Genomic DNA, 72,089 nt, shown 5'->3' with positions numbered 1-72,089 from the left:
GCATGCAGAAGAGGCAGCTCCTTCCCTCACAATGAACAGAGGAAAACAAAGCCAATAGAAAATCCGTTCACTTATTAAACTTTGACTGCACGCTGACTATGTGTGGCCGGCAGTGAACAAAACTGTCCTAACCCTCCCTCCCCCACCCCTCCGCGCTGGCATGGACCTCACATTCCAGTGGGCTGCCAGGGAAGCAAATGAGGGAAGCACCCCATGTGTCAGGAGGGCATAGAGCCAGAGAGAAAACTAGGGCGGAGCAGGGCAGAGAGCGTGGTGGGGTAAAGGTGCACACAGTGAAGTGGGGGGCCAGGGAGGGCCTCACTGAGAAGATGGCCTGGAGCAAGGGCATGAAGGGGGAGCCCGTGAGCCCGTGCACAGCTCCCAGAGGGGAGCATGCCAGGCCCAGGTGGGCCTCAGGAGCAGCAAAGAGCAGAGTGAAGGACATGGACGGGAGAGCAGCAGGGAAACGGGGCGCTACGGGGTGCCAGGGAAGGACATGGGTCCTACACGGCCTTAGGGATTATTATACTGACTCTGGCTTTTATTCTGATTGTGACAGGAGCCACTGGAGGGCTTGAGCAGAGGAGTGACATGATCTGCCTCCTGTCATAACAGGAGTTCTCAGGGGACTGTGTTGGAAACAGCAAAGGGGGATGAAGACAGCGGCAGAAGGATCCTCGATGAAGACTTGTGACAATCCAGGTGAGGTGGTGGTGTCAGACAGGCGTGGCAGGGGTGCTAAGACATGGTTGGACCCTGACCATCTTCTGAGGGGAGAACCAGCAAACTTTGCTGACGGACTGGAAAGCAGTGCGCGTGGGAGAGAGGAGTTAAGAATGACTCCAAGGATTTTGGACCTAAGCAAATGGAAAGATGGAACTGTCATTAACGGAGATGGAAAGATGGCAGAAGCAATTTGGGGATGTTTGCTGAAGTAAGACTGATGGTGAACACGTTTGATGCGAGATGCCTAAAGACAGCCCTGTGGAGGTGTGGAGTGGGAGAGGCGGGCTAGAGACAGACCCCGTGGAGTCCACAGCGTATAGCGTACGGATGGTATTTGAGCCCAGGAGGCTGCAGGACATCACAGAGGAGAGGGCCAAGCACTGAGCCCTGGGCCTCCTGTGTAGTGTTTGGGGGAGGTAGGAAGGCGGGGAGGAATCAGCAAAGGAGACTGGGGAGAAGCCACCGAGTTAGGAGGAGAAGCAAAAGGCTGTGGGTCCTAAAAGGCAAACTTAGAGCTTCACGGAGGAGGAAGTGGTGTGTCATGCCACTGCCTGGCTCATTAAGATCCAGCCTGGGGCTCGGTTATTGGACTGGTGGTGAGGGCTCACTGTTGACCTTGGCAAGAGCCCCTTTGGAGGAGGGCTGGGGTACAAGCCTGACCAGAGTGACTCCCAGAGCAGGAGGGAGGCAAGGATTTGGAGGCAGGGCATGTCTTCAGCTCTTTTGAGGAGCTTTGCTATAAAGAGGAGCAAAGATGCAAGTTGGAGGCTGGGGAAGGATGTGGGCTCAAGAGAAGTTGTGTGTGTGTGTGTGTGTGTGTGTGTGTGTGTGTGTGTGTGAGAGAGAGAGAGAGAGAGAGAGAGAGAGAGCATGTTTTCATGCTGATAAGAATCATTAAGCCTAGAGGCAAAAATCGATGATTCAGACCAAAAAAGAGAATTGGCTAAAGCGATGGCTTTGATGAGGTGAGAAGGAATGAGATCTGCCACCCAGTGAGGAGCAGGTGTTTGCTAAGAGCACAGACCTGCATCCATCCCAACAAAGGAGAGGTTAGAGCAGAGGGCAGGAGAGGCAGGGCAGCGCCTTCTCAGCGCCGAGGACAGAACAATAGAAACCCACACTCGCGTGGCCCACACTGTGTATGGGGCGCTGCTCTGAGTCATTTACATATATTCACTTCGAACTCTCATCGCAACCCCAGGAGGTAAATACTGTTGTTGGGCCCATTGTGCGTGAAGAGTACCGAGGCAGAGTGATGTTCAGAACACTGCTCAAAGTCGCACAAGTAGTAGGTGGCGTGGCTGACCGCTACTTGCGGTCGCAGTACCAGGGCAGGGATGACGCAGGAGTGGGTGGGTGAAGAGAGGCTGCATAGTTTTGGTGAGCCTGGAGCTAGCCTGTGCTCATGGGTTTCTCCCACAGAGGTGCCTGCTCATTTGTGAAGCGCTGTTCAGTCATTACCCACTCCTGGAATCGGCAGCCAGTAGAGGCAGTGGGTGGGGGCTGGTTCAAGTTCCCAGCTTGGCCTTGATACAGTCTGGAAGGACAGATTCCTCCTGCGGCCGTACGTCTTCCACTGACACCTGCAGGGAAATATTGAGACGTTTCCTCTCCTTTCTCTTAGAGACGGCCGTGGGGTTCTGAGCACCTGCAGGGCCACAGTCCTCAGGATTCCTGACTAAGGGAAGGGAGGCAGAAAGAAAATGGGGGTGACAACAGACCTGGTTCTGATGGTGGCTGGCTGAGAGACTGTGGCCAGGTCACCTCTGTCCTCTGGGCCTCGGCTGTAAAAGGCAGGAGAGGCTAGGATGATGTCTTGCTTCATGGACTCACGTGTTCCCTCAGCATACAAGTTATGGATGCTAGACAAGGACAGAGCACTAGGAATATGACAATGAGCAGAGAGGACCCATCCTGACTTTGTGCAGATTGTCATCTATGGCAGAGGGGAGGGGACTGAGAATCACGCGATTATAAACCGTAATACAAGCCTGGAAGGAACATTCTAGGGTGCTATGAGAGCACCTTTTCCTAAGCACTTTTGTAATTTTGGGACATCTGACTGAAGCCTGACCCATAAGACAGAAACTGTCTTTGGTCATGGTTCATTCATGCATTTATTTATTCCTTCGACAAATTTTAGTGAGCCTCTGTCTTTCGTAGCAGTGGTTTTGCATTTTGCATTCCCAAGGAAAGTAGAAATTAAGGCGAACAGAAAGATTTAGCACAAAATGGGACTGGGAACCAGTTATTTATTCCACCAAACTGAAGAGAAATTTGATACAAGCTGCTGTGTGGAAGGGACACAAGTGTGGAAGGGCAGAAAAGCACTAGGAATGTTCTGAGGTCCCACGGGAGCCGCACATTGGGGGGTGGGGAGTGAGGTGGACTAGGGTCTTGAATTTGGCCTTTACCACACAGGAACTTAAAAGACCTAAGGGGAATTTTGGAAGATTCTGTAACCTTAGTTTTCGCATCTGTATATGAAAATCACATTTCTGAGTATTATTCTACACTGGGCTAAGCACTGTGCATACATTATTTTTTTTTTGGTCCATGCAACAATCTTATGAGGTGGGTTCTTCCCCATCTCCCCCCAAGGGGGAAACTGAAGCCCAGAAAGAAAGAGTGCCCCGGACATCACAGTATTGTAGGAGGCTCTCTTTTATTCTCATAGAACTTAGGATAGGTGGCTGACAGAAGGCTTGAGATCATCTAGCAGAGTGGTCTCCAAACTTTTCTGATTGCTCCTCTCTCTGTAAGTAATATTAGACCTGTCCTCACTCATCATATTTATTTAGAAACATAGCTGTGTCCCACCAGCAATATGAACAGCAAACACTGGTGAAGACCAACTTCTGGGATCTTGGATAAAATTAAATATACATAGATTAAGGATTAAAATCCATATAAATCAAATTGCTACTTGCCCCCATTGAGTCACTGAGCTCTTGGAGACCACTCATCCAGACTGTTGTATATGGGAGGACAGTGGTCGCCAAGGCCATGAATCTTGTCCCCGTTGCTCAGTTAGGAGCAGACCAGTTGGGGAGATTTTTGCCCCCCAGGCAACACTGGGCAATGTTTGGAGATATTCTTGGTTGCCACAACTGGGGTGTGTGCGTGTGTGTGTGTGTGTGTGTGTGTGTGTGTGTGTGTGTGTGTAGGAGGAAGGAGGTGATTTCTGGCATCTCGTGGGTAGAGGCCAGGGATGGTGTTAAACACTCTGCAATGCCCAGAACAGTCAGCTCAAATGTCAGCAGTGCTGAGGGTGGGAATCCTGGTGGAGCCCCTGACACTTGGATTGAAATTAGGTAAGGGAGTGGTCTCTGCGGCCAGATGACTGAGTGTGCGCCTGGGCTCTCCCACCAGCTAGCGACTGTGGTCACGTTACTTAACCCCTGACCTCTAGTGTTGCAGCTGAAAAGAGGGTTGATAATACCACTGTGGGGAGGTGGTGGCGGAAAGGAGATCCTTCTCTTGTGAAAGGCCAAGGGCTAATTCTCATCTTGTCCTTCCACGCCCTCCTCCTTAGCGGTCTCAGCTTTGAGGTGAGGCTGACTGATTGCCCAGGGTGGCCAGGAAGGGTGGGCTGAAAGCCGTCAGGATGGTTGGGAGCCCCAGAAGCAGTCCAGATGCGAAACATCCAGTCTAGGTAGGCTTGAAAACTTCCAGCGCAGGCTTGCGGTCCCTTCAAGAGCTGTGGTGGCATCCAGGTCTGGCGTGAGCTTGGTGTGCCTGTGGAAGGGGTAAATCCAGTCTGTCTACAACAGGGGTCTACAGCCTCCCTGCCTCCCTCAGCCCCACTGCCTATCTGCAACTTGTTGTTCCACCACTTGGGAACCGTTCCCTTCCTTCCTTCCAGCCAGTGAACAAACTTGAGATGCCATGATGCAGAAACCACAGTCCTGGCCATCACTGACAGGCGTGTAACTAGACCCTTATGATCAGTAAGCCAGTACAAGGGGGCACCAGGAGGGAGCTCGGTGGTATCTGAGAGTGGAGGGAGGGTTGGGAAGCGGGATCTTGGAGGGGGTTCCTGGAGCTGCAGGACCCCCCCCCCCCATCTCTAACTGGCTTAGATGCCTCCACTGCTGGACTGTCCATAGACTAGAGGCAACCTGTGGTCAGGGACTTCTACTTTGTTCCTGGATATAGCCTCAGAGTCTAGAACAGTGCCTGACACATCATGGGCCCTCAATACTTATTTGTGGAGTGAATAAAGAGTATTTTGAAAGATGACTAGAAATTTGCCAAGTGGGTCTGGGAGGGAAGGGAAGGGCATCCCAAGCACAGGGAATAGAATGAACAAAGACAGACTAATGATGAGAATTTTGAAGGACACAGGAGGAAAGATGAGGGTCCTTAGTCACCGGGGCCCATGGGATGATACTGGGGCTGCTCAGAGAGGCTCTGCATGTGCATGGCAAGGTGTTCAAAGTTATCTCAGGATTAGAGAATTTGGGGCAAGGTGTAGATTAAGAAGTAAAATATCTGGAGAGAGCACCACAGCATCCATTCAAGATTTATTGAGTACAGAAGTCCTGGTCGCTGTGCTGGGCTCCGTTCTTGAGAAGGTTATTGAGCTAGCCCAGGAGAGAGGCAGAGGGGGCAGAAACGGGCAGGGAACTCAGGAGACAGACGCACACATCACGGAGCACTTGCACGGGGGACAGACCACGAGGGAGAAGGACTGGTCAAGGAGGACTCTGTGGTTTTAAACCAAGGGAACTGCCCAAGTGCCGGAGTCATGGATGAAAACAGAAGCTATGAAAGGAAGAGTGTGAGTAGACCGGATGCTGTGTGACCTTGGGCCTGCACCTCTGCGAGCTTCAGTTTTTATTGCTATTATTAACATTACCGTGATTACATACCAGGCAGGTACTGGCAGCTCCACACACCCATTTCGTTGAATCCTGTAACAGTTCTACAAAGGAGATGTTATTTTACCAATGGGGAAATTAAGGCACAGAAGTTTCAGTGATTTGCCTGAGGTCATAAAACTAGTAAGGGTCTGGGACAAGTGGCAATATTATTGATCCCAGGACAATTGACCCCAAGCCCATTCATTTCTCCTTCCACGCAGCCCAAAGCTCAGGGGCTGGCCTCCCACCCACCTGCCTTAATCCTGAGATGGCCACACTGCCTTTGGCAACCATCCAGGGTCCTAGGCCCGAGTGGGCACAACAGGGCAGAAGCCCATTGGAATTGGAAACCCCCAATGTTGGTAGGACTAGTTTATTCCCCAGGGACTATTTCTTCAGTTGAGCCTTAAGAGAAAGAAGGTTAAAGCCAACCTTTGTGCTTTGGTCAGGAGGCTCCTTCTTGTAAGTGTGGAATCTTAGCGTAAATGAGCCTGGACTAATCTCTCAAACAGGGGTGATGTTAGTATATCCAAGCCTCATGAGGAAGATTAAATAAGCATTGTATGCAGAACACCTGCTTTGTACCTCTTACACAGTAAGTGCTTAATAAATAAAGGTACAAGGCAGTGAAGTGGAGTGGGGGGTGGGATATGTGGCTTCCTGGAGGTGGTTTGCCTGCATACAGACCCCAGCTCCATCTCAAATTCTACCACCCAGATGCCCAGCCATGAGATTTGGGGCAGGCAGGTCCTAAGCTCTCAGTGCCTTGGTTTCTTCGTCTGTAAAATCGGTATAATACCAGAATCTACTCAGGAGGACAGCTGTAGGGACTAAACAAGTGGAGATTAAAGGCATGCAGAACACTTAGAATGCGCTCTCTTACCTCCTTCCCCACTACAGGGGTGGATCCGGATCAAGCAGAATCCCAAAAGAATCCTGCCTCCTGTTCTCAGAAACGAGCGCCTGCTTGGAGAGCAGTTGCTGAACACAGGCTTGGACGAAGAGGAAGTGGATAGCTTGAGACGGGGCTTGGATTCATTCTTCTCTCCAATATTTCATTTGTACCATGTCAGGCACTTAGTGCTGGGGATGCCTCGATAAGTAAGAGATCACCATCTCCAAGGAGCTCAAGGTGGAAGACAGGCAAGACAGGAAGTGGAGAGCAGTTGCCATGGAGGCCAGAGGTCATTCCAGGGCTGCCCAGAGGAGGGCGAGTTTAATCCTGCCCGGAGGGGTGGGTGGGCTTGTGTTCTCCCAGCAAGCCTGGTCCATTAGGTAACAGGTGGGAGAGAGTTAGGAATTCTAGTTAGGAGAAGAGTATTTGCAAAGATAACTGAATGTTAGCATAATCCCTTGCCCAGTTATTTGCATTCAGTAAGAGAAAGCTGTGGGTTTTATTACCAAAATGATTGATGATGAAAATGATGAAGATAATGACGTCCTTGGGAAGGGCTCAGCATGCGGAGGTGGGGGAGGGAGAGCCATGGGAGAGGAAACAGAGAATGGGGTGGGCACAGTCTGGGTCAAAACAACCCCAATGAGCCAGACCCGGGAGCTTGGATTTTATCCTAGGGGCAGCAGGGAACCTGGGGAGGATTTCAAGCAGGAGAGGCAGATGATGGGGTCTGTTTTAACAAGATCGTACTGGAGGCTGAGTCGAGATTGGGCGGGAGAGAGAAAAGTCTGGGGACACATCAGGAAGGTAACTGGCAACACTGTAGCTGGCCTCAGTAGAGGGCAGGCCCTCATTTACCTGGGACCTGACCTGAGCTGCGCCACATCCAGGTCTCGGGGCTACCGACTTGAGAAATGCACGCGGTGGCCTTGATCGAAGTGTCTGTACATCATGAAGGGAATGACGTCCGCTGACTTCTCAGCTGTGTCCAGGCATGAAGGTCGGCCACCTAATCTCACTCTTTTCCAAGGCCCCGGGGAAGCCGGAGGGCCAGGATCCTGGGCCTGGGTGTGGTAGGCCGAAGAATGGCCCCTGCAAACACATCTATATTCAAATCCCTAGAAGCTGTGAATATGTTACTCATGTTACCCGACCTGATAAAAAGGACTTTGCAGATATGATTAAGATAAAGGTCTTGATGTGGGGAGATGATCCTAGATTTTCCAGGGCCTCATAAGAAGGGGGAGGCTCAAGGGTCGTAGTCAGCGGGAGGAGATGTATGAGCAGAAGCAGAGATCAGAGAGAAGATAGTACGTTGCTGGCTTTGACGACGGAGAGAGGAGTCTTGAGCCTGGGCTGGTAGGCACCTCTTGAGAGTAGAAAATGCAAAGAAAGGGACTCTCCCCTTGGGCCTCCAGAGGGGACCAGCCCTGAGAACACTTCGCTCCAGCCCAGTGAGACTGACTGGGATTTCTGGCCTCCAGAACTGTAACAGGGTGAACTTAGAACAGTTGTTCTAAGCCACTGAGTTCATGGTTATTTGTTATAGCATTGAGCTCACACAGGAATCCAGAAGAGGATGGTCTCCTTCTCCACTTAAGGTCCATCTCAGGGCTAGGACTAGGTGGAGGGAGGTCGTTGAGGAAAGCTCCGAACCAGGTTTGTTGACAGCCTGGAGCCGAGGGTGAATCCGGGAGTAAATGAGAGTAAATGACGGTGTGAACGCACAGCTAGATTGCAGCAGAATAGGAACAGAATGTTTGCTTGGGGCCAGCCTCTGGGCCAAATGCTCTGGTGTGTTATCTCATTTCAGCCTCTCACTAACCAGGAGGGAACTGAGGCACAGAGTTTCAGTAACTTGCCTGAGGTCACACAGCAGTAAGAGGCAGAGCTGAGACCTGCACCAGTCTGACACCAGAGCCTCTGCTCCTTACCTTGCACTGGCTCCTAGGAGGAGCAAGTAGGTGGGGGATGTGCATTATTGGGGTGTCTCTTGAGTGGGAAGCTGTGTTGCCAGCACCCCAAACTTCTGCTTCCCCAAGGTGTGTCATATGTTCCCCTTTCAGGATGGTGGTAACAGAAGGGGAATTTCCAGGGCCTGCAGTTTTCTAGGCAGTGCCGTGTGTGTGTGTGTGTGTGTGTGTGTGTGTGTGTGTGTGTGTGTGTGTGTAATGCTTGTGTGTAATCACGTTCTGCATGGTGTCTGGGGCAGCTCTCCGAGTTGGCCTCATTCAGATCTATGAGAAGAATTCCTAGTTTAGCCACTTACCTGGCTGAGTGGCCCCAGGCAAGTTATCCAACCTCTCTATGTCTCAGTTTCCTCATCTGGACAATGGGGATCACTTATGCAGAGTGCTTACAACAAAGTTTGGCAAAGTTGACGGAGAATTGAGTGGGAAGGTGTCCAGCCAGATTCTGAAGTCACCAGATAAGTTAATGGTTAGGTTGCTCCTCCAGCAGCCATATCTGAGTAGAGAGACCAGATGGTGGCCAGAGAAGACCGGATTGGGACCCCCACTCTCTCCGTGTGACCTTGGCAAAGCCACACAACTTTGTCTTTAAAGAAGCCTGGGGGTGCCTGGGTGGCTCAGATGGTTGGGCATCTGCCTTTGGCTCAGGGCCTGATCTCAGGGTCCTGGGATCGAGCCCCATATCGGGCTCCTAGCTCGGCGAGGAGTCTGCTTCTCCCTCTGCCTCTCTCCCCTGCTCATGTTCCCTCTCTCTCTGTCACATGAATAAAAAAAATAAATTAAAAAAAAAGATGCCTGAAGGGTTGCTGGAGGGCCAGTGACAAGGGAATGCCAGGTCCCCTGCGTGTCGCTGGTGCTCAACAGGCCACAGCTGTTATTATTGATGGTGGTGGTTGCAGTGTTTGGTCTTGGTTCCGCCCCTGCCTCCCAGGGGCTTTCAGAGACAATACTGTGCTCCCAGAAGTGCTTTGGTATAATGAGGGGGGGGTGGCTAATCAATCTGGGCATAGTCTGGTTCTGGCACCACCTGACTAGCTGGTGACCCTGAACAAGTCCACGGCTCTGTCTGGGCACCTCTGTCCTTGTGGGAGCAATGAGCCTTCTGGCTCTGACTGTACATCTAGAATGCCTGGCCCCTGGAGGAACCTGGTTCATTTTCCTGCTGAAGTTCAAAGAGACAGTAATGATAATACCCAGCATTTCCAGAACAGGGACCACTCAGTTGGCTCAAACTGGGTGCAGGACCCTTTCCGGTTGTCTTTCCCTCTCCTCAGTCCTTTTCCCCAGACACTGCATAGGAATTCAGAATCATAAAAAGAGAGAGTTTGGTCACATCTGGTTCCACCTGTCCTTACAGGTGGATGGGTGGAGGTGGAGCAAGGCAGCCAATGCGGGGGGAGGAGCTAAAGGAATCCCCGCCTCCTGGGAGCCGTGGGCTGAGCCTTCTCTCCGCTTGACCGTGCCCTCCCCTAATGACCACGGCCACCAGGTGCAGGGGATCAGACAGTATTCCACTTGGTGACCTCACTAGGCCACTGCATCGGAAATGACTAGCTGGTTTCACCGTGGAGGAGTGGGGAGACCTTGGTCTATTCCTGGTTTGCTCAGTACCACACACGCATGCCCTGACCTGCTGACTGCAGAAGTCCTGCTCCACCACCACACCGCATCCCACCCCTCCTGTTCCTGGCCCGTCCCACTTCCTGTCCCCCCACAGACCCTGTGCTTTGGTCCCCTCACCCTCAGTACACGTCTCCCACCCCTGCCTCACCTCTCCAAGCCCCTTCTTTAAGGTCCTGTTCAAAATTCCCCTCTTCCCTCCTCCCTTCCACAAACACTTCCTGGGCAGCTTCTGTCTCCCTGTCTCCGTCTGGGACAAAACTCTCCTCGCCACTCCCCTGGCACTGCCAGAAAGGACAGAGTGGCTATGAAGGGTGGACACTGACACTTGCCCCGTGCCATTTACCTGTGCAAAGCATTTTACATGCATTACTTCATTTAATTCTCGTAGGGGCAAGTACGGTGATTACTCCATTTTGCAGATGGGGAAACTAAGGCTTAGAAACATTAGGCAACTCACTCAAGGTCACAGAGCCAGGAAATGGCAAAGTGTGGAGTTAAACTCCAGTCTTTCTGAGCCTAAAGCTTGTGTTCTTTGCCACCCGGTTTGGCCTCCTGTCTTTCAGCCTGGACACCCCTCACAGGCCAGACCTATCCCTTCCAGGTCTCCTCTCCCATGGCCCCTCCTGTCATTCACTCCGAGTGACTCACCATGCACGCTCGTTCCTCTGAGCCTTTGCACATGCTACTCCTTCTGCCTGGAACACCTTTCCCTTTCTTTCGTGCCACCAGAAGCCTGCCCATGCGTGGATCTCAGTTCAGCAGCCCTTGCTCTGGAAGTCCCTCCCTGAGGCCCTGCCTGCTCTGGCCTCGGGTGGGTGGAGAGATTCCGCCTCCTCTTTGCTCCTGCAGCACTGGCTGTGGTTCTCCTTGTGTGGGCTGTAGTGCGTGCCAGGCTCTGGGTGGCCGAGTCTGTGCCAGCATCCAACTGCTTTCGCCACACATTTACCAGGCACCCGTTACATGCCAGGCACTGGCCTGGGCCCTTGGGACACAGGGGTAAGCCAGACAACTGTGTCTCAGCCTTGGCAGGGCTTGCAGCCTGGTAGGGGAAACAGGTCAACGCTCAGAACCATATGGAGGACTGAGTTCTGCTGTGGAGCAGGACAAGGGCTAGGCTTTGTGGAGCAAAAGCAATAGTAAAAGGAGGGCGCCTGGGTGGCTCAGTCGTTAAGCATCTGCCTTCGGCTCAGGTCATGATCCCAGGGTCCTGAGATCGAGTTCTGCACCGGGCTCCCTGCTCCTTGGGAGCCTGCTTCTCCCTCTGCCTCTCTCTCTCTCTCTCTCTCCCCACCCCCCGTCTCTCATGAATAAATAAATAAATAAAAAATCTTTAAAAAAATAGTAAAAGAAGGTAGATTTAATCAAGCCATGAGGGGATTAAGGAGGAAGACAATTCTCCAGGTAAAGAGAAGAGCCTGTGCAAAGGCCCAGGGGTAAGAGAGAGCTGAGTGCTTAGGATATCAGAGATTGGCAGAACTGGAAAATACAGTGTCCAGGACCAGGGTTCCAAGACCACTCTGGAGAGGCAAACTCCAACCCTTTGACCACAGAGGGCTGCATGAATCCTGCCTCTCCTTCCCGCTCATCTGTGTGTTCCAGCTAGCTTTGAGGACAGTCTCGCATGGTAGTTGACAGCCTGGCTTGCAGCCAGCAAACTTGGGCTTGACAGTAACCTCAGCAAGCTGCTTAACCTCTTCTGGGTCTTCCTCTCATTCTTTAAGTAGGAATAATATCCACCACCTCCTAGGGTTTGGAAGAGGCCTGTATCATTTAATAGAGTGAGCATGGTCTCTGGCACATAGGTAGAGCTTAATTGTGTGATTATTGCAGTGATAACAATCGATAACATGTTATATAGCATGCAATTGTTAGCTTACTCTTATCATTATTCTATGATTGCATCTGAGTCATCTTTGCTTCTCTTATGGGTGGCACCACAGGCTCCCCTTGCGTGCCTAGGTCTTGGTCCTGGGGAGGAGCAGGGAGGATGGGCAAGGTCCAGGATCATAGGACAACTCCCTCCGCCACTGTGCAGGGGCCAAGGTATGAGGTGTCTGGCCGTGTGGACTATTCTGGCAGGTGTGCCGGACACAGAATCTGGATGCTATGTGGACACTCCGGCCTGGCTGGGAATGCTGCCTGTCAGCCAGGCTCCCTCTTCCCCTTACATGGCATTCTCTCTTTCTTGGGGAAGAGCTGACGCTCTTAGGGCTGGCTATTCTCATTCTCCCTGCAGGATGCTGGGATGCCTGCTGCGTTCGTAATTCTTTATTTGTGGTCATTCTCATCCAATTAATTTTCTGCCCTCTCTGCCTGCTCGTAGCCCTAGAGGGCTAACTCCTAAGAACGATATCACCCACATGCCCTTCGGTTCTAAATTCTAGCTGGATTTAGAGGGCCTAAGGGCAGCTACTGCTGGAGAGTGCAGTGTGGGAGGGGGCAAAGGGTAGGGGTCCATCCCCCTCTCCCTCCCCTCCTTTCTTCCATAGTTCTGGCATTGGCTCTGACAGGCGTGGCCCCTAGAGCATATTTTTTCTATTCCCCTGACCCCTAGAGCGGTACAGGCTGCCTGCTGCCCTAGCCTGGGCTGTCTCCACCTATCTTGCTGGTTTCCTAACCCTGCCTTCACCTCCAGACAGAGTGTTGTCATTGGATTCCTTGCAGCTCAGCCCTTCTGGGTGCATTTGGCTCATGCTATGATTCCCATCAATACTCTTACGGAGGCTCTCCAGAGTCCTTCAAAGAGACCCTGCCCTAACCAAGAGCAGGGCACTGGTCTGGTCCTCTCCTCGCCTTCTCGTAACCTGGGTTATCTTCTAAGAGGACAGGTGGAGGCTCCGTTTGGGCATCTGTTTTGGAGGGACTGGAGCTGCCTAGCTTCCAGAGGCCCCGCTGGTCTGCCTGGGGGGCTGCAGAGGAAGCCAGGGCCCCATCATGACGAGCCTCAAGGGCCATGGGGAAGATTTGGTGTTTTATTGTAAGAACAATAAGTCCCAGGAGATTTTAGGGCTGGGGGTGGGGTGGTGCCATAATCCGATTTGTAATTGTGCAGGATTTATCTTCTGAGTGGCTCTGGAGGGCTGAGCGTAGACCCAGGGAAGATATTTGGGAACCTAGTGTGGTTGTTCCCATGTGACATTATGGCACTGCCACCACCAGAGACCTCTGCCACCTCCACCATAAAGCCTCAGTGGATCACCCTTTCCTATTGCGTGCATAAAACTGTCACAGTTGGCCTCTTGTGACCTCCTTCTTTCTGGGATGAGTTTCTTGGCCTCAGGTCTGCTCATTCCCCTTCTCAGGGTCCTAAGCCCAGCAGGGGGCTGGCATCCCTGAACTGGTTGGTGTGCTCTAGTTCAAATGTAAATGCCTTTGAAGGCACATCCTATGATAACATTATCAACTGTTAGCAGAGGTCTAATATCAGATCAGCCTGCAGCATCTCATGAAGCAAGGGAAGGAAGCAAACATCTGCCAAACATCTGCTCCGTGCTGAGCGACTTCCCCATACGGTGCCCTGTTCAATCTATGCACCAGCCCTGGGAGTGGGCAGGACTGTCCCCATTTTACACTGTGGAACTGGAGGCTCAGAGAAGTCCTCTCACTTGGATCAGTCACCCAGCTGTGACTGACAGCTGGATGCAAGCCCAGCTCTCTCTGTCTCCTAAAGAGGTGAATGGAGAAACATGCTATCAGATGAACTGGGCAAATTCTGCTGAGGAAAGTGGACGAGGAAAGGTATATATATTTTTCAATTTTTTTAAGGTTTTATTTATTTATTTATTTATTTATTTATTTATTTATTTGTCAGAAAAAGAGAGATTGTGTGCGCACAAGAAGGGGGAGTGGCAGGCAGAGGGAGAAGCAGACTCCCTGCTGAGAAAGGAGCCCGATGCAGGACCCGATCCCAGGACCTGGGATCATGACCTGGGCCAAAGGCAGATACTTAACTGACTGAGCCACCCAGGAACCCCCAGGAAAGGTATTTTGAAGAACAGGAAAAACAATAAAAATTCAGCAATCATGATATCTAGCTTTACACACTTCATAGACATCAACTATCACCCGCTGGCATGGTAGGGGAGGCACCCTGCTGAGTCTCAGTTTGTCCGTATTAGCGGCCGGACTTTGCACACCCACTTCCCAGCTGCTACCCAGGTTCAACATCCTTCTTCCAAGAAGCCTCCTGGACCTTCCAAGTCCTGGACAGGTGCCTCTTCTATGTGTCTGTGTAGTTCCTCGTAATTGCCTACACATGCCCGCACACACATGTACATGCACGCACAAATATGTGTCTGTATATATACAGAAAGCCTCGGGAATTCTGGAGCCACCTCAGGGAAGGCCTGGGAGCTTGCTTCTATGCAGAAGGTTGCCACAGGGGAATGGCCCTGAGTAGGAAGGGCCGATGGGCAAAAGCTCTGGAGAGACCATTTTCAGACTCTCTTCAGAGTCAGCCTAAGGAAGAACTTTCTAGTCATGAGAATTTCTCCAGGGGGCAGTAGGCTGCCTGGAGAACCTGCAGGCACAGGATGGGAGGTAGCCGTGGGGAGACCTCACTTTGTGGGTAGAGGGGAGTGGGGGGGGGAACAGGATGCATCCCGACAGGCTCTTTCACTTCTGGGATAGGAAGCTCAGCTACCTTGACAGAAACCATCATAGAATAGTTCCCTACAAAGTGCTTGGCCCATCCCGTACTTGAACTCATACAATCTTTGTGTCAGCTCTGCAAGGTAGGTGTAAGCCAGTTGATGGCTGTGGAAACAAGGGTCAGAGAAGTGATGTAACTTGCCCGGGAGGAAGCGGCAGAGCCAGGATTTGAACATAAGCTGTGTGTGACCCCAGAGCTCTATCTGATAAGTCAGCTGTCCCTACTTCCCCAAGGATTTAGGTTCTTAAAGCCTTGCCCAGGTCACCAGCTACAACTTAGTTCATTTTATTTCATTTCCACGTGCCTCAGTTTCCCAGTGTCCTTACCTCTTTGATGTTGGAAGTTGACCAGTAGGCCAGGCCATCAGATGACAGTCTGGTCTGGAAGAGTGGAGGCTTGGCCTGGGTCATGGCCACTTCCCAGACTATTTGGTCCCTTTGGGGCCTCCCTTTGTCTCCTTCTAGAAGGAAGCCATTGTTGACCAGCTTGTTACCTCTGGACGTATTTATGGATCCACATGGCCTGGGAGCAGGGAGCAGGTGACATGAAGCATGACAGCCACAGCTGAGAGGTATCAGAAAGGCCTGTGGCTTTAGTTTCAGGTCTGATGAAAGGAAAGGAAAAACAAAACAAAAAACAAAAACATAAGCCCAAACCCAGTAGGCTGCTTGCCAGCAGTCTGAAACATAGTTCAGGCCAAAGCCAATGTCGGCCAAGAGGGAAATTACAGGCCTGAAATGAGAGACAAGTCTGCAGAAACCTCCTAGGGTTGTGTTTGGCGTATGTTTGTTTGCCCGCATGTGTGTTCGTGTGGACCTGTTTTTCAAAGCATGTGTCTCTTTTTTATGTATGTATTTAGCCCTGAAATGCTTTTTACAAAACAGTGTAGAAACTGCACTTTAAACTATTTTACCGCTGGATGATATTTGGGGCAATTCCATTTAGTTTAGTTAAAGCCTGCTGGTATTTACTGACACATGCCAGGCGCTGTGTAAGGCCCTGGGGATCTAAGGATACAGATGTGCTGCCCTGTCCTGAAGGAGCTCAGTGTCTGTCATAAGAAAAGAGACACATGCGAAAAGGAGGAGCCCAGAGTACCCCCCCCCGGGGGGGGATCATTTCAGCTGGGTGTAGCTGGGACCTAAAGGAGGGGAGGTCTTCGTTCTTGGCAGAGAGGGGGCCACCAAGTGTCCTCCCAGGCAGACAAAGGAGGAAAGGGCCCTTGCAGGTAAAGAGAAGAGAGCTCATGGGGGCGAGGGTGAGGGGAATCTCATCTGAAGGCCAGAGATATGTGACTTGCCCCAGGTCACACAGCTGGAAAGCAGCAGCCTGAGGATTTGAACCCAGCCTCTGGTTGCTAGCCACCTCTGTCAAAACTCCTGAACACCAAAGCCCTACGACTTGGCAGGAAGACTGTATCTAGTGTCTTTCAGCCCTTCCCATCCCTAAGGGCCAGCTGAGTCAAGTTTTACATCCCCAGTAAGGTTACTTTAATACCTTAATTGATTTTATAACTTAGAGTAAGTTAATACTATGATACAACTGAGTTCTTGGAAAATATATGCCTTGGTATTGCTAGGTATCATTTAACAGAGCTATGCATTTCTCTCCAACAAGATAAACAGACATACGCATTTATTTTTTATAAAATAACAGTCTGTGATTTCTATGTCATGACTGTGCTCAACAAAGGAGACAGGAGCAACGAAACCATCTTTGAGGGTAGAGATGACTTTAAATTCCTTTTTATTTCCCAACAAGGACTCAAGAAATACTTGCAGAGCTGGCTTGGCTTGGCTGTACTTTTTTGTGGAGTGTATTAGTCAGATATTGCCACAATAGTGCTTGGTAACAAACCACCCAATGCTCAGTCACAACTACAGGGATTTTTTTCTCACGTATGGGTTTGAGGGTTGGCTGGCTTGGGCTCAGGCTTCAGATTTGGTGGGGCTTCGGGTCAGGTTTGTGTCTACTCTGTCCCATTCTGGTGACTAGGCTGAAAAGTAGTCTGTGGTTTCTCTTCTCATAGTAATTGAGCAAGTGAGTAGACAAGAACATGAAACAGAAAATGCCTCTTGAGGTCTCAACCCAGAACTGCCATGCTGTCCTTTCCAACCATATTTCTTTGCCCATGACAAGTCAGATGGTCAAGCCTAGTATCACTGGACAGGGAAATATATCTGCGCATTCTACTGGGAGGCCCTACAAAGTCAAATGGCAAAGGGTATAATTCTAACCTAAGGAGAGCATGAGGAATTGGAGAAAGGTGCTGGGCTTCAGAGGTAGACTTAATTCTTTTTTTTTTTTAATTAAGATTTTATTTATTTTTGAGGGAGAGAAAGAGAGAGCATGAGCAGGAGGGAGGGGCAGAGGGAGAAACAGACTCCCCACTGAGCAGGGAACCCAATGCAGGACTTGATCCCAGGACCCTGGGATCATGACCTGAGCTGAAGGCAGATGCTTAACTGACTGAGCCACCCAGGTGTCCCAGAGGTAGACATAATTTCAAATTTGAGTTACCATTTACCTGCTTTGGAGACTAGGAAAATCACTTAACCCCTCTGACTCTCTTTCCTTCTCATACTGGGTACTTATAATATGCCAGTCACCAAGCTTAGCATTTTAGGAACACTGCTGTACGTAAGGTAGGTAAGGTAAGTTTCCGATGAACTTCACCCAAGGAATAGCCAGCTGATGTGACTGGCTACCAACATCCAAGTTCCAAAGTTCATTGTTGGTTAAAAAAAGTAAGGGTTATTATTAGCAGCGACGGGAGGGCAACCACACTTCTCAGTCACATGTCTTCAGGAGGCAAGAACTGGAAGCCAAGCCTGGATGGTATTGGTGGTGCAACATGTTTTGTGTGGAGGCAAATTTCCTAATTGCCATGGCTGTCAGGTGATGCTGAGACCTCTGCTCCCCAGATATCTTTTCATTCTGAGGCCAGGTGCTCTGACATCACTGGGGAAGGACCGCTGGAAGCTTTGCTCAAGACTTGATTCATGCGTCGTGGAAGATACCAGCAAGAGTAAATCTTGGATTGGACAGACCTGAATTGAATGAAGACTGAGCTTCTGACTGGCTGGGTGGCCTTGCCCCCAGCAATGCTGTTCCCTCTGCTTGCAGTACCCCTCTTTCTCAGAGACAGTTTTCTGCCTCCATGTGCCTTCATCCCGGAGGCCCTCCCTGACGCTCTCCAGCCCTTTGCCCCCTCAACACACTGGACACCCCCAAGCCCTATACCTGGGTTATCTTAATTGCTTGCTTGATTCCTCTCTCTCACTAGAATAAATACTCTGGGAAGGCAGGCCCTGGCCCTTGTTTCCCACCGAAATCCCACTTCCCACCATTGTGCCCGGTACATAGCAGGCCCTCTATGAGCATTTCTTTATCTAATGAATTCAACAATAAATCACTTAAAACGGGCTATTGCTTCGTAATCATCAAAATGGATTCATTATTGTCTGTGCTATGGAAGCCACATGACTCTAAATCCTTGCTACTCAAAAGTGTGGGCCTCGGACCTGTGTGCTCTGAAAACTTGCAAGGAAAGCAGCATCTCTGCGCCACCCCCCTCTCCTGACCTACTGGATCAGAAGCTGCATTGTAACTAGATCTCAGATGATTCACATACACACTAAAGTTTGAGAACCACCACTCTCTACAGCTTTAAGTGACTTTGAGAAATCAAATCTGACTGCACAGTCTTGCCTTGATGTTTTCAAAGACCACCACAGCCTCTAAAGCCGGTTGCGCTGGTAGGAGCTGCTGATAGTTTGAACTGGGCAGAACTTTGTTATGCTGTCCATTTTACAGATGAGGAAACTGAGGCCCAGGGAGCTAGTGATGCCCCCACTGCCCCACAGCTAGTGAGCAGCAGAGCCTGATGCTGTCTTCCAGTCCAGGTTCAAGTTTAGAGCAGAGGAACTCTAGATGAGATGCCAAGTGCCTTGATTCCCCCGGTAAGTGGCAGAACTGGGGTCCAAACCCAGTCTGGCTCATTCCCAAGCTCTGAGATTCCTGCTTCCCCTAGACCAGCTCCAGTGCCCTCTTACTAATAATGGAGGAAGCAACTTGCCCCAGGTCACACGGAGAATTAGAGGCTGTGCTACACATAGTGTCTCTCCCTGAGACCATACCACCTGTCTGCTCTCTGCCATGCCATGGGAAGGGGCTTCCAGAGAAGGGTCTCAGGGCTGACAGCTGATCCCCAGGAGACCCGGGCTTCTTATGAAACTGAGTGAGCCACTTTGGGGGAGGCTTCTGGCCCCGCTTAGAAGCACCGTTTCTGTGTTTATTCTGGTCTGCCTCCAGGGGCAAGATGATAAAACAGAGGGTCACTTTGGACAGCAACTGTCCCTTGCATGCCAGTCTGTTCCCTATGTTTTCCTTTTGCTGGGGGAGGGGGGGTGGTTCTTCATAACTGGGCGGAAACCCATGAGACAGGCACTGGAGGGAAAGGGAGATTATCTACAACTCAAGCTGCAGAAAAGGAAGAGTCAAGGGGACAGGGATGGTTTCGACGTTCTTGAAGATCGGGTAATGACAGTCTTAGGAAGATTCTTAGAAAGCCTTAAGCAATTGCAGCCAATAGTGGTGGCCAACCGGGCCTCGGTTCTAGTCTTGCTCTTGGCCTCTTTTCACTGAACAACATTATACCTGTCGTGTAGCAGTAATGACACTGACTTAGGATTGTTGTGATCTTAAAATGAAATAGTGTGTTTCCTATGCCTGGTCCAGAGAAGACAAGCAGTAAATAAAAAGCAGGGTGTGTGTGTGTGTGTGTGTGTGTGTGTGTGTGTCTGTGTATATGCATATGTGTCCCCTTACCTCCTCATTTTCTTTTTTTTAGAGGGGGGTGTGGGGAGGGGCAGAGGGAGAGAGAGAGAGAGAATCCCAAGTAGGCTCCCCGCCCAGTATGGAGCTGGACTGGGGCTAGATCTTACAACCATTAGATCATGACCATGACCTGAGCGGAAATCAAGAGTCAGATGCTTACCTGAGTGAGGCACCCAGGCACCCCTGACTCTTTTTTGACCTCCTCATTTTGTAGACAGAGGACTGAGAGCCAGAGACAGAAGTTGTGATGTGCACAGACACATGGGAGTTAATAACAGAGCCCAGAGTTGAACCCTTGTCTCCAGCCTCCCAGGCCAATGTTCTTTATCTCACATTATAATAATAAGGATGAAATTTGTTAACTAGATTCCTAACTTCTGGGCCATGGAAGCATAAAAAACAATTTTCAGAGAGCATACAGAGAATACACGAAAATAAAATCATTCTTCAAGCATTCCAGCATGTAAGAAGACCATTTCCGATTGACCAGGGCAGTGGGCATGTGGTCGGACTTGATCCTTCTCACTCAGGGGACAGCTAGACTCAGTGATGTCCTCGCGCTGCTGTCCACTTCCAAGACTGAGGAGTCTCAGCAAGGTGTGAGCCAAGAGAAAGTCAAGGGTGGAATACAGGCACACTTGCATGGGCCCTGCAAACAGCTGGGGCCAGCTTTATCTATGAGATAAGGGTTGTGAATGTATCTTATAAACCACGAGTTAACTTCAGCAATTCTGCTGTTATAAAGGAATATTCCAGAGATGACTTTATCCCTCACCAGTCTCTGGGACCACGTGAGAGGCTGAATCTTTTACAAACACATTGGTAAGTTATATCACATAATGATATACTGATGTAATTTGTTAAGCATGTCACTAAATTTACAGTTCGAGGAAATCAACACTCATAATTAAGATTCAGAGGTAGGGCCATAAAATCCTTCTTTGCCTTCTGAACCATCAAGGCAAGGCCCAAGCATGGCTCCTGTCAGCTCACTGAACTTTAGGTCTTTGTTCAGATGACACCTTCTCAGTGTGGCCTTCCCTGGTCACTCTAACTAAGATTGCAAACCTGTCTCCATCATACTCTATCCCCTTTCCGTCCTGGTTTAGTTTTCACCTTCACACTTGACATCATGTAACACGCTACATATCTTGCCTTGTCATTGCCTGTGTCCCCCCGCTATCTATTTAGCAATACTCCTATGCTCTAAATGCTTTGCAAATACCAGCCTATTCAGTCCTCATAACAGCTATAAAGGGAGACACTCCTATTTGCCCCTCTGTACAGATGAGGAGACGGAGGTACAGAGGGGTGAGGCAATGTGTCCACAGTCACACAGGTTGCCAGCAGCAGGATTAAGATGTGATCTCAGGTGGTGGCTCCTGAGTCGTCACTCACGCCCACCACACTGTTCCACCCATAAGGTGTGAATACACAAAGGCAGGGACTCGCCTATCTGATTCCCAGTGCTTAGAATAATGCCTGGTGCACCATGGCACCCAAGAATTACTTGTTGGATGAATGAATGATTAAATGGACTTATACTATTCCATTGAAAGCCCTTCATTCACAGACGCTATGTTTAGGTAGCCACCATCCATGCACCAAACATCTGGATTCTAGGAAGGCAGTGGGGCAGGGGAAGGAGCACGGGCTTTTGGGTCAGGTAAGAAGGGGATCACAACCCTAACTCAGTCAGCCATAGGGATAATGTTAACTGAGCTGTGTGACCTTAACAAGTTCACCTAACCTCTCTGAGCCTTGGTTGCCTCCTCTTTAAAAAGGAGAGAACAGTGGGTTCCTCATAGAGTTCCACGTTATAGTGAAAGTTCAGTGCAAAGGGCCAGGCACAGAGCAGGTACTCAGAAAATATTAGTTCCCTCCTGCACTGGAAGGATGGAGAAAAGTGAAGTGAAACTCCATCTTCCTTTTGCTGAGCAAGCTTAGTTTTTGCGGAATGAGTATCTTAGGGTCAGGGGATGGGGAATGCAGAGGATCCAGAGATGGAAAAATTTCACTTTTCCCTTCTACAGCAGTTAAGACTAGAACAACTGCAGTCGGTTCAATAGCATATTTCATTTGATTTTCAGATAAAGTCATATTGACGTCACTTTTTTTTTCTTCTGTTACCTTATTAAATTTGGTTGTCTCTAACATAAAACACTGGCTCCTCAGAAGTGGTTTCCACTGTATTATAGAGCAGTCAGGAGGATCTCAATCTATCTCCCACCAGAAAACAAAGTCTGCTTTAAATTAGAACAAAGTTGCACATCTGAACAAGTTAGAACAAGTTTCCCATTCCTCCTAATTTGTAGGCTGAGCTTTTAAAACTCTAAATATTTGTCTTACTCTTAAGACTGTTTTCTTCAAGTCTTAGTCAGAGACTGCTGTGAAACCAGCTAAGAGTCCTGGGCTCAAGCTACTTTGGGTTGTGGTGCGTGGAGGTTGCTTCTGCTATCTGGATTTGGCAAGTGCCTTGACCTCTGATTGCACTGGAAACTTCCAGAAACTGCTTTCAGACAGAGGTATCTCCTTCTGTGTGGGGAGGTTCAAGGTCCAAAAACCTCTGGCACGTGCTCTGTTCTCTTTTCCGGACTCTTCTGCTGCTCACGACAGGAGCACTGCGGTGGCAGCCATGTTGAATTCCTTCTAAATCTCTGCACACGCTGTTCCCTCTTTTTGGAACACCCCTCCCTCACCTTCTCTGAACTCTGAGACCTACTGAATCCTCAAGACTTGGAGTAGTTCTCCCTCTGGGAAAAGGGCTCCAAGGGACCTCTGGTAGCCAGCCCTGTGGGTTCCCCCCCCCACAATTAGCCCCTTTCTTATCATCTTTAAATGTTCTCATTTCTCACTGGGATCTCCTTCAGAGTTGGAGCAATATTATTCATCTAAATATCTTCAGGTCCTGGCATGGGGCTGGGTCTCTAGCAAGTGCTCACTGATTAAGAGGTTTAAAGAAAAGCACTGGAGTTTGAATGTTATGCTGACATGAACAGGGAGCTGGGTCCTTAACACAAAGAGCAAGCAGTAGGATGAGGGGCATATGGACTGCTCTTTAGAGGACCCCTCCGACCAGTCTGGTTCAGCCCCTATTATTTTGCACATGAAAAAGTAGTTTAGGGACATCACTGACACTGCACGCATTGCTGGCAAAGCCAAGGGCTCCTGGCTCTCAGTCCAGCACCCAGCTTGTGATATCAGGATGTCCCTCGTCCTCCTGAGAACGAGCTGCAGCAAAGACACAGCTGGTGCAGTGGGGAAGGGCATCGAGGGAGAAGATACTGGGAGTGGACGAGCATCACTGGATGCAGCCTGCCATCTTGGCAGCAGGCGGCCTGGAGCACTGAATGATGCCAATAGGTAGGAAGCCTCAGGAGGGCAATGGGGAAGAGCTCAGGGATGGAGACTTGGGTTCCCAGTCCAGACTCATTGTGCTGAGTCGGCACAGGAACCAGGAAAAAGTGTCACAGAGCCGCCTCCCAATATCAAAGTCTTCTGGCTCCTCACAGCTGGGCATCTGGCCAGTTGTTAAGAGAAAGGGACATTGCAAAAACTCTAGTCGGAGGAAGTGGTTTGAGTTTCCTGCTTGAAGGAGGATGCTTCATTTAAATAGAATTCAGTAGAACTAAGAGGAAGGAGGAAGTATCCTAAGCCTTCCGCCTGGAGCTGGAGTCTGTTTCTTGTAGAGAAGAAGGATTCAGAAATGCCTCCTAGGGAACCAGAGGGAGGGTTCTGCCAAAGAACCTCAGCCAGGGTAGGAATGGATTTAACATAACATGTTTCCACCTCTACCTGTTTTGTGCTAGGTTCTTACCTCGGCTAGTCCTTCTGACATTCTCCCCAGATTCTGGTGGAAATTCAGGTCCTCAGAGGGTACATGATTTGCCATGGAAGACAGCAAGGCAGGGCTTGTGTTTGGATCTACTGCCCCAGACTGCTGGATCCAGGTGTGCTCCCAAAGCAAGCTGACGTCCCCCGAGCCCTTGGGGCCTCAGTCTAAGTAAGCTCCTGTCGTCTGTGAGCTGGCAGTTACCAGGCCTGTGCCCAGGACCTCCCCAAGGGCCAGGGGCCGAGCAGATGCTCAGATATAATGGCTCCCCTGTGCCAGGATCTTTCTGCGTATTAGCTCATTTCCTTCTCACGCCGCCCCAGGGATGAGGTCAGTTTTATCATCCCCATGTTTGAGATGGGGAGACTGAGACTCGTGAAGGGAAATCATTTTCTCAGGATATATTGTTTGATCACCTTTTAAAAATAAAGGTATTTCCTGAGTATGGTATAGGGAAGATGTTTTAGGATACTTCAGAGCAAGAAATATCATATTTATTTGTATTTCTAAACCAGATAAATCTGGCTTGCCATCCCCCCTGCATTTGGCAGAAGATTCCATCTCAGCTATACGAGGTGGAGTTTGCCCCAAACCCTGGAGGCTTATAAGGGATGGAGTTTAGAGAAGAGTCTGTCTCTGGTCTTCAGCTCCAGAAAGTTCTAACCACAAAGGTGACTTTAATGAAGCTCAAGCTTCAGAGCCCCTCGCTTGCACAGCCCCCTCTGAGAGGGACCCTGGAATGTGCCCGTAGCTCAGATATTATTATAAAATTTGCAGAAGTATGATTTTTTAAGCTCAGTCAGTGAAAATGCTGCTTCTTCCATTTCCCACCCCATGTCCTCCATCACGCTTCTCCTGTTGGATAAGTTGGAGTGGTCATAGACATTTTATATTTGTAATTATTTTTCTTAAGGAAAGCTTCCCCCTCCCAAATTGCGTATGCTCCAGACCCCACAAAACCTAGGTCTGTTCCTTCTGTGCTCTTTGCACAGCTCTTCCTGTTAAGTCTTATGGCTTTTTCTTTGACCCTTTCAGAGGTTCTGCCCCGTCCTGGGTGAGGGGTGCTATCCAGGAGTGGGATGCAGGTCCTCCTTGTTGCAGACCAGCAGCTGCCACAATTTATTTTGCCATCTCAGAGAACCCCTGCCAGAGCCAGGCCATTCCGCCTTTTCAACTTGAGTACCAGTGTTGGCCCACTCTTCCTGCTCCAGAGTGATTGATCCCTATTTAACTGGGGAAGTAGCAGGGAGAGGATGTATAAGGACTGCTCAGACCTTCTTAAAATCAACAGCCAGCAGACACTTCTCCTCTTGTGGGAAAAGGCATTCCATGATAGGTGAGCAAGCACATCAAAAATTAAATATATATATATTTTTTGCCTCCCACCAGGATGCATGGGTTAAAAGGGAGAGGGCTTCCTGGAAGAAGTGGCATTTGAGCTAAGCTGTAAAGAGCAGAAGCGTTTCTGCCGGGTGATGGGGTGCAGAGGCTGTGAGTGAAAGGTCCTCTGAAACATGGATGCTTTTGCAAATGTGTTATCACAAGTCCAAGAACAGAGGAAAAGCCAGCCGGGAAAGAGCAGGCATGGTGGATATGGTTGTTTTTATTCTCTTAGATGAAGTTCGAAGCAAAGGTCTCTGATACCTCCTGAGGAGAAAACATCCGGGTTGTTTTCCTGCCCAGAGCAGAGTAAGCAGGATGACTGGAACCTGTGGCGGCCTCCACCAGACACATAGACTGCTGCCTGGCTGGCCCAGGGACACAGGGCAATGTGGAATTGGCTGGAACTGGGAGCCACCCTGGCCTCTGGACTTGGGACCCTGAGGAAACACCTCTGTCAGGAAAACCTGTCCCAGGCACTTGGAATCTATATCTCAGGTCAGAAAATATGCATAGCCTTTGACCCAACAATTCTGTTTCTGGGAATACAATGAGAAGAAATAGTTGCCGGTATGTGTGATGATGCACATATTAGGATGTTCGGCGTAGTGTTGTTTATAATAGAGCAAAATCAGAAGCACCTTAAGTATCTAGCGATGGGGACAAGTTAGGAAACTTACTGTGCATCCGTATGATAGGAAGACCTTAGCCATTAATAATCATGTCACAGGTATTGACATGGAATATTCAGGATATTTGGCCAAATGGAAAAAAAAACAAACAAACCCTCTAAAGCAGTTACATACTGTCTGCTCTCAGTTATGTAATATATGCTGTTCTGACCCTTCCTGAACACTGACTGTGTGCCAGGCATGGTGCCAAGCATTGAAAATATATTAATGCATTTACTCATCAAACAGCTTATGAAGAAGATATTTTTATTATCTTTATGTTACACATAAGGCGACTGAGACACAGAGTGTTTAAGTAATTTGCCCAAGGTCACACAGCAGTAAGTGGCAGAACCTGAATGTGAACAAGGCAGTCTCCAGAGCCCATACATAAAGCACTAAACTGGCCATGCTCTCTCTTTCTGTGTCTGTGAGCATTGGTGTAGTTTTCTCTCTCTTTCTCAGAGGACTTCCATGGAAATGGTAGCCGTTCTTTAGGTCATCTCCTCCTAGAACAGGATACAGCAATGATTTCTTGATGCAAGTGAATGTTGCAGCTAGGGCGTGTAGGCGCTGGGGGACATCTACACACTGAACATGGAGACCACGCCATGTGCCTATTTGAATCCTACACAGGCCAGACCTACCAATTCCCCAAGTTGCTGATTCAGCAAAGCAGGGATTCAGTGTCAGTTCTTTGCAGGCTTTGTTCTAGGTTCTGAGAATTCAGCAGTGAGCAAGACAAGGTACACAGAAAACTTCCATCCTAGCCGGGGAGGCAGAGAGGGGACCAGCAAATATTAAGAAAACTATCAGCATTGTTGAGAACTTCAGTGAGAATGGTGTGATGGGGTGGAGACGTGCATTTAAGGGCTTAAATGGTCAGGGAAGGTGACCTTTCAGAGGCGGCATTTTGGCTAACACTTAAACAGCCTGAAGGAGCAAGGTTATCTATCTATCTATCTATCTATCTATCTATCTATCTATCTATCTACCTAATCTTAGAGAGAGATAAAGCAAGTCTGGTAAAATGTTAACATTTCGGAAATCTGGGTGCAGGGTACATTAAAATACTTTGTATAAGTGTATCATTTCTGTAACTCAAATAAAATAAAAGGTGGAAATATATTAAAATAAATATATTAAAAATAACAGTGACTGCTCAACATATAAGGAAGCAGTCAGAGGGCTTGCTGAGGAATGACAGCAGCAGGGGAGGACCCCAGGGGGTAGGAAGATGCTGATGCCTTTGACTGAAGTGGGGCGAGGCTGAGGTTTGGGGAGCGAAAGTCAGCATTCTTTTTTTTGGCACTGGGATGCCTGATACATTCATCTTCTCATTGGGTCTCCCCCCATCTGCCTGTGGGTTAGTTAGGATTGGGATGATGTTTCTTTTCCAAGAGTGGGAAAATGATTTTGCAAAGTCTCATGGTAAGCAAATAGCAGAGTTAGGGCCAAAGTCAGGTCTTCTGAATCCACTAAACATAATACTCCCAAGGTTTGAGTCGTAAGAGACACTGCACATATATTTTCTGCTGCTTCTAAGATTGTATAGACATTGAACAGACTGGCAAAAAAAAAAAAAAAAATCCATCCACAGAGGATTCGTATGAGCTCAATCTTAATAGCAATACTCTTTTTCAGAAACTGCTAAGGATCCCCAGTGGCCCATGAATCAGTTTAATCCCCAAGAGTACAATGTTATGGGCTGCAACTTGACTTGTCTTGTTAAGCTATTATTCCATTTATTATTATTCTGAAGTAAAATCATTTGTCCACACACAAAGATAGTTATGAGAATTTGCATCCAAAGGAGCCTGTGCAAGAGAAAGGGCTTTGTGGTCTTCAACATTCTGCTCTGGACAAAGCTTGGGACTGAGGCTTGGGCCCCCCGTTCATTGTCTTCAAGCACACTGCCAACTCTTCCAAGTGTCTTTGGTGCTCACACCTTGTGACTGACTCCACTTCTGCTAATTTGGAGACCAGTTTTAAATTAGAAGATATAAGAAACAAAACAGAATGCAAGAGCTTAGAGAAAGGAAGGTGACTTTATCAACAAAGTAGCACCTACCAAGGCCCTATGGCCTCATTTAATTCTTCCAACAATTTCTTGAGGCAGCTGATGGCTGGTTTTACAGAGGAGGAAACTAAGCTTGAATCACCAGCACTTTGAGCCCATACTGTCTAACACCAAAATCTGCATGCTTTCTGCCGCACCATGTGGCCAGATTGACCCTCCCTGCTCCCAAAGACAAAAGCTAACCCCATCACAGGGTGTAAGAATGAGTTGCCTTGGAATCCAGGCTGTTTGCAGATCCTTACCAGCCTAAATCAACGATCTGAGTTATTTCACTGGGATGGTATGCATGCTTGATTTATGTTGGCACAGAGCAAGCTATAAATTGTGCCCATGGACCCATTGAAGGCTTTTCTCACATTGAAGATGTTTATAGAAACAGGAAACATGGCCTCTGCATGAATATACTGGTCCTCTCTATGTCAACATCATCATAAATAGACGTATCCAGGATCTCTGCCTGGGCTGTTTTCCACAGACACTCAGCAAGCCCATGAGGTGGGTCATTATTACCAAGGAGGAGGAAAGAGGCCCTCCCTTCTGTCTAGAACTTATCCTGAGGAGAGGCCCATTAAAAATTGCCCCACCTCCTGCCCCACCCTTTCTCTGTTGCTAGCAGCAAGGTCTTCTCCTTTTTGACGTCCCTCTCCTGTTTTTACAGCTTTGATCTGCAGGCTCCTGACCTAGGAACTTAGAGTTGTAGAGCTGTTCACTGCTCCTGGAAAAGTGGGTCCACCCTGTGGACTCAGGACTCTTCTACTCTCATTGCCCTTTCCAGTTGGCAGAGCTGTTCTGCCCTCTATCACAGTGGACTCTCATAAGGGTCATGGGATTGCTTTTAGTATTCCCATTTTGCAGATGAGGAGAATGAGGCACGGGAAGGGAAGGATCTGTTATTTGGCTTTGAATTCATCACAGTTTAGTATTAAACTTTGCCCTTCTTGAGGAACTTTATAGTGGTTGTAGGTTATTTCCACCATAGTCATCAATATCTGTATCCGTGAGAGGCCTGCCAGAAAACAGCCAGCACACTTATAAAGGGTTCAAATTGAATAGCATTTATAAAGACACTATCGCAGAGATGTAGGCAGGGTTAGGGACTGGTCCCCAGGAAGTCTCAATAGTGGGGAGACTTTAGCACCTGTTACAAGCTGAATTGTGTCCTTCCCAAAATAATATGTAGAAGGCCTAACCCCCAGTACTTCAGACTGTGACTGTATTTGGAGATGGGAGTCTTTAAAGAGATACTTAAGTTAAAATGAGGTCATTTTGGTGGGCACTAATCCAATATGACTGGTGTTCTTACAAGAAGAGGAAATTTGGACACAGACTACGCAGAGGGAAGGCCATGTGAAGACAAGAAGAGAAGGCAATTACAAGCCAAGGAAAGACACATCAAAAGAAACCAACCTTGGGCGCCTGGGTGGCTCAGTTGGTTAAGCGACTGCCTTCGGCTCAGGTCATGATCCTGGAGTCCTGGGATCGAGTCCCGCATTGGGCTCCCTGCTCAGCGGGGAGTCTGCTTCTCTCTCTGACCCTCTTCCCTCTCGTGCTATCTCTCATTCTCTCTCTAATAAGTAATAAAATCTTTAAAAAAAAAAAAAAGAAACCAACCTGGTCAAAATCTTGATCTTGGACTTCTCACCTCTAGGACTGGGGGAAAAGAAGTTTCTGTTGTTTAAGCCACCTAGTCTGTTGTGCTTTGTTATGGCAGCCCTCACAAACTAATTCAGTGCCCTCTAAGCTTGAAAGAGGGAGGGGAGGAAAAAATAGCTCACGTCTCTCTCCTCCCAGCCTCTGATCTGCTGCTAGGGTTTCCCATGGGCTGAACCCTGCTGAAAACCTGGAAATATAATAGTATATGATCACATCAAGAGCCCTGGATAAGGGCTAAGTACATTCATTTAGTCAACGCATATTTGCCAAATACCTACAATGGACTAGGAGCTAGTCTGAGTACTGTGGATCCAAAGATAAATGAGATACAGTCCCCTGCCCCCTAGGGGCTCTCAGTGCAGCATGGACGGCAGACCCTGCTATGAGTTCTACTCTGTAAAACCCCACTTTACAAGGCAGTCTACAATAGATGCTTGCTGTTTGAGCATGGTGCTATGCAGCCCAGAGGAGGGGTCACTCACTCAGCCAGGGAGGTGGGAAAAGCACCACAGAGGATGGACATTCTGGCAGGCCCTTGAAGGACACGTGAGGTTTTACAGAGAGAGGAAAGGGTCATGGTGGGCTGAAGGACATGCAAAGACCCAGAGAGGCAAAAAGAGGAGGACCTTAGTTAGAATCACTTCTTAACTGTGATGAATCACAATGCTAAGGACTACCTTTTGAGAACTTGTGGCCACATGCACAGGGTTCTAGAGTCTTGGGTTGAAGCTCCAGTGCTGGCATCTGCTCCCCATGTGACCTTGAACAAGTCACTTGACTCGTCCAAGTTTCTGTTTTCTGTGTGGTCAATCAATCCACCAGCCCTGCTGGGTGCTTCATCTGTTCCAAGCTCCAGGGCTGTAAGGGTACATGGTGCTGGCCTTGGGAGTCTCTACTACAGCAAGGGGCAGACCCTATACTGAGCCCCCTTGTGCAGATGGAAAGGCTCCCAGTGCTGTGCCCAAAGTGCTCTGGAAATACACAGGTTAACACACTGCCCTGCACTCTACCCAGGGACATGACAGGAGTCTGGAGAAATAACAAGAGCATATGCTTATAAGCTGCTACTAAGTTTGGGTGGCAGTTTTGTTATATAAGGGTTCTTAGTATTCTCATTGCTCTCCCTAATCATCTCTACCTTCGTACCTTGGCTCACACCAGGTCTACCTCCATGCCTCTGACTATTTAAATCCTACCCATCCTTCAAGGTCAAGGTCCAGATCCACCTTGTCCAGGAATTCTGCCCAGAACACCTCAGGCCACAAAGGTCTATTGCCCTCCTCTCAACCCCGCCATGTCTATGGGCTCATTAGGCATTTATCCATTAGTAAAAGACAGTTCTGTGTTCTTCTAGAACTGGTGCCTGGTCCAAGGCTGTCTGGATCAGAGACTGCCAGGGCCAGATGGGACCTCAAAAGGCCACCATCAAGCCTCCAGTCTCACCCGTCCTAGCTGTCCACGTGGCAGCCGGAGTGATCACCCACCACACAGGCTGGAGCATGCTCCTCTCCTGCATAAAACCGGGTGACTCTACAATTTATTGCCCAAACAGTGATACTTTGGAGGGCAAAAGTGAATGCTATTATTATAACGCTAGGACAACAGGCCTAAGCAGGGTGATACCAAGGCAACCAGGGCAGAAGGTCCCTGTGTAACCTATCACTCTGGTACCGCAGCCGGCCTGCCGTGTTCCAGCATCCACTGAACAACTTGTAGTTAACCAAACGTCCCTTGCTTGTTCTGACCCCTATGCTTTGCACATGCTGTTCCCTCTGCCTGAAATGCCGCCCTCCTCACCCTGTCCATTTCATCCTCAAGTTTCCGGCCAAGGGGCGTCTCCTCTGTGAGGCCTCCCAATGCCCGGAATGGAGGGAATTGCTTCCAGCATCCTTTGCTCTGTCTTCTAGCACACAGCTGTAGTCACCTACGAGCCCATTGGCCTCTCTCCCTAGACTCTGAGCTCTCAGAAGTTACGTCTCAGGCACCTTTGTGTCCCCAGGCACTTGTCCAATGTCTGTGTGTGATGCTCAGTACGTGCTCAGCGTGTATTAGTATTATTTTACAGATAAGATAGCTCATCTTTGCATTCATTGCTCTGTATTGCCACTTCATTCTTATTCTATTTCACTTTTGATGTGTAGGTTAGATATCCTGATGAAGGCAGACTTCTCAAACATATCCCATCATGAAGGTCGAGGTTTATATCAGGGAAGCTGCTATTCCTCCAGATTTACTTCATAATCATAGCTTATAGATACCATATGAACCAGGCCATGCTTATTCATCCCAGAATACCAAGAAATTATCAGTGCCTGTCTCCATAGGGGTTGCTACTCAGTACATAGTCATGGAATGTCTTAGATCGGGCCCCTTGGCTTTCTGTGGCCAATCACCCCAACATGCCCACTTTTCTGAGCCTTTTGATCTTTTCTTCTCTGTCCTGGTGTTTCCACTTCACTTAGGGTGGGCGCTTCACGTGATCATCTGCAAGATCCCCATAGCCAACCTCCTGGCATATTGGGACTGTCTCTCAGGATCCTTGTCATGTGTTAAATCCTGTTTCTGGGGAAAGTGCTCGTATATCAATAAATGTTCTGTTTTCCCACTGTCTATTGCCCCTGGATTCAGTCCCGTGCACGGGCACCTAGCACCTGCCAATGCAGATGGGCTGGGCCCTGTGGCTCCTTTAGGATATAGCCCTTCCTAAAGGCCCAGCATGTCCATGGTGGGATTATGGGGTGGCTTGGTCCTAGTGTTTGGTCTGGTGGCCTGGAAGGGAAGTCCTGAAGCAGACGTGTGCTACCTTGTTGGGCCAAGTCCTCCATTGTCATCTTCAAGCAGGGGGGAGATTAGTCCATAACTGGGAATATTGGGCCACTTCTGCAGCCCAGAAGATCTAGCACAGCTGGAGGGGCAGGGTCCCAGGTTCTCAGGTGCATGAACCCACATGTGCTCATCTCATATCTGAGGGTCCCACTCCTTCCTAATCAGGGCCCTGACCTTAGTCACAGCAGGGTGGAAAATGATACTTTCACTGAATCTCTGCTACCCTTTTAATTAAATGCAGGCCCAGTCCTCAGATTTTCTGCTCTCCAGCTGCAGGAGAGGAGAATCTCTTGATATGCTGCCAAGGAGGCCCTCGCCTCTGACTTTCATAGTTTGTCTTAAATTAGTGATTAATCACTTCCAGCCTTTCATTGACTCTCTCCAATACATCAATCACACTCAGTTGAGCCATCTCTTTCCATAGTCTTAATAATGACTACTTTCCCCCCAAAGCTCTCGAACATCCCCCCAAGCACCAGCCTGTGCTTTCCTCTTACTGTGATCCCACCCCTGCTCACCAAGAGTAGAAGCCCTCCCCATCTCAGGGCTTCAGCATGCCAGGTGCTCTCAGCACTCTCCCTGCCCCATGATGGGATCCAAAATCCCATACAGCGCCATGCTGCTACCAACAGTCTCAAGTTGGGTGCTCTGGGAAACAGACTCTGAGGCAGGGATTTGTGTGCAGACAGTTTAGGGGTGAGTGCTTCTGGGAGTACCACCCATGAGGGAGTAAGCAAAGCAGGATCGGGTGGGGGAGAACTAGTTAGAAGGGGCAAGTGGGGTTTGGGCTGGGACTCTAGGTGGGTTGGCCTTCTAAGTTACCACAAATTGGGGGAAGGGGGCCAGGCTCTGAAACGTCCATATCAATCCTTTGATGAAAACGGGCTGTCAGAAAGCAGGAGTGGCTTTGCTTGAGGCAGCACCCTCCAAGTGGGTGATTCTTGGAGAGGAAGTCAGCTGTGAACTCTCAGTAGCCAACACTCCTGGCACCTGGGGAAATGCCCTTAAGGGGGCATCTGGGCAGTACATCACCACATCCACTACTACGAATGAATGAATGAACGAATGAATGAATGGATGTTCTGTTTCTCTTTCTAACTAATCTGAAAATCCTTAGAAAAGAGGTTCTTCTATTCTGTGGCTTTTGCAGACCCGGTGGTGCTGGCTGCCTGGTGTTATACTGTGTATCTGGTACCTTAGTGTCAGAAAGAACTTTCTTGAAAATGCCCTTCTAATTCAATCTACTTATTTTCCAGATGAGAAAACTGAGGTCCAAAATGTTCAAACAACTTGTGTACAGGCCCACAGGGAATTTATGATTGAGCTGAGACATCATAAGTATTATTTCAGCTTTAGAAACAGAGGCTTACCCACACCAGAATTTCCTTGGTCATATGAAAGAAGTTTGATGGCGCAGAGTTGGTTACAGGCTCCATAGTTATCAGAGCCCCCATTTGAGCATATGGCTTCCATCCTCAAGGTCATCTCAAGATCCAGCATGGCTTCTGGAGTTCCATGTAGCACAACTGATCCTCGCTTAGTAGCAGGAGAAATCAGGGAAACAAAGGGTGCACTCTCTTTCCCTTACCAGGAGCTTCCTCTGAAACCCCACTTGCCCCTTCTAACTATATACCATTGGATAGAACCTTCTTCAGCCATAAGGGAGACTGGAAAGTATGTTTATTCTTGATGGCAATTTGCCCAGTAGAGAGTAGGGGTTCCACATGTAACCATAAAGGGAGAGATGGATATTTAGCAGGTAACTTATAATCTTTACCTCATTGGTTCTGGGACTGTAAAAAAGTGTACATTTGGGGATTATACCTGGATCAGTCCCTAACTACATGTAGAACTAGTTAAAAGTTACTTAACATCTGAAACTAATGATGTACTATATGTTGGCTAATTGAATTTAAATTTAGAAAGAAAGAAAAATAAAGATGCTTTCTACACACACACACACGTTATTTAACATCTAGACCTTAAGTTTCTCCATGTGTGAAATAGACAACCAATCCCGAATTTCACAGATATATTGTAAACTAACATGTGGAAAGTGCCTAGCACAATGTCAAGTATGTGAATTGGCAGAATGTCCATTTCTCCTTCTCCCAAATGACCAAATAACTTGGTTATCATGTAATGGCATTACACCCCGTTACCTTGTTCAAAACCCCCTCAAAGAATAGTTCCCATCTTGCTCTTGGAGCATAATTTGGTTGAGACATATGTCCAGCATCCCACCAATTTGTTGGGTATAATGGAGAAGCAAAGAAACGTCTGTCATGATGCTTTCAACAGGCTTCTCCATGAATTCAGCTGGTGGCAGACAGACATAAAACCAAAACAACTCCCAGAGCATTTCTGAAATAAAAACCTTTCTTCTCCATTTCCTCTTACTCAGGAGACCAGACCCATGCTCTAATTATTGCCACCTACACTCCCTGGACAGCTCCTCCCGAGGCAACACAGTCACTACATGCTCTACACAGGCCTCTCTGCCCTCTTGGGCAGCTCAGCATCTCATACAGCTTCTGTTCATTGAGTCAGGCCCTGTGGGAAGAGCTGGGATAGGAGGTTTGTAAGGTAAGGTCCTTGGTTTTGAGAAACCACAGTCCAGGAGGAGACCAAAACATAAATAGATCATATCACTCATATTAGTTGAGTGCTCAGTAAAAGGAGCTGGGGATGCAGAGGAACACTTAACCCAGCTTGGGGTGGGGAGTTCACGTAGGATTTCTCAGAGGTGGTGATGTTTGAGCTTCATCTTAAAGGATGAGTAGATGTCTCCTTAGGTCAGGAAGAGGGGAGGGTCCCCAGGAAAGAGAATAGCAAGAACAAAGGCTCAGTGGAATAATAGAACTTGGAGGGGATTGAAAACTGCAGATAGTTTGGTGACAGTTGGGTTGTAAAGGAGATTGAGGCCTCATTTATTGGAAGGGCCGCTGGGTTGACATTCAGTGTTTCAGTGGTCTGCCTCACCTCACCTCTGTCTCTGTCTACACTATTCTGGCAAGCAGTGTAATCCCCTCCTCAGTGCCAGCATTCAAGCAGCGGTGGACAGTGAGGACAGAGAGTACTGAATCCGGGGTAATTATTCGATAATTGGTAAATTAGCAGAATCACTTCCAGTTTTAGGATACTGTGATGAAGGATGCTCCCAGAGCATGTTTCTCATTGATGTGTTTGCTGGAAAACATCTGGCCTTAAGTTTCTTTGTGTTTTCTTGGCAGTCCCCGACTCTCTCTAAATAGGAAACACACGATAAAAACAATGAGCAATTTGGAACACCTTCACTGCACTGAACAGCCACTTTCACACACCATCTCCTTCGAGCCCCACACGTCATTGTGAGTAAAAATGATTAGCCTAGTTTTTATAACAGATGTAGAAACAGGCACAGAGAGGTTAAGTTTATTAAGTTCATGCTTCAGTTTACATAGTAAGTGATGGAATGGGGAGTTGACTCTAAGACCACCCGACTCTGAAGTCTATGCAAACTCGTCTACCTTCCTTAATGTCTTGAGTGGGTTGGATAGGACTTTGTTTTACTCCCTTCTTTCCTTCTTCTTCTCAGTTTTAAATCTCTGCTCTTTTGGGAACCTTCCCTCCAGTCTGACTCTGAAGTTGGGACAGGGGCAAGTTACAGTAGTCCCCTCAGCCATGCTTTGTCTCTCCGCGGATTCAGTTGCCCACCGTCAACCACGGCCAGGAAGCAGATGATTCTCCTCCTCGATGTACCCATTGGAAGGTCAGTAATAGCCTAACGCTACATCCCAGTGTCTACATCATTCACGTCACTTTATCTCATCACACAGGCATTTTATCATCTTACATCATCACAAGGAAAAGGTGAGTACAGCCCAGTAAATAATTTTGGAAGAGAGAGAGAGGCCACAGTCACATAATTTTTATTACAGTATATTGTTATAATTGTTCTATTTTACTATTGTTGTTGTTAATCTCTTACTGAGCCTAATTTATAAATTAAACTTGATCCTATGTATGTATGGGAAAAAACATAGTAAATATAGGGTTTGGTACTATCTGCGGTTTCAGACATCCACTGGGGGGCTTGGAACATATCCCCCTGCAGATAAGTAGGGACTTCTGGATTCCAGAAAGACATCTGAATATGTTGAGGTCCCAGGGAGAATGGGCCTTTGTTTGATGGTTCATTCTTCTATAAGTTCTTGCCACAGATGGTTTGTAGTATCCCAGCATCATAGAAGGGTAGATCTAGAAGGGACCTCAGTCTACTGGAAACCAACCCCCAGGGTTTCACAAGTGAGGTCATAAAGGCTCAGAGTAGGGCAGTAGGTTGCACATGGTCACTCAGAGAGTGAGCAGAATTTGATGTAATTTCATGAGAATGTTGTCTTTGGATTCACTATTTCTCTTCTCCTTATGGGTTTTTGGCTTCAGGAAGAGATGCAGTAAGCCAGGAATGAGCCTAGACATGCAGACCTGTGGCAGGAGTTGCTAGTTGAGAGACTGGTGTAAAATCTTTAAAGAGTGTGGAAGAGGATTGTCAGGTTTCTGCTGACTTGGGATCATCCTCAGAGACTTGACTGTTCTCAGTGGGAACGCCCTAGACTGAAGGAATGGATAGGACTTTGGGGGTGCTGCAGAGAATTCTGTGTCTCTAGGAAGGAAAGGGATTTCCAGACCATTGAGTACAATCCTCTAATTTGACAAATGAGGAAACGGAGGCTCAGAGAGGAGAAGTGATTTGTCCAAGGTCAAGAAACAAGTGAAGGGCAGAGCCAGGTTTTACTCCTGGCTCTCACGAACCAGGGTAACTGTGAGTCAAGAATCAGAGCACCAGACACATGAAGGTTCAGCCTATGATTCTGCCACTTTCAGCTATAGAAAGCATAGCTGTGTGTTTTTAGTAAGTAACTTAACATCTCTGAACATTGACCTCCTTGTCTATAAAATGAGGTCACAGGTCTATACTCAGTGTTATGAAAATTAAATGTGACTATAACATAGGAGAAGAGTCTGGCACACAGTCGCTCATTTGCAGGCCAAGCTCCCACCCCCCTCCCCCGCCCATGAAGCCTTGGTAATACTGTGTTAAGGGGAGAGAGGGAGTTGTCACAGTTGTGTTAAATATAAAGGTGTCAAAGGAAGTCAGTGTGTGAAGATGCTTGGTGTGCTGGGGGCGAAAGGAGCTGTGTGGTGTGTCTGAAGCCCAGATGCTAGCAGAATAATACCTACCCCAGGAGGAGCCAACAAGGCCTGGGCCTGGGGTGTTTTACTGCTGTTTGTCATGCAAAGTAGCTTACACTTCATCTTGTAGGCAAAGGGAAATCACTAAAGGATTTTAACCCAGGAGAATACTACCACATACTGCTTATGTAGGTAACGTGTAAGTGCTCACAAAGGAATAGAAAACATTAAAACCGGAATAGTGGCCATGTCTGAGGAGTAAAAGAAGAGATCGGAAATAGGCTCACAAGGGGCCATATCTTTACTTCCTGCTTAAAAAAAAAAAAAAATCTGAATCAGACATGGTCAAATGGTAAGATGTGAAGAGCAGAATGGATGAAACAGGACTGTTCATTATATTATCCTTTATACTTTCCTGCATGGTGAATATCTTATCATTTCTCTGAATGTGATGAAGGGGTACTCAGGGTCTTATGGAATTACAAAAGCCTTGGCAGGAAGGGAAGAAGGTTCTGTCTTGGAGGGTTTCCTGCAGATGATGCTAAAAATTCTTAAATACTTGCCACAGGCCAGGCAATGTTGTAAAGTAGTGACTTCTAGAAGTAGGGACTTAATTATTTCACACAACCACCTTATAAGGTACATACAACTATCCTCATTCATAAAGGAAGAACTTGAAACCCGGAGAGGTTAAATAACTCGCTCTAGGTCAGGAAGGTAGTAAATGGGGAGCTGGGGTGGAAACCAGGCCGTCTGGACCCAAATCCTGAGCTGGCCACTGTGAGAACAGCCTACTGCCCTCTGAGTAGCGTGATGGATTAATTCAATCTCAATTTCGAGTCATTTCTCTGTGTGGGTGTGAGGGACTTCTTACACTTGGGTGAGGCTGGGGGCAGAGACATAGGGTATTACTGTCTAAGACACTCTCTTTTTTCTTACTGAGACTATATATATATATATATATACACACACACACACATATATGTATATACATATATACACATACATATATACATATATATTTATATACATATATATGTATATAAATATTTATTTATTTTAGAGGGGGAGAGAGAGAGAGAGAGCAGGGGAGGAGCAGAGGGAGAGAGAATTTCCATCAGACTCTGTGCTGAGTGTAGAGCCCATGGGGCTCCGTCCCAGGACCCTGGGATCATGACCTGAGCTGAAGGCAGACACTTAACCGACTGAGCCATCCAAGTGCCCCTTACCTTATATATTTTTAATACAAATCTTCGTTTTATAAATTCTTTAATACATACTTGCTTTTGCCATTCATGGCTCATCTTTTCCCTCTATTTATGGTGGCTCTTGTTGTATCGAAGTTTTTCATTTCCTCCCCAAAACAGGACCTGGATTAGTGTAAGAGCGAGGGAGGAGAAAAATTTAAGACAGGTCAACATCAAGATGGCAGAAGTGGCAGGATTTGGAAAAGCTTTCTACCTCCTCGTTACTTGCAGAGCAGGCTGGCTAACCTGCAGGGACACTTAATTTTCTTGTTATGTGCCTGTCCAAATTGCCCCCAAGGCCGACTCACACTCAGCTTGGCATCTCCCACAGCATGTGGCTGAGGGCCTTCCAGGCTCAGGCACTTGCCATCTAGAAGACAAGGACAGTCACAGTTTGGGAAACGATCCTCACTGCTGGGGTAGGACAGTGGAGTGAGGTTTTCAGAAAGCTAAGTTTATTCAGTTGAATAAACTTCATCGTGTGTGTGTGTTTTCCGAAGGGTATGTGGTTAAATTTTCTTCCTATGCAAGAACAGTGACATTATGGCAAATTAATTGTTTTCCAATGTTCTTTGTTATGCCAAATAAAAAGTTGGCAACACTCTTTCGGTGCCTCAAAGTTATTTTTATATATATATTTTTTTGATTAGCTAAATTTTAAAAATATCTGAGAACAATTGTCATAGAGAAGAGAGCATAGGCTTTTGAGTCTCAAAAATATGTGTTTTTAGTCCTGTCACATGTAATAGCTCTGGAAGTCACCAAACTTTGGTGAACTAGGTTTCTTCATTAATGTGGGATAATTAAACTCACCTTAGGGAGATAGTGAGGATTAAATAAGATAATATCTGTAGGGGCTTATTTCCAGGTATGGCTCATTTCAGGTTTAATTTTGCTGCCCTCTCTCTTCCTGGATGGCAAGGACTGGACTTTATTTGTATTTCCTGACAATTATCCATTTTAGGCCCAGACCATAGTAGGTCCTCAAAAATTATCTGTTGAAAACCACAGTAAGATACCACTTCACATGGGTACTATTAAAACAAAACCCAAAACCCAAAACAGAAAATAATAAGTGCTGACAAAGATGTAGAGAGATTGGCACCTTTGTGCACTGTTAATTGGGAATGTAAAATGGCACAGTTGCTATGGAAAACAGTCTACTGGCTCCTTAAAAAATTAAACATAAAATTATCACACACTTCATCAATTCTACTTCTGGGTATATACCCCAAAGAAATGAAAGCAGAGACGCCAACAGACATTTGTACACCCATGTTCATACCAGCATTATTCATAATAGCCAAAAGGTAGAAGCAAGCCCAGTGTCCATTAACAGATGAATGGATAAACATAATGGAGTATACACATGCATGGAATATTATTCAGCCTTAAAAAGGAAGGAAATTCTGACACAGGCTGCAACACGGATAAACCTAGAAGACATGATATTAAGCAAAATAAGACAGCCACAGAAGGGCAAATATTGTATAATTCCACTTAGAGTAGTCAGATTCACAGAGACAGAGAGTAGAATGGTGGTTCCGGGGCCTGGCGGGGAGTGGGAATGGGGAGTTCACCTTTAATGGGCGTAGTGTTTCAGTTTTGCCAGATGAAAAATGTTCTGGAGATGGGTAGTGGGGATGACTGCACAGCAGTGTGAATGTACTTAATACCACTGAACTGTATGCTTTAAAATGGTGAAGATGAAAAGTCATGTGTGTCTTTCCTACCGTAATTAAAAATAAAAATTAAAAGAACTGTTTAAATGCAAGAGTCAATAAACAAACATGGAGAAGAACAGAGCCCTGGGGATGTCTGAAGCGAGAGTCTTTTCAGCAAGAAAAGAGCAAGTTTTGCTCAGTTAGTGGGGCAGCCGCTGAGAGCCCTGCTTGGCGGCAGTAGGCTGCATGGGGGGAGAGTGGCAGTTGAGAGGCAGTGGGGAGCACGTGCGTTGAGGGGCAGCCAGGAAGCAGACCACGCGGGCTTGGTAGGACCTCGCATTTTATTTTCCCTGAATATGGCAGGGAACACAGATGTATGAATGGAAGGAAGGAGGAGGTCATGGAAGCCCAGAAGAGAGTCCGGGCTGCTCTGCGTCTTTAGCAGAGCTTCGACATCCCTCCTCCCCAAGCCCCCACCTGCTCCTAGGACCTAGCGACTTGAGGAACACAGAGGCAGACCCCAGGGGCTCATGGGATTGATTCTCTGATCACAGGTCTCCACTTCGAACATCCTAATGGTGAAATTTGCCTGGACGGGGACGTGTGTGTCTTCCCCCTGACATGACTGCGGATCATTGCTCTTGGTTTTTAATGTGCCCGGAGGAAGGGTGAAGGGTGGAGGAGCTAGTTCTTTTATCACACAATTAGATGAGAAAGGGGCTGGCGGCTCAGGGTAGGGACCCACCCAAACTAGGCCTACAGGGGAGTTGCCCTGCTGGGTGGCCCAGTTTTGCTCTGGAGTGGCTTGACTTTTCTGGATCTGACTTCATTAGCTCTTCATATCCTTGAGAAAAGGTCTGTGGTCTTCTTCACACAAAAGCCCAAACCAGACGGCAGAAACTCACTTTGAGTCCTAGTATCATTCATATATTCCCTTGTGCATTCCTTCACTCATCGGTCATTTATTGAGCACGTACTATGTGGACTAGGCACTGGGAATACACATGTAGACCCTATAGTTGAATCGCTGAAAGAAGGAACTATGATGTAGTGATAATAAAAAATAACAATAAATTGGCTAATATTAAGTGCTTACCCCATGCAGGCAGGCACTCTTCTGAGTTGCACACGGGGACTCGTTTAATCCTTAGGAAAACCCTGTGAGGTGGGTGCTATCGTCCCCCATTTTACAGATGATGATACTGAGGCGCCGAGAGGTTCAGTGGCAAGGGCACAGTGCAGCTAGAAAATGTTGCAGCCAGAAAGAGCACGCTGGGCAGGCTGCCTCCAGAGCCTCAGTGGTAACACTCGGCCGCCCCTATATGAGAACTTAGTGGGAAATGGGTAAGGCGCATTGCCTGTAAGAGGTGGTGCCCTGCCTGAGTGGTGGAGGATGACAAGAAGTCAGTAAAGCTGAGAAGACAGGGACAGAGGACTGATGAGGACTTACACCCATCAAAAGTTTCAAATGGAACTGCAAGTGCAAAGCCAAGAGGCGTGACAGGACATGGGCCTTTTCAGAAGGTGCAAGTAGGGGAGAGACAGGGGATAAGCCAGTAGAGGGGGCCTGGGACAGGATCCCGGGGGTGGAGGTAGGGAGCTCATTTCTTTAGGCAGTGGGGAACAATGTAGAGTTTTGAGGCCTGAAGTGATGTGATTGCAATCACCCTTTAGGATTTTTGCAAGAGTTTTTTTTATGGTTTGTGTTGAGTAATACTAGCCAATATGTAAATCACAAGGAATTCCACTCTCTGACCAGCCTGGTGATTCACCATCTGCACCCTCTTTCCACTGATATTTGTTCTCTGGTCTGCACTATGCTCCGGGAGGCTGTCCCCATGTGATTGCATCAGGGGGCTGCCGGCTTTGCCTCTGTCTTCCAGGTGAGCTGGGCCAGTGATAGGCATCACAAGAGATCAGAGCAGGGAGAAGAGGTTGGGATATTTCCCCCCAGCTCCCTCCCTGCTTCTGTGCTCCCATCTGTCAGTGGCCACGTGCCTCAAACCACAGCTTCTATCAATGGCCCCTCTCCTCCAGCTCTACCTCTAATGGGGCTCCAGCAACACCTGGCCCTCCTCTTTTGCCTTCAGGTACAGCGGTAGTGCTATCTCCCCACTGTGGCCAATCTCTGGGTGCCTCAGTATCCCCTGTCAGCTCCCTTAGCCCCACCCCATCCCTATAAGTTATCCCTTTGTGACGTCGTCCCCACGAGCCCAGCAGAATGAGCCTTCTTTTTCTTACTGACAATTTCATGCTGAGAACATGATAACAATGAGCGTTTATTAAATACCGACTGTGTGCTTGAGGCTCTACATGCAGTCTATTACACTCCATTTTTGCCACGGCCCATAGGTTCTGGATCCATTTTCGAGATGAGGAAGCCGAGGCAGGCACACAGATGTTAAAAGTCCCTTGCCCAGAATCACCTTGCTAGTCAAGGACAAAGTGAGAATTCAATCCCAGGTCTCCGGACTTCAGAATTTACCCTCTTTCACTGCTCCATGTCACTGAGTAAATTCTTGCAAATGCTTTAATTTGCCCAACTCTGGAAAGTCAGTAAAGGCACAATAGTAAAATCTCTAGGGGAACTGGGGATGGGGTTTTCTGTGGAGGGATGTGTGTCTGGTGAGGAGCGGGGTGGCCCTTTAAGTAAAAGTTCCGGAATGTTGCCATTCCTGTGTTGACGGAAACACAATGGTGGCTGATTACCCAGAATATCTCTCACTTCACGATGTGTGGTTCCTCTGTGGAGGGGAATGTAGCCCTTAATTAGTTCAAAAGAAGAGGAAACTCATCCTTCCAAGACCCACAGCAGAAAGCATAAGGGTTTATTTATAGAGAAGAATTTTATTATTTTTTAAAATCACTTGTGGGCTCCTGCACCAAAGCTTAGGAAAAGGCACATATTCATGGCCAGTGGTCAAGGGAAACCACCCTGTTTTCTTGGCAGCGCTGTGGCTGAAACAGCTCTTCCCAAAAACAATACATGGGGGAAGGAAAGGCAAAACCAATGGGAGGTTTTTAAATGCTGTGGTTTGCTTTTTAATATTGTGTGTGTACGTGTGTGTGTGTGTGTGTGTGTGTGTGTGTGTGTGTGTCTGTGGGACTGGAGAAGGCAGCGGGGGATTCTACAACTGGCCAAAAATGTCGTGCCCCTTGGACTGAGAATTCTTGGAGCTGCCCTCCAATGACTCATGCCTTCTTCTACCTCCAACCGCCTCAGGCCTCCTGTCCAGGTCCGTCTGTGAAGGATAGTAACAATAACCCAGCAATGATAATGCCTCCACTTTAAAGTTCAGTAGGTCTTTCTGTTTCACAAACCTCTTTCATATCGGAACAAAAATGGCTGCCTTTATCCTAAATGCCTCACTCCTTACCCTCGTCATTTTATTTCATCCTAACAAAGCTTTGGAAAGGTAATTTTTATACTCCTTTGACTAATGAAGAGTCTGAGGCTCACAAGATTAAATACAACACCCCAAATAACATGGCCAGTAAGTAACCAAGCTGAGATTTAGAGCCAGGCTCATGCGGAGTTGGTGGTCTTGGGCTTCAGGATGGTTCTGGACATTTGCATCATCTTCCCATTTTCTAGATGAGGAAGCCAAAGTAGAGAGAAGTGGAGGAGATGCAACAGATTGCTGGGCAAGCTGGGGATGAACCTGGACTGCAGGCTCACCTCAGGATGCCTCCCAGGCGGTGTCCATCCACAGGCACATGGCTGCATCTCATGGGTGGTTCGAGCTGGTCAGAGGGACAGCCAATTACAAAGCTTCTGTTTTAGACCCAAACAAGTACCCTCATTGGCTCAGATATATTCACAGCTCTGCCTTGTGATACCATCAGTCCTTATATATATGTTTAAAGCTAAGGTCTCAGACCCTCCAAAAGGCCCAGGGGTAGCTGAAGCTTTAATGTGACATAAGAACCCATCCTCAAGGACAGATCTGAATTTAATTCACGTTCAACCCCAAGAGGACTCAGAGCTGGAGAAACTGCTCTTGCCTGGAACTCTCCACAAAGTCTTGCCCTGTGTGTTTGGGGCCCTGAACTCTGATTCACTGTCACTCACTAGCTGTGTGTCCTCAGGCAAGTTACTGAACCTTGCTGAGTCTCACTTTCCTCAGAACACTGACTGAGATTTCCCCAGTCTGCAGTTCGTTCCTTCTAACAATCTGATTGGCTGTGAGGAGACCCAGGAGGGCCTTCCAGGCCAATGGAGACACAAGACGGGACTGGCGCTGAACAGCAAAACGGATGCTAAAACTTCCAGGCCCTCCCACCAAGACAGTTTATTCCAAATTTTGACAATTCTAAGCCATTACAAGGAATAGTGCATGTGTTTAGAGTTACACATTTTTTCTCTTCTTTCACAGAATTTCAGGGTAGATGGGTCCATGCAAGCCAATTTATCTGACAAGCCCCTTATGATACAGAGTTTATGGTCCAGGAAAGGGAAGCCATGGACTGAGACCTTACAAGGGCTTCAACCCAAACACGAGTGTTCTTTCCAAAAGGTACTGCTGCCATTTTAAAGAGTTCTCTCATCTGCAGACAGGAATAGTAAGTATTAACTCATACTATTTTTCTGAGGATAATAAAAATTAAGGCATATGAAAAAGTTTTGTACTCTAAAGCAACATGCTTCTGACAAGAGTTATCATTCATCTCAGATAGAGTCATACCAGTGATGCTGAAGAAGCACATTGTGATGGCCCTACGGGGAAGTCTTGCTTGAAAACATAATTGTGCTTTGATTTGTTTTCAATCAGTATGTTAACATTAGTTAGAATTATAATTCACATTGAAGGCAGAGGATATTTGATTTTGTTTTTCCAAATGGATGTCTGAATGTTGAAAGATATTGTTTTACCAGAACTCTCAAACTCACATGCCTCTAGACATCTGGAGATTAAGGCCTCAAAGTGATGAGCTTCTGTCCTTTCCAAAGCCAGCTGATTTTGCCTGGCAGGAATGAAAATACACCCCCTTCACCATGCCAGTGGCTATATATTTTTTCATTTAGCTACAGGGATCTGCTTCAGATTTTCTTTAAACCTTGGTTGAGCCCTTCCAAAAATACATCTATGAGCCTGATACAGGCTGTGGGCCACCAGCGTACAACTTCTGCTGGTCTAGGTGTTCATGTTTCTGTGTGTTCACATGTGTGGTTTCTGCTCCTCTGCTTGTTGCAATATGGGCATCTTCCTGAGTACACTGGACACCATGACCATGTTACTGTTATTTACTACAGATGGCAGGCCAAGGCCAAGGGTGCCAGAGTATAGAAAGTGCACAGGCTCTGGACAGGTGGCCCAAGATTGGATCTTAGCTCTGCCATCTACCAGCTGAGAAAGGGACCTAATCTCTCTGATCAAGTCTCAGTTTCTTCATTTGTAAGTATATCATACCCACCACCCCAGGCGTGGCAAGGAGTAATGAGATGGCAGGTATAAAAGGCTTAGCTCACGAAGATGCTCAAATAGGATAGCTCCCTTCTTCTCTTAAAAATCTTAGCTAATGTGTAAAAGTCATTGCAGGCTGTGGCCCTTCCCGAAAGGCTTTCATGACCTCTTCTGCTCACAGGACCCTTTCCTCTTCATTGCTGTTGCCCATCAGGAGTTGGCATTTAGTGGACAATCTTTGGCATTACCAGATCACTTATCATACATATGCAACACCCTCAATTAGGTCATCAGCTCCCCAAAGGTACTTTTCTCCTTTTCATGAACTTAATCCCTTATACTTGACTTTCAACCGGGCATTGCCTTGTGTCAAGCTTTCTCATGAGAACTGAAGAAAGAAAGGAGCGTCAGGGACTGGACACTCTAACAGGGCAATTGGCACACAAAGTGGAACAACTGGAAAGAAACAGGTGAGTATAGTGTTCATGGTCACCAAGGAGATAAGGCAACAGAAGTGGATGACCAAACTCAACCCTACTTCTGCTCCTGGAAAAATAACGCAACGTGCAATTTTCAAGGGGGAAAGCAAGCATGGTGGGCTGAAAAATGTCTCCCAAAGATACCAGGTCCTAATCCCCAGAACCTGCAACTATTACCTCACGTGGGAAAAGATGTAATTAAGTGAAGGATCTTGAGTCAGGGAGATTATCTTGGATTATCCAGATGGGTCCTAAATGCAATCACAGATGTCCTTGTAAGAGGGAGGCAGAGGGAACTTTGATATCAGCTGAAAGGAAGGAAAGGAAGGTAATGTGTGGTTGGAAACAGAGAAGGGGATTTGCCTACAACAAAGAGATGAGGCCATGTGTTGCAAGAAGAGTGAAACAGAATCAGAGAATACACTGCTGGCTGCCAAGATGGAGGAAGGGGCCATGAGCCAAGGGATACAGGAATGCAACTGTAGACACGGAAAAGGCAAGGAAATGGATTCTCTCCTACAGCCTCCGCGGGGAATGTGGCTCTGTCAACACCTCGATTTCAGCTCAGTGACAATGATTTCCAACTTCTGTCCCCAAGAACCATAAGAGAAGTGGTATTTTAAGCCACTAGGTTTGTAGTAATTTGTTAGAGCAACAACAGAAAATGAACGTAGTAAAGTGAGGGAAAGAAGTAGCAGAAACAAAATAAGGATGGGTTGTGGAGCCAGTATGGGTGCTTGGAAGAGCCCTTCAGAAAGTATCAAAGACCCCAGTGCTTGTCCTGAATACTGCATCATCTGGCTGCTTCAGCTTGGGCAAATCACTTCACCTCTGAACCAGGATCTCCTCATCTGGAAAATGGGATCGTAACCTACCTGTCCTATGGAGATTCTCCTAAGGGGCAGCTGCTATTATCTTACTGTTAAAGAATGACACAATAACATGGCAAGGTGGTTGGGGTGGGTTCCAACTCTGCTTCCATGGCTGGACTGATGTAACCTACCGAAGTCGACTAGGAACCCCCCTTACTCATATCACAGGGAGAGAAAGGAATCAGAAGGGATAGTTTAATTAGTGTGATGTTTTGTTCTCATACTTTCATTTAGGCCTTTGGTCTTTGGCCATACCAAAACATTAGCTTGAGAAGAAGAGGGAACTAGGGTGTTTTGATCCCTCCCCCCTCCTTTCTTTTTGAAAGTCGAACAACCCTGGGACTTCAGTTCAGAAATCTTAATCCAAACCAAAGTCCTTTGGGCTTTGGCCATACCAAAATCAGTTAAGATGGCACTCGACGTAGTGCACAATTATACAGTTAGTCATTTTAAGTTCAAAAAAATATTTCTCCCTATAGGTGATCTTCTGCAGAGACCACCAAGACCCTGAGCTTCTACATCAGAACCAGTGTTGGATCACTGCTAGAGCCTAGTTGACCCCCTGAGATTACTGGGCCACTTCTGGCTAGGTGACTTTAGGGAAGTTCTTCGCCTTCTCACTGACTCAGTTAGCCCAGATGCAAAATGGGGATACCACCTCCCTCAGAGGGTACATTTGTGAGGTGGTTGAAATAACATATGTAAACATATGCTTAGCCTGGGCATAGTAAATCCTCAATCATCGGCAGTTTCTTAGCAATACTATTATTTGTTACTACTGCTACCCGGCTCTTAATGAAACTAATTTTTAGTAAAATTTGATCTCTTGTATTCTTCAGTCAGTTCGCTATGGCTCCTACCAGCAGAGCCTGTGCTGTGGGAATAGCAGAGCTTAGTGGTTAAGAGAAATGATGTTAGAGGCAGACACTGCTGGCTGTGTGACATTGGGCCAGTCACCCGAACTCTCGGAACCTCAGTGCTGTCATCCGTAAGATCATAATGGTATTTCTCTCACTGACATGAGGCTTACATAAGACAATGCATTTACAGGGCTTAGCATAGCTAGCATAGAGTTAGGCACTCCATCCGTATTCGATGAATTCAATTCCCCGGCTTTCATTTCCTTCTGAAAAGAGAGAGAGAAGAGTCTAAAGGTCCAGGCGGTGAATGTCATCGGGCTCTTAGCCGAAGGTGAAAACTGTCACTTCACACCTGGTGTTTGTGTCCCCGTAAAAGGCCTCACTCAGGTTCTCCGTTACTCTCGGCGTCTTAGTTTCTAGGAGATTGACTTAACAGGAAACAGGACTCTGCTCTCCCAGAAACCTTGACGCGTTAGCCTGGAGAAAAATCCCTCCGCCGGGGAGGCTGTTCAGTAGTGACCTTTCGCAGGCAAATTTACCTCAGGCCTCGGGCGGGAAGAGGCCTCCAGGCGGGAGCGCCCCTGACCGGCTGAGCCCCGCGCGCCTGCGTCCTGGGAATTTCCTCCCGCCCCGCCGGGCCGGCCCTGGCTGCGCCTGACCGAGCCGCTGGGGCTTTCTGTCACTGCTGAAACTACTGCGGAAAGTTTAGCTTGAGAAGAAGAGGGAACTAGGGTGTTTTGATTCCCCCGCCTCCCCACCCCCCTTTCTTTTTGAAAGTCGAACAACCCTGCGACTTCGGTTCAGAAATCTTAACCCAAACCAAATGCTTTGCTGCTGGGGTGACCTCGCTGCGGAGCACCCCGGGGCATGCTCACATGGTGGAGACAGTGACACTGGGCAGGAGCCAGATCTCCTCAGAAATCACCCGGTACAGGTTCACACGCCACCAGGGACTGCTGGAATGTTGCTTTGTTTTGGACTCTGGATTTATAGTCCAGCCCCTCCTTCCCCACCCCCCACCCCGCACCCCCCCGGAACTTGATTTATTATTCTGCAGACCCGGTGGCTCCCCTCCAACTTTATTTCTTTCTTCAGAAGTAAACAACGGTTTTACAACTCCATAAGCTCCCCAAAGTTTGTTTGTTCTTCCCTGCGTACAGTGTGGGCCATGTTTGTTCCCTGGGAAAGTCTCTTCTCTTAATTATTTTCACATTTCAACAGCTTTTGTTTCTTCTTCTTTCCCTGAGGTTTATAAAAATGCTGATGGCGGATTTGCTGCAGGCTAAATTGTACCATAAACATTTTCTCTTCGGCACATGGGATCCTCGGTGACTGGGGGCCTGTTGCCTTTTGTGACTGTGAAACCAACGCGCCAGAAGGAAATTCGAAAATCCCGAAGTGCTCCTTCCCAAGGCTGAAGGAAAAATATGTAAATTGGTAAAAAGGAGGAAATTCGACTGATCTTATACAAGGAGCCTTTGACAACACTGTGTGTGCAAGCCTCAGCTGAGAAAAAGGCTGCTTTGATGATTGACTTTTCATTTTAAGTTGGGAATTTTCTGCCTCCAAGCCCAGATGGAAATTTGGTGCATTTTAGGGAAATAGGATTTAGAAAATCAAAGGCTAATACATTTTAGCAAAATCTTGGATTACGGGACAGGTAATGGCTTGCTTTAACCAAAAACTGTGAATCTAACCTTGACGTATGCGTATTCAGTTTGAAGACTGAAGAATCTCTAACAATGGCAATCGTTGGTTCTGGGTGAAATTGGGGCTCAAAAGGATAGTGCCTTGTTTGTTTCTCTCCTCCCTTATGTGGCCCTCTGTGTCTTGCTGGTTTCAGTACCACCGCCCCATACATCCAACCGCAGAGAGCCTTACTGACTGTTAAGGGGCTCCAGAATCTCAGATTCACATGTCCTGTCAGCTGTTGTGTGAAATTCCAGACCTGCCCCTGAGCATCTCTCCTAGTATCCGACAGGAACCCTCAAACCCGACTGTCTAAAATGGAAATGTGATCTTACCCTCAGTCTGCCACCTTCTCAAATTCCCCACCTCACTGTGGGGCACCATCATCCCCTGAGGCCCCTTGCAAGGGAGCCTGGAGTCATCCCACCTTCCTGGTCTCTCTTACCTGATCAGGCCTTGAATGTTGGCCATTCTAGCTGCCTCCTGTCTCTTGAATAGGATCACGTCTCTCCTTCCCCAAAGACATTTGCCTCATTCGGGCTTTTATTGCTTCTCACCTAGACCACAGCTGTAGTCCCCTTGTTGGTCATACCGCTATGGTATGAATGTGTGTGTCCCTCGAAAATCATATGTTGAAATCTTAATGTCCAATGTGATGGTATTAGGAGGTGGGTTCTTTGGGAGGTGGTTGGGTCATGAAGATGGAACCATCATGAATGGGGCTAGTGCCCTCACAAAAGGGGCCCCAGAGAGTTCCCTAGCCCCCTCCCACCATGTGAGTAGCAGTGAGAAGTCCACAGTCTACAATCCAAAAGAGGGCTTTCACCAGAACCCAACAATGTTGGCACCTTGTTCATGGACTTCCATCCTTTAAAATTGTGAGAAATAAATTTCTGTTGTTTATAAGCAACCCATTCTACCAGTATTTTGTTATAGCAGTTCAGCCAGACTAAGGCAGTCTCTATGCAAATCTGACTCCCTCACCCCCATTAAAGGGATCACCTGCCAAGCTGTAAAAGTGCTCTGATTGCAGGATGGACATCACCTTGTCCCTTTCACTCCATTGTCCAATCAGGCTGTTGTAGGCCCCCAGCACTTAGTGTCCTCTGGGAGCTATTCCAGCCTCCTCCCCAGGCTTGTCCTAGGTCAAGGGCCTTGTCCTTGTCAAGGTCCACATCCACCCACCGATCACATAGCTGGTTAGTCCCCCAGATACACCCCGTGCTCTTCTGTGCTTCCTGCTGCTCCTTAACTTGGAGTGCTCTTCTGTCATAGGCTACAAATTGTGTCCCCTTCAGAGTCCTCTTTTCAGAATAAAGGGGAAACCAGCTTGGATCTCATGTAACCTCAGGTATCCCACACTGTCTGGAACCTTCTGCTGCCATGCACCTCAACCATCTTGGACTCTTCTGCACCAGGTTCCAAGCCTGGACTTGCTGCATCTCTTACAACATGGAGAATTGAACTGGGGAACCACCTTGGCCCAGGGTCCTGCCTTCCCCAACTTACCCAGCTTCTGTCATTCATGAGGAAGTCCCAGCGTGCCTCAAGGATGATCCCACTATAGCCTGTCGGCAAGTGTTTTATCCAGGAATAGGGCAGCAGAGATGCTATGAGGCTGAGGGCAGTGTCCCCTCTGCTAAGACTTGAATGAGACAGGGAAGATTCCAGGATCTGAGAGGTCAAGACTACACAGCTTTATACATTCGTTTAAGTCACTTTAAAGACTACCTACTACATGCCAGAGAGTGGAGCTAGGTAGGCATTGAGGTTACAAAGATGAATTCAACAGTGTCCTTGTCTTAGAAGAGCTCTTGACTCAGTCTGGGAGGTTCCCTTCTGGGGCCTTCCAAGCACCAGTTCCAGCCTGAGGACCAGGAAATCTCCTGTTCTCAGAGTCAGGGTGTGCATAGAGGATGGATAAGCCTGGGCTTGGAGATAGGGAAGAGAGAGAGCTAAAAGGTCAGTCCTGGGAAGACCTGAGTCTTGCCATTCTCTGGGGCCCTTACTATCTCGGGGTCTGAGTTCCCTTGTCTATGAAGTAGGGATCCCCATCCTTGCTTGTTCACAATACACAGGGTGTGAGCACCTGTTATGTGGGGTCCTAGGTCAAGGCTCAGGATGCAAATACACACCCAGTCCAGTGTCTATCATCCTTAAGGTGCTCAATAAATATTGGTTGGATAAATGGAATAAATGAATGGTTTCTGCTGTCAGCCTTATAGAGAAAGGCCAAAGAGCACCTGCTGTATTTTACCTGTGTCAAAACAGGGCACACACAACCACAGCTAACAGGATCAGGATGAGTGAGGCTGCCTGTGGGGCAGATGGTTTGTTTTTCCTCTGTTCGGAGATGCTTGTGAGGGCTCTGTGGAGGAGGGGAGCTCAGAGCAGCCCTTGGGTAGAGTCATATTATATACACTTTTGACCCCTCCCTCCGGGCTCCTTTGGGTATACTGGAGCTTCTGTGGAGGGTCTCTTTCCATCTTAGCCTCCTTCTTCCTGAGCACGGCAGGGAGACACACAAAGATTGTACCACCTGGAGGCAAGAACTGTGCTTGGGATCCTCTGCAGATGCAAAGGAGGTCTCTGCAATAGGGAGACAATTTGGCTCTCTTTCTTTGTTTCTAGATTTTTCACCACATTGTTGTCCCTCTGGGTCTTCCCGTGCTTCTTTTTTTTTTTGCTCTCATGATCTCTTCTCTCTACCCACCCCTACTCTGATTGGAGGTGTTCATGTCTTGTTTTCTCTTTTTCTTCTCTCTCTTTTTTTTTTTTTTTCAAAATGAAACAACTTTGGGACTGATTGAGGTTGCTTTTAACCTGGAAGTTCTATGATCATACACCCCTTGAGGACAGAGATCCACATCTGTTTGTTCACTGTAATGCACGTACTTCTAGCATAGCAACTACACTCAGTAGTGATGCCCAGATATTGTTGATTGAACACATGAAGAAGGCACATTTTCTTCAGAGGGCTGAGGAAGGTCAGGACAGGGCCAGGAAACCCTGAGAATTAAAGTTGCTGTTTTGGTCTGGCTTCATCTAAGCTTTAAGGGGAAGGACAGAAAAACATAGCTTGAGATTTTTAGATCGTCCTACCCAGCTTCCCATGAGAAGTGAAAAATATGACAGATTCTGAGTAGAAGCATCTCCTGGGAATAAAGAGGCTGTGTCTAGAAGCACATCCCTAGGTTCTTATCTCTTAGAAACATGAGGACCTGGGGAATAGAAAGCCCCTAGGAAGCCTGGTGCTACAGGAGCATGTAATGTGGGGTTCCTGTCCTCAAGGAGTTTACAGTCACCTCATAAGGATCTTAATTGCAGGAGGGGTCCCCATCCCTGTCCCATCCCAGGATGGCTGTCTGATCCTACACAAGCCGCCTGCAGCTTTGGCCCCATCCTGTCTGTAAAGTGAAGGATGTGAGTTAGATGATCCCTAAGGGCTCTGTGGTTCTTAGCTTCATGAAATGAGGTAGCAGATGGGCTGGCAGTTTAAGCAAGATTCCATGTCAGAAGCTGTTACTCTCACAGGAAAGATGGGAAACCATGATTTGATTGATCTGCTCATTGCTGGAAGCATTGAATGTGCCTCTGATCTGTATGCTGACTCATGCAGGTCCTTCTAGAAGGGCTTCCTGGCCCAGGCAGGATGCTACCTTCCCTAGGAATGGAACATCCAGGTCTCTGAGGCTTAAGTGTCCATATGGGGGATAAACCAAATAGTTCACAACTTGAATTGTCAGGAAAATAATACTTGGTTATCTAGGCCGTCTTTATATTTCCCCCTTTGGGCCATCGCCCACCTCCCAACACATACATACATACCTATGACCACAGCTAATGAGATCAGGCAGTGTATGCCCCCGAACCACACACAAACAGAGCCACCCATGTGGACACCCAGCCGACATACATGTGTTGAATAGACACATGCCTTAGACGTGTATAGAGATTCTATCTGTTCCACACACATAAAAACCCACCTACATATTCAGATATTTTATTTTTGCCCTTGGACTAGCATACACAGTGTGGTTGGTTGGCAGAATAGCAGCCCCCTAAAGATCTCTAGAACCTGTGACTATGCAGTGTTCATTGGCAAAGTGAATTAAGGTTGCAGATGGAATTAAAATTGCTAATCAGCTGACTTTAAGATAGGAATGGTAGCCTGGACTGTACAGGTGGGCCCAACAAAATCACAAGGTTCCTTAAGAATGGAAGAGATGAAAGAGTCAGTGTCAGAGTGCTGCAATGTGAGAAAGACCCCACCAGCCATTGATAGCTTTGAAGATGAAGGAAGGGGCCGTCAGTCAAGGAATGTGGACAAGCCTCTAGCTGGAAGGGGCAAGGAGCAGATTTCCCCTTAGAGCCTCCAGAAAGGAATGCAGCCTCCCCACACTTTGATTTTAGCCAGTGAAACCTGTGTCAAACTTCTGACCTCCAGAATCTGTTAAGATCATTAATTTGGGTTGCGATAAGCCACTGAGTTTGTGGTAATTTGTTACAGCAGCAATAGGAAATGAATACCCACAGAGACAGACATAATCCCATAGCCATGGAACTTCTGGTCTAGTAGAGGAGACAGGTGCAGAACCAGAAGACAGAGTATTCTGCCAGAACACATAGTGAAAATGTTGTAATAGGAGTAGACCAGGCAGTGAGAAAATACACAGGAGAAACTCCAACCCACATTTGGGCATGGAGGGAAGGTTTCCTCATGGAAACTCTGTGAGGGACCAATGGGGGCCAAAGTCATCAACACCTACTACTGTGCCTGCATGTACTGGGCACCCAAAAAATATGCGTTAGAGGGGAAAGGAGGAAGCAAGAGAGGGAAGAAAGATGGAAGAAAGGTCAGATTTAGGGCCTGATAGATAAAGAGGATAAATAGAATAGAAAGCAAGGGAACGTGTTCCAGGCAGAAGGGACAGCATGGGCAAGATCTGAGGGCTATTTAGAGAACTAAATAAAGTTTAGTTTGGCTGGGACACAGTGCCTCATGGGGAACGGGGAAAGATGAGTCGGGCAAGGTACAGATCATAAGGGGCCTTATCAGCTATAATTAGACATTTGGCCTCTGTCCTGTTTGCAATTGGCTGGTTCTTTCTCTCTCTCTCTGTTTTTTTGTCTCTCCTTGTCCCTCTTCTTTTGGTTTATACTTTAATATCTTTTAAGTGGAGAGTGGTTGTTCAATCTCAGTTATGTCTTATCTGACATAACTTTATTTAGCTTATGGAACTATCTCATCTTTGTCTCCTTAGGTTGTATTTCATTCACTCCCTCCATTTTAGCAATGCTTGATGACCTAACTCATCAATTTTCACTTTGGGTAAGATGGGATGGTCCAGTAGACAAAGGGCACTGGATATGTAATCACAGGGTTCAAGTCCATACTCTTCCTTTCACCAGCTAGTATTTGACCTCTGTAATCCCTATTTTCCCAAGCTGTAAAATGGGACCAGAATAGTGCTTTCCTTATGGACTTGCTCTGATTATCAAATGAGCTAATCCATGAACATGCTTTCAAAGGGCCAGGTATGCAGCAAGAAGTCAATGACAGCTATTGACCCAAACCATTAGTCTGTATAGCTATTCTCAGCCAACCATAACCCTTGTCCTGGTGAGTGTCCATGTCCCTTCACATCACTGCCATCCTTCTGCACTCTGTACCGCAAAGACCGTGTCCATAAGCTCCCTTGCCCTCTAGCTTCCAAATGAGTCCAGCCTATGGGAGGCACCAGCAGGTGCAGAGAGTGGAAGGAGTGTGAGATTGGGGTATTTTTTCGCCCTGGCTCCCTCCTTTCAGGGCTTTTGGGGCTTGGCTGATTTCCTCTATTGAGAGCAGTCTCTTCTTGGGAGGCTCTCTCTCTATAACTACCATCTTTTGGTTCCAGGAGCTGCTCCCTATTCTTGTCCCTACATGACCTTGTGATAGTAGGGGCTCCCTGCTGTTGCAAGCCCCAAGATTTCCTTTGTGCTATCTGATGTTGCTTTCCTTTGCACCTAAGTAAGGGTCCTCCAAATAACCTCATTTGAGCATACCTTCTGTTCCTGCTGAAACCCTGACTGACAATCTTTTCTCAGGTATTTAGGCTGGTGGCTCAATAGGCTGAAAAGACCTCATCCTGATAAGAGAGCCCTTGTTCCTCTGGTCAGCTATGGAGCATTTACCAAGGTGACCACATTGTTACAAGACCCCTTCTCTTTTATTCTGTAAAAAGCTTTGAAATTACAAAGAAAATGTATAAGCTGAATATACATTATGACCATACTCCTTACTAGAAAATGAAACCAAAACCAAGTGTCCCAGGCAGAAAACTGGATCACTGTGGATTTCCTGCAGCCAAAAGGCCATGAGTCAGAGTGACTGGCTTGAGGACGTGAGGGAAAGTAGACCAGCAGGTCTGGGGACCACTGTGGTAGGCCTGCTGTCCTGAGTAAACTGCCTACTTTCCCTCCTGCCACCTTCCAGGGCTGTGTAGACCCTTCATCCATATACCTCTCTAACCTCCACAGGTGAGCGGTCTACCTCCTGCTGGCCACATCACTGAAATGGAAGTTCCAAGTGGCCCTTCTCCCACTGCAGCCCATGTTACTCTGAATAACTAGAAGCTCAATTGCTTTTTTATTCACCCCCATTCAGGGCTGCAGGACACAGCCCTCCTCCTTCCCCCCTCATCCCCTCCCCATACCTGGGTTCCTTTCTTTCTTTCTTTCTTTTAAAGATTTTATTTATTTATTTGACAGAGAGTGAGCACAAGCAGGGGGAGTGGCAGGCAGAGGGAGCAGTAGAAGCAGTCTCCTTGCTGAGCAGGGAGCACGACACAGGGCTCGATCCCAGGGCCCTGGGATCATGACCTGAGCTGAAGGCAGACACTTAACTGACTGAGCCACCCAGGCACCCCATGGGTTCTTTTCTTGTTCCAATCATGTCTTCCTTTTCCAGACTGTGAGCTTGTTGTGGTCAGGGAGTCTTCATTTACTTGGTACCCAGCTCAGAGCCTGCTTTTTTAGAAAGTCCTGAATCTAGTATGGTGGTTAGAAACATAGGCTTCAGAAGCAAAGAGAGAAATCTTGGTTCCTTTGGTCTTTTATCAATCACTTTTCAAATTACCCTGTTTGTACCTTCTGATTCTTGTTTTGATACCACTAACTTTAGGTATGGAATTTGTCTTCCTGAATTTTATTTTCCTCATGTGGAAAATGGAGATAAAATGACCCTCCTCATAGAGTTGTTATAGGGATTGAGACGGTATACACAAAGCTCATAGCATATTAGCATACACAGAAACAGTTATTGTTATTGCCCTGGTAAATAAAACTTTTGAACTTAGAGATCTATAGGCTGGGTTGCCTATAACTTAAAAATGGACAAGGAAACAAGAGAACCGTCAGAGGAACTGAACAAAGTAGAAGATGCTTCACGTTTCCATCAATGCATCTCCCTGCGCTCACGGAGCAGCTGTATCCTATAATGCGAGAAGCCTGGGTTTGGAGCAGGGCTTTGGGTCTCAGATCTGCCAATCACAAGTTACCCACAGAAGGCATATCATCCCACATCCATGAGCCTGTTTCCTCATCTCTCAGATTGGTTTAGTAACCCCCTCCACTCAAGGTTATTTTCTCCCTGGATGACAACTGAACACCTATTATATGTCAGACACTATTCTAGCTATAAATATAGCCACAAACAAGGCAGGTTAACCCCTGCCCTCATGGGGGTTACATTCCAATTGGGGAAGGGGCAAGGGGAGACATATAATACACAGGAAATAAATACATCAACAAGCTAATAATTTCAGGCGTTAAGTATTATGGAGAGAATAAAAGAAAATCTGGAATATAGAATCACCTTGTTGGGAGGGTCAGGCCAGGTTCCCTGACTGAGCTGATCAGGGTGAGACTCCCAGAGGAGATGATTTTGAACTTGAATGAAAAGAAAGAGCCAACCATGGAAGGATCTGGGAATTAAGTGTTCCAGGCAGATTAGCAGCCAGTGCAAAAGTCAGAGGTTAAACAAGCTTATATATTTAAGGCATTATGAACAGGTCAGCATGGCTGGAGCACAGTGCAGGAAAGGGAGAGACAGGGTCACATGGTGACGAGGATTAAGTGAGGTGGTGTGACTTCACTGTCCTGAACATCTGACCCAGCGGGTATGTTTGATGGGCACTACCTTTCCCCTGACATCATCTTTACCTTGAGGACCCACTATGTACCAGGGGATATGAAAATCAGTAAATCATCTCTCTCTCTCTCTCTCTCTCTAAGGAGCTCATGATTTAATAGAAGAGAAAAGATATCCACTTTAAAACAAATCCAAACCAGGCAAACAATGGGAACTAAAAACAAGTGATAGCACGGGGGCAATGATATAAATATAGAATAGCTATAGATGTGGCTGTGGACCTGTCATGCTATTTATACTGGTGTGATTAGCACATTTCTATAGCACATGAGTGGACACAGCATGTATACAGCAGACCTGAACTGATATGAGCATATTTTATTTCCCCAATTTTCCCATGGGAAAGCAGAAGTGCAGAAAATGGCTTCCACCTGCCCTTTCTCCGTGACCATTTGAGGTCAAGTATTATGTCTTATTTTCAACAAGCAGTGAAAACATACACCGAAAAAGGCTCATGTAAGCTCTGATGAGGAAAGAAGATGGATGGGCCAGTGGTAATGTTAAAATACTGTCATAAGTTTGTTTCTTGATCTCTAGTAAATATTTTAAAATGTTGTAAATCAAAATATGAAACAAAAATCAGGAAGATTCACAAAGTAAAGTTCTTATAGATGTTAAAATTGGGGTGGCACAGGAACACAAGTCTGCGGACTCTAAGGAACCTCATGATTTCTACTGGTGAACTATCCACTTGATTCTGTGCAGGTTCCTGGTCAATCACAGAGTGACACCACAGAACTCAACACAGATGATCTCCTTGTGGGACTGTGTTTGGCAAAGGAGGCCCTGAAAGAAGCCAGTAAATGACAGTGAATATAGTCAGAATGATCTAGACCTGAACATTTTCAAAGCAGGCATTGCCCGTTGTCCACTAGAATTGCAGAAAAGATTTTAATAATATACTACGGAGCATGTAGTTTTGAGCAATATAACTTGCCAATGAGTCTTCTAGGTTAAATTAGTTACAAATAATGTCCCTAAAATTACCATAAACATTTGAACCATTGAAAGGGTTATGGACTATGTAACAATTACATTTTTCTAGACATTGTCAGCTCAAAATAGAGTTCTAGAAGTGTTGATTATTAAGCTGCTCTAGCCACCAATATTTAGATCATTTGCCCATTGAAATAATAACTTCAGCCAAAGAGATCCTTTCTGCCCAGTTGCTATGGGAATGTGGCATGGGCACATTTGTGAATTATCATCTAACCGTGATAGGTAGGATCCAGCACTGTTATGTGTAACCCTGGTGTCCACATGAAGAAGGCCTGAAAAAATATTGGGTATGGAGCACCTGGGTGGCTCAGTTGGTTAAGTGTCTACCTTCAGCTCAGGTCATGATCTCAGGGACCTGGGATGGAGCCCTCATTGGGCTCCCTGCTCAGCAGGGAGTCTGCTTCTACCTCTGCCCCTTCCCCTGCTCATGTTCTCTCTCTCTCTCTTAAATAAATAAATGAAATCTTAAAAAAAAAATATATTGGGTGGGGCACCGGGGTGGCTCAGTTGGTTAAGGCTCTGATTCTTGATTTCAGCTCAGGTCCTGATCTCAGAGTCCTGAGATCAAGCCCCATGTCTGGCTTCATGCTGGGCATAGAGCCTGCTTAGGATTCTCTCTCTCTCCCTCTCCCTCTAACCACCCCGCCCCCCTCCCCCCCCCCCCCGCTCATTCATGCGGGCACATGCTCTCTCTCTCTTAAAAATCTGAGTGATGGTGATGCCAAAAGAAGTTTGCAGCTCTTTTTAAAAATGACAGAATTGAGATGATAGAATCTTGTTGTGTTCTGTTTAGAGAATGTAATGATTTGGAAGAATTAAAAATCAGGGAGTGAGTCTATTTTGTTTTCCTCTGCTTTGGTCAAATTGATTTGCGTTTGAAGCACATGGAGGCTAGGTGTGTGGCCCTGGCATAGGTCTTGAGTTAGCCCTGTGTCCTGCAGTTTGACAAAAGCTGTCTGTCCCACTATGCCCCGAAATCACAGTAGAGCCAGTGGTCTAGTGTTTGGCACTTGGGCCAGGATTTCAACCTGTTCTAGACCATATTTCCTGCATTTCCCCAAAGGGCCCCCAAACTCAAATGTCCCGTTTTCCCTTAGGGTAGCCAGACACAGAGCATCCCCATGTTGGAAGCCCAGGGAGTGTGGAGTAGAAAAATATGACTCCGTCCTCTCCTTCATATGTTTTGTTAGGTTCAAAAAAGCAGGTGCAAATCACAACTGAATTTGAAACCCCAAAATAAACCAAAGCAAATCAACTTAACAACAACAAAAAAAGCTTATTATAGCAAAACCTCCAAGCAATTATCAACTCCCTGGCTGATTTCAAAGCCTCCTTAGGACCTCATGTGGGTTGAATCGCCATGATTCCTGAGCTGTTCCTGAGCCAAATGTCTGCGGCTGTGGGTAAATAATATTGATAACCTAGCAACTTGCAAAAGCCACAGTACCTTAGACAAGGGCTTGTTTTCACATTTTGTTAATAGGAGAGTAGGTTTCAGATGGGGGTCTGGATATTTTGAGCCAATCAAAGAGGTTTTAATAAACACAATCACTTCCTTTTGGTCATCCTTGGCTGCCCCTTGCAATTTGGAGTCATCTTCCCACTCAGCCACCCAGTGTCTTCCTGAAATTTATACCTTTTTTTTAAAGGTAGAAACCAATATTATTCATTCACCAAATTCTCACTGGTTTGGGGTGCCTCGTTCCAAGCCCTGTGCAGGGTTATTAATGGAGATGTTTAAGATACGCTTTCCACCTTCAAGAAGAACTCTGTCTAGTGAGGAAGGTTCAGTGTACCATTCACACAGACTTCTCCCCTTAGAGGAAGGTTCAGTGTACCATTCACACAGACTTCTCCCCTTAGAGGAAGGTTCAGTGTACCATTCACACAGACTTCTCCCCTTAGAGTCGTTGTACTTGCCCTCCCCTCTGCCTGGACCAAATGCCCTTGCTCCCCGGTCTCCTCTATGGGAGGTACCCTCCACCCCCACTCACACCTCTGCAATGCTCTGTACTTTGGTCCCACATATGTTTCACATTTCTCACCTGGCATGGGGTTATCCGAGATCCCGTTTATCACTTCTGCCAGACATATTCCTTTAGCCTGGAACATTTCCTGGCACACGGTAGGCACATGATCCTTATGGGTAGAATGAATGAGTGACTGAATTCACAGGAAAGCACAGTAGTGCACTAAAGTCTGTTTCAACTTAAATCTGGCACAAGTGCTTATGGTTTGGGTGAACTTGGCTGAGTTACTTAGCCTCCTAAGACTCGCTTTTTCTATCTGTAAAGTGGGAACAAGACCTACTGCACAAGGCCGTTGTGGGGATGAGCAAATTCTTAGTAAGTACTTAGCAAAATGACTGGTCATGAATAGTAGCCACTAGGATAGTTACCACTAACACATCTACTGATGGCTCACTATGTGCCAGGCACTGTGCTAGGCACGGAGGACATAAAATAAATAGGGGAAGGTACCTGCCGTCAGTAAACCCCAGCCTGGTTTGGGAGACAGATATGTTAGCAGAAATTAAAAGGCTATTTTACTAGTAAGTGGGATTAGGAACACAGAGGTGCAGCCTAACCCAGACTGGGATGGAGGGGCAAGACCAATAAGGAAGAGTTCGCAGGAGAAGGAACCTAGGGATGGTGAGATCCAAAAGGAAAAACAAACTCAGAATCTTTAAGACCTTTCCAAAGCCTGCCCTAAATATTTCTAACATACTTCAGCATTTCCCTTCCCTTCTAAGTCACCTTCCTTTAGCTATATTGTTGATGATTATTGTTCTTTGAATTCCATACTTGTGATGCTTTACACTTTGCAAAGAGCTTTTGCACATCATGTGATTGTTTCATTAGCCTCTCCTAACTCCCCTAGGAGGCTGACTAAGCGGGTAATAAACCATCCAGTCCACAAGTGAGGGAATTGAGTCTCAGACAAATCATACAGATCCCAAGTGATCAGCTAGATGTGACTCCCAGGCCTGAACGAAGTCTGATACCTTTCAACTCCTACAGACTGTAAACCCCATGAGCAAACCAGGAGCATACCACCTCTGCACCTGTGCCATACCACTTCCCCCACCTGAAATGCCCACCCCATCCTCTCTGTTCATCCGAATCTTTCTCGGCTTTGAAGTCCCTGCTCTAAGCCCAACTCCCCTGGGAAGTCTCTTCCTGTCTACACAGCATGCAGGGGTCTTCTGAACTCCAAGAAAACTCACTAGGCCATACTAGGATACTGACATCCCCTGGAATCAGGTTTATGGTTCACTTTCAGGTGCTCATGTCTGCCTCTCCCCACCCAGCTGAGCCCCACGAAGGAGATACTGTACCTTGTCAGTCTCTGTATTTGGTATATAATAGATGTTCGGTAAATGCCTGTTGATTAAGGGAATAGCATCAAGGTGGTTGTTAGCCAAGTCTCCTTTTAGGCTTATGGGAACATAAGGGGAAGGAGATGAGCTTATATTAGGCAATCGGGCCCTGATGTAAAGATGGAAGTCAGATGGAGGACCAGGAAGCTCCTCGTATGATCAGGGATAGCAACTGTGTACATAATAACCACACAGATTGGGAAGTTCCAAATACAGATACAGAACAAGGGGCAATGGGAGACCCCAGGTGGCAGGGGGAGGAGAGAGTAGCGGGGAGGGAAGGCATGCAAGCAACCACAAAGGAGAGGGGGAATGGCGAGATCTGAAGAAGGTCTTAGAGCATGCGCAGGTGCTGACCAGGATGGCACCAGGTATGGTATGGTGCAATGTAGAAAGTGGCTTCAAGGTCTGGAGAAGAAACCAAAAATGAAACAAACCCAAATCAGGGTCATGAAAGGATCTAATGTGGATATAAAAATATCATGGAGTATCATTTAAATGCCACCCTACAGTCTAAATAGATTTGCCTCCTGAGTGGGTGGATGGATGGATAGAGGGATGGATGATATGAACATTCACTCAGGAAGAATAAAAAGGAAACATAGGTCAAAGATGAGCTCTTGGCTTTGAATATTAGAATTGGTGGTGTTAATAACTATGCGTTAACAAGAGCAACATAAGTTCATTACTAAATAATCAAGAAATAATGGTAAGCAATTTAAAAAATTCCTGTGAATTTCTCTATCCAAACACAACCACTGTTGAGCTTTGGTGTAGGTTTTTCCAGTCTTTCTTTTGTCTTTCTTCTCACTCATCTGCTACCCATCCAGCCATATCCCTACCTTCCTGCATATCTATGACCCTTCTATCCAGCCATGCCTCTGTCTACCCATCTATACTTTTCTAAAACAAAAATAGGCTCATATGGTACTTTATATTTTGTAACCTAATTTTTTGAACTAATTTATTATGAGAATCTAGTTATGTCTACCTATTTTAATCAGATGTTAATAGTCCTAAGAAAGCACTAAAGTTGGTATTATAATCCCCTGGTGGGGGGGGGGTTGCCTCTATCAAAGATGCTTCGATGAACAGTATTGGTCTCTTCTTGGTCCAGAGTTGCAGCAGAGAGGCTACCTTTCTCTAAAGCTCGTGAAGCTCTAGGTTGATCACGCAGAACTTGAACTTGATATGGGGTCCTATTTAATCCTCTGACATAAATCAGCTGCCTCTCAAAGTGACATCCTTTCATGTCTAGTGGCTCCCTCCCCACAGCAGCCAGGCAGGGTGGAGGGGCACTTGCCACAGTGCAGATACTCAGGTGCAGCCATCGGCAGTTGCAGGCTATCTCCGACCAAGAGGTTTGATGGCACTAGCTCTCCTGGCACCTTCTCAGCCCCGGTGATTCAGAGCTGTCAGCTAAACAGCTGCAAGGAAAGATGATGATGGATGTATGGTGTGCAGCAATGACTTCGTGACCCACAGGTGGAAAAGCAGATGCTTTTGCAATAAGACTAGTCCATGTGGCAAGAAGGAGGAGAGAGGGACCAGCCTTATTAGTAAAATAGAATCCATCCTGCCATTTCTTTAGGTTTTTAAATATTCAATGCTCCCCCCTTCCATAACTTACAGAAAAAAATACCAACCTTTCTAGTCCAGCAAAGAGGTAACTGATGTGGTGGAAAGAGGACTGGCTTAAAGGCCAGAAGCTACAGATTCTAGTGGTGGTTCTTCTACCCACTAGCTGTGTGACCTGGGCAAATCACTCTCTTCTGGGTTTATTTTTCTCCATCTCTAAAATGACCATACACAGATGATGTATAAGTGTTTGAAACAATGAGTCAGTGAAAAGTCATGCATCATCCAAAACTCATTTACTGAGGGATTTTCACACACCGGGGTTACACAGTGGAGCAAGAGAGACCAGCCCCTGATTTTGGAACTTGCACTCTAGGGGCGTGCATGTAGGGGTCAGAATATAAAATAATCAAATAGCCTGTCAAGTAGTGATAAATGCTCTGTTGAAATCAAAGGAGCAGGGATGACAGAGACCAATTCAGGGCCTGGGTTGGGTTGAGTAGTCAGGAGATAGTGACTTGGCAGCTAAGGTTGGAATAAGAACATAGACAAAGCCACAGGTCCAGCTGGAGAGAAACAATCTAGCTGAGGAAACCACCATGACAAGGCCTTGCAAGCAAAGATAAGCTTGGTGTTCAGTTAACTAAACCCATATATACTGACTGTCCCTCCGCTAGACTCTGGGTGTGCGAGGATGAACAGGGAAAGTACGGGCTCCATCCTCACTGGGCTTAGAGTGGAAGAGACGGGCTAGTAAACAGGCGATCATGACAGTGTGGTGAACACAGTGATGATGAGCAGGAGCTAAGAATGTTTCTAGGAAAATGTGACAGGAGCCTCTCACCGAGCCCAAGAAAGTTGGGATGCCTTTCCTGAGGAGGTGAGACTGAAGCTGAGTTCAGATCAAGCAAAATAAAAGCAAAATGAAACAAGCCAGCATGGGGCCCGAATTCTAACCTACGATGGTCTCTCTGCCCATGCCCACTCTTTGGCTTATGCCTATGATTCTGTTGGACTTTAAGTGAACATTGGGGGAAATTGTTGAATCATTTGGGGGAAGGAAGGCCAGAACATTGCAGGAAAAATATGAGACTCTTTAAAGCATTCAATCATTCATCCCATCACATTATCACTTACTGTAGTACTTCTCAAACTTTGGCTCACATCAGAATCCTCTAGTGGGATGGTTAAAACACAGAGTGGGAGTCCCACCCCTGAGTTTCTGCTTCAGAATCCTTAGCTGGTGTCTGAGAATTTGCAGTTCTCACGAGTGCCCAGGTGATGGAGATGCTGCTGGCCTGGGAACCACACTTTGAGAACCACGGCCTTAGATGGAGTGCTTGACTCTCTGTGGGGGACTATCAGGGCTGTAGCAGTGTTTTCTAATTCTCCTCAAAGCTGGTAGAGGATGAAAGAGGGAGCAGAGCTGGAGGCAGGAGCTCTTAGTGCAGGGCATCTGGGGCGGCTCTTCCAGAAGGATCTTCTCCAGCCTAGTTCCCCTTCAGACTTTTTTTGCCAGTAGATCTGAAAGAACAACACCTACTCTTGCCTTAGTGTTTGTGTTCTAATGTGTAAACAAACTGAGAATTGTTTTCTTACTTTTTGAAAGAAAGATAGGGCTTTGCCAAGCTCATGGCACAAACTCCAAACATGTATTTTTGACCTGTCCTCTTAAGTAGCTTATCCTCAGCTCTTTTTTTCTGTCCTATGGCTCCAAAAGTCCTACTAATATTCTACTGGGTCAGCTCCCCAAGATGCCACTTGGGGCTGGGCCTCAAGGCTATGGACAATGTCTAGACAAACCCCCCAGACAGCGTGTGAAGTATATGGTAGTGGATGGAGCCCCAGCTTCACAGCCACATAACTCTGGGTCTGAATTCCCCGGGGCCAACCACTTAGCATCAACCCTCCATGGGGGTTGCTTAACCTCTTTGAGCCTTAGTAGAACAGGGGAGGAGAGTCAGTAGTAGCTCCACAGTGTTGTTGGTAAATGATAGATGTTAAGCCTCTGGGGCATGGGAGGTACCCAATAGGTTAGAGGCTCACAGCATTCTGTCATTTCAAGTGGTGCTGGACATAGAATTGCTGGCTCGAGGTCCATCACTCTATCCCACATTTCTCCAGGCCTCAAGGGCACCCAATAGAGGATGGTGAGGCCATCACTCCATGTTTACCATGCCCTCTTCCATGGCATAATTCCAGGCCCTTGACACCTTTTGCCTAGATTATTGCAATGGCCTCCAAAGGACTCCTCTGCCTCCAGAACACCCCCTACAAACTCTCTTCCTCATTATTACCAAAGGAATTGGTATAAAGCAGAGGCTTGATCATGGCTGCCAAAAATCTGTCAGAGACTCTCCATCATCCAGAGCAGCGACCACACCCTGAGAGTCTGCAGAAGGCAATAAGAAATAGAAATGAGTGCCAGGACCGTGGGTAGGCGATGGGGAGCAGTGAGGATTGTGGTGAACTGAAGCATGGCTGTCTAAAGACATTCAGTCTCAGAATTCTGTAAAATCCCCTGTGAGCCAAATAAAACTTGTCCTGGTATTGAGTGTAGCCTTGGACTGCCAGTGTATGAAAGCTGGTTTGGAGTATGAAGTCCAGGTTCCTTGGCCTGGCTTATAAGGATTAGCCTCCTTCTTGTTATGCCCTGACTTAAAATTCATACAACTGTCAAACTGTTTGCAGTTCCTCTGCACATGCCCTGCTGGTCCTCAGCTCTGTACCTTGATCAAGCCTGGAAATCCTTTTCCCTACTCTTCATTTGGCAAAATCCTGCTCATCCCATTAAAACTCATTTCAGGTAACACCTCCTCCGGGAAGCCCTCTTTGCACTCATTCCTGGTTCTGTCAAATGGATTATGTGCCAATTCCTGGTGCCCCAACAATATGTGCTGCTTTTCTCCATCATTGTATTTATCAAGTGGTTAATAAAGTTTTATCTCTTGCATATTCCTCCCCTGCCAAAGTGTGAGCACCTAGACCAGGTGTTAATTATCTTGTAGGTGGCAAAAAGGAGCTGTTCGAGCATTGTCAAAAAGATGAATGGGGAGGCAGGTGGCCCCCAGCATGGTGGTAGACAGTCTAAACAATGGCACAAGGGGTGTACCCATCAGCAACAGGCAGAAATTGGGAGAAGTACAGGACTGTTCATCCCTATCTCCTTTCCCAGGCACGAATATCATGGGAATGGGGACAATGAAAGCAAAGGAACTGAGAAGCAAGAATGTCCTTGACTTGTTCTCTCAACTACTAAAGACTGTATCTCCTTATTACTGATTCAATTTCTGAAAGGGAGAATCTGATTGTCGGATTAAATCACCTCAGGCTCCAGTGAGACAGCTGTCCACACCAGACGACCCCCATCAGCCAGCCAGACTGCATATTGGCTGCCTGTGGGCAGGGGCTCCTCTCTGGTCCAGTTGAGGCAGGATCATTGGCTGGAAAACAAAGCACCTTCCATGGATAGGATCTCTCTGGAGGGACTTTGAGTGTGGCAGATATTCTCTGGTCTGCATGGTGCAGGGTTCAGGGCCAACACAAAGGTGAGGCAAGCAAGGTGCCTAGGGTGCAAGATTTAAGGAGGGATTACTTTCAGGGCCAGGCCAGTGGCTTCCCCTATTCCCAGTCCTGATGGGGCTGATTCTCTGCACGACTTCAAGGATGTCACTGTCTCTTTGACCTTCAGTCTCTCCATCCATAAAACCAAGGGGTCAAACAATTTGGCGTGTTATGTTCTCTCTGGTGTTGAAAACTCCTTGACACTCCTCCAGCTTCTGGGATAGCTCCTCCTCCTCCATCTTGCCCCTGGACTCTCCCCTTCTGTCCGAGAGGGGGCCTCATCATCTCTTGATTAGCCTCCCTCCAAAGCTTCACTTGACTCCCAAGGGCCTGGCTCTGAAGCCACTTAGCAAAGGCAGTCATGAAAGAACAACGTAACATCTGTTCTGGGCCTTCACAGAGGACGTGCCTCACATTCCTCCCCTCAAAGCAAAATTGATCGGCCTTGACCTGGGGCTGCACCAGGAAGAAGTAACCCCCCGGGGGTGGGTGGGGTGTCATTCAGTGCCCAGATGAGGTCAGTGACCACATGGTCCCTGATATCCCTGAGGTATGAGAGGTATTTGCCTCCTCTATTAATCACTCACAAGAGTGGGCATCTTGGGTTGAGTTGACAGTTTTCATCTTAGCAGACAAATGGGTCTAAGGCTTGACTCCCACTCTGTGAGAGTCTGTGTAGGTTGGTTCCTCTGAGATAGAGCCAGAGGATCATAGAGGTAGGAAGGGAGAGATGATAGAAGGGAGCAGTGAGGTGGCAAGGGGGTATTATTCATCTAGTCCAATTTCAGATCTGATAACTTGCACCCAAGCTAAGAGGGTTGCATCAGTCACCCTCCTCCAGAGGCAGCTCATTTCACTGTTGGATGGCACAGATTATTAGAAATATCTTTTATAATGATAAGCCAAGGCACATCTCTCTGACACATTCATATATGAGTCAGTGTGGATGAGGAACAAGTAAATTTCTCATCCAAATAGTTACCCTTAAAACATTTGAAGACATTATTACACTCTACTTGAATCTCCTGTTCCCTGTGCAAAAAAAAAAAAAAAAAGTCCTTGTTCCTTTCAGTTCATCCTTCTATGGTAAGTTTTCCAGGCACCCATCTCCCCTGACTTATCCTGCCCCCCCACCCCTTCTTCAGGAATCACAGTGCACTGGTGACCTTCACACAGTGTGGGGCCAGAACTACACATGGTTATGCAAGTGTAGAGAGCAGATCAATCATCTCAACTCACGGATGCTATTGGGTGATGACAGAGCCAGGACAGAACCCAGTTCTACAGATTTCAAGGTACCTATGGTAGATGGAGAAATACTAACAAACCAGTGAGAGAGGGGACCAGCCTTTGCAAAACACAGTATTTTGCACGGAATTTACTACATGTGTACTGTCCCTCAGGGCTCCCGTGGACCAAGCATCTGCAGAAAGCCAGCACACCCACGATTGCAGAAATGCTGACCAACTAGATGTGCTTTCAGCTCTTCGAAGCCAATGACAGTTACATGGCTAATGCTAAAAAGCAGTTAATGTAGGCTAGGGAAAGGCCTGGATGAGGACTAAAGTCTCTGATTTATACCCATGTTGCCTAAAATGTCTTCCTTTTCTTGATTACCACTTCTCAGTTTCCCTTTATAGTACATTTCCAGCAAACTCACAGCTACATGTGAGCTCAGTTTCCTTGGCTTCCTTTAGCCTAGTATTCTGGAATAATTATTCCATTTTTTCATATGATAACCATACTTTTAATTCTATTTTTAATGATCTTGTGATTTTTCTCTTTAAGGTTTATATTAGTCCCATGAATTTTACACAGTATTGCTGTAGAAATGGGAACAAATGCTATTCTTGACTTGCCCCAGTGGTTTCAGCTGCTACCTATATACCATGACATCTCCCAAACTTTCAATCCTGGAGTTTTCATCTCAAATCATGCTGTACACTTTGCAATGGAACCTCTTCTTTGGAAGTCCCATGAGTACTTAAAATTCATCATCTTTCTTTCTCATTCAAACCTTGACTAATCTACCATGATTAATGGTCCTGTGATCACTGCCAATCAAGCCGCTGTACTGCTGAGAGAGAAAATTCACATTTCTTGAGTATCTGCTGTGAAGCTTAACAACAGTGCAGCACAAATATTATCCCTATTTTATAGATACAGAGACTGAGGAATGCTCATGTCCCATATCTGATCCTGTAACAAATGCAGTGGGCTCTGCTTTCAAAGCACACCTAGGATTCTAGTGCAGTCTTACACATTTGCAGCACAACTACCTTGGCTCTGGGCACCACCATCTCCTGTTGTGGTTATTGCAATAGCCTCCAAATGGGTCTCTCTGCTTCCACACTTGCTCCTCTAATACCCAATTTTGTAAGGTCCCCAGAGAGAAGTCTTCATGTGATTCAGATCAACTCCCCATTACATTTCCATCTCACTTAAAACAATATTCTTTTAATTGTCCTCGGGGCTCTTCATGATATGCTGACACTTCCTATTAGAACCTCATCTCCAACTGCTCTTTCTCCCACCTCCTTCTGCTCCATTACATGGGCCTCCTGAGCACTGCCACAAATGCTCTGAGACACTTTGCCCTGAGGGTCCTTGCACTTGTTCTTCCCTCTACCTGGAGTATACTTCCCCCAGATAGCCATGTGGTTCACTCCCTCATTCCCTTCAGGATCCTGCCCAAATCAGATCTTATCAGGGAAGTTTCCTCTGGCCACTCTGTACATAAACTTCACACCCCCTCTCTCCTATCTTCACCTACTCACTTTAATTTTCTTCCTGACGTATCTACAGCCAACATGTATATTATTTTTTTATTTGTTGTCCTGCTCCTCTTACTGGAATATAAGCCTCATAAACTTACATTCTAATGACAAAGTCTGTTTTATCTTACATTTAGTAGGTGCTCAATAAATATTCAGTGAATGAATGACTTAGAGGCAACCGGCAAAGCAGGGAGTATCCAAGATGGTATGGCGTTCAGAGACTATCACCAATAAGAATTATTTGGAAAGAGGAGGAAATTTGACTTAGAAATGTAGGACCAGGAAGAGAGTCACAAGGACTGGCTTCAACTACTTGAAAGGCTGGCAAGCAGACTTACGCTGAATTTTCCATAAGGTAAAACTAGAACTAAAGGGTAGCTTGCCAAGTAGGCAAAGGGGGTGTGGTAGGCATTAAAGACAAAAAGAACGATCTGAGCACTGTGCTGATGCTAAGACATGGAAGGACATGGCTTGTTTGATGAATACCAATTAGCCATGTGTAGCTGGAGGTGAGGGGTGATAAATGAGGCCAGAAAGATATACTGGATGGGTTATGTGTGCCATGTCGTAGAGTTTTGACTTTTATTGCATTCATTCATTAATTTATGTAAGCATCATATGCTCCACAGTTAATGAACACACATTATAACACACAGGCTTTCTGCTGGGTCCTGGGAATGCAAAGTCTGGAATATAAAATCTGTCCTTAAAGGCTGGTAATGAGCATTTATCAAGTTCTTAATGGCCTCTGCACATAAGAGATGCTCAAAAAATATTGAATGCCTCAGTGCAGGCTAAGTTTTTCTAGTTAACTTTCATGACAATTATATGAAGCAAATGGAATTGTGCTCATTTTACAGGTGAGGAAACTAAGATTTACAGAAGTAAATTTTCTGTCCCATCTCTACACAGCTGGTTAAATTTTAAGCCATAATTTAGTCCAGCTCTGACATTGTTATTTTTTTTCTTTTTTGCATTGTGCCCTCTTGTCTCCTCAAAGGAGCTCAGACTTATAAATGCCTTCATAGAGCAAAGAAGTAGAAAGAGGAGGAATGGATCTACTCTGCCTATCCAGGAGAGTTTTGAGAGGGGCTTTAAAAAATGAGTGAATCTCTTTGATCTCCTTAGTCAAACAGTTACCAAGTACTTAGACTGTGCCCAGAACTGCCTTGCTATCAACCCTGGGAAGTAAGGGGCACAATGGTTAAATGTGCCAGCATTGGGTTGGACAGTCTGGGGTTTGAACACCAGTTATCCCCTTGATTAGCTACATGAATCTGGGCATATTTGATCTTGTTAGCTCTCAGTTTCCTCATCCTTAAAATGAAGATTAAAAATTGTGCCTCTCAGGGGGCACTTGGCTGGCTCAGTCAGTAGAGCATGTAACTCTTGATCTTGAGGTTATAAGTTCAAGCCCCACACTGGAAGTAGAGCTTACTTAAAAAAAAAAAAAGTACCTCTTAGAACATTACTACAGATCCTATGGATATTAAAGGGAAATAAGGAATACTATGAACAACTCTATACCCACAATTTTGATAAGCTAGATAAAATGGACCAATTCCATGAAAGACACAATTTGCCAAAACTCATGCAAGAAGAAATAGACAATTTGAATAGGGCTATGTCTATTAAATAAATTGAATCAATAGTTAATAACTTCCCAAAGCTGAAAGCACCAGAGATGGGTTCAATGGTGAATTCTACCTAACATTTTAAAGAAATTATACCAATTCTGTATAATCACTTTCAGAGGATAGAAGCAGAGTGAATACTTCCTAACTCATTCTATGAAGCCAGCATTACTCTAATACCAAAACCAGAAAAAGACATTACAAGGAAAAAAAAAACCAAAAAAACTGCAGACCAACATCTTCTTGAACACAGAGGCAAAATTCCTCAACAAAATATTAGCAAATTAAACCCAACAATATACAAAAAGAATTATATGCCAGTGCCAGGTGGGATTTATCCCAGATATACAAGGCAGGTTGAACTTCAGAAAAATCAATCAATGTAATCTATCACATCAACAGTGTAAAAAAGAAAAATCACATGGTTACATCACCATATCAATAGATGCAGAAAAAAATCATTTGACAAAATCTAACATCCCATCATGATAAAAACTCTCAGCAAACTAGGAATAGAGGGGAACTTCCCTAACTTGATGAAGAATATCTACAAAAAACCTATAGC

Source organism: Eumetopias jubatus, unplaced genomic scaffold (assembly GCF_037043125.1).
Source record: "Eumetopias jubatus isolate StellerSeaLion01/CBP00866 unplaced genomic scaffold, mEumJub1_p1.0 scaffold_4, whole genome shotgun sequence".
In the NCBI taxonomy this organism is placed as follows: domain Eukaryota; kingdom Metazoa; phylum Chordata; class Mammalia; order Carnivora; family Otariidae; genus Eumetopias; species Eumetopias jubatus.
The sequence above is the reverse complement of the archived record's forward strand: the minus strand, read 5'-3'. Positions refer to the sequence as shown.